The following is a 72089-nucleotide window of genomic DNA, read 5'->3' as shown; positions in this document are numbered from 1 at the left end:
CATGTGTGTACTTCACGTGCTTTTACTGCATCACATTCATTACGATCGCTTTTAATGTTCAAAAGAGCCCTGAAGAACAGACAATAGTAACCCTCTTTTCCAGACGAGAAATAAACTCTCCAAAATGTGAAGTCACATATTTCACATGCTTCAATCGAAAGAGGCACGTGAGGATTTGAGCTCAGTTCTCTTCATGCCCAACGCATTCCCCTCACCTGACAGGAGATATCAGCACACAGGAGATATAAAATAACAGACAGACAGCTAGGTAAACTGGAATTGTGAACTAGCAGAAGACATGGCTAGTACTGGGTATGCTGGTAATAGGTGAGCTATGGGACAGAGGTGGGAAACATGGGCTCACATAGACGTTATTGAACTTTGAAGGAGGAAGGAGACGTGATCTTTCCTTTCGTTGCCCAATCTCATCACTATCATTCAGTCCAAGATCCAAGTGTCACTGAAGAGAATTCCAATTCCAAAAGGAAAAAATGATAGTAACAAATCACAGCTCTCTTGCTCCATTTATGCCTCTGGTTTCCCAGGAAGTCATGAAATTGTTCAGTGATGTGGCATTGGGCCACAGGTTTGGGGAAAAAGGAGCAGAGAGAGTATTTCTTCTCTAAAATGGTGCTCTCCCAGGAGGACGTGGTCCAAGGGGGCAGCAGAGGAAGATTCTTCCAGCTCTGAAAATTGAGACTTACCATTAACGTGCTAGAAAAGGAAAGTCTAACTTTCACTCTAACCTTTGTTGACATAAAACAAATAGACCCCCAGTTATTTCTCCAGGAAATAAAAGGGAAGCAGGCTATTCAGGATCAACAACGAATTATGATTCTGAGTCTGCAAACTCGTTAAGCCACAGTGCAGATGCCCCAGGCAGCAAGAAGAGGAGAACGATTTTAAAGAAGGGGCGAGGGGAGTTAAGAGGGCTATAGGAAACAACAGTCCTTTGGAGGAAGTGAGATTTCAGTGGTGGCGTCTCATTGGCTGAGCTGTGACTATCTCTCATTGGCTGAGCCTTTGCCAGGTACCAAGAGAAAGTCTGCTTGGTGGGCTCTGCTATTGCAATGGGGTGACAGGGATACCCCTTCTGGCCTCTTGATGCTGTCTTAATTGAGGGTTTTGTGTATTAATTTCTACACCTTCCTAGGTAGAATTCTAGGGAAAGAGGAAATAGAATTATTTTTACTTTCCGCAGTTAAGACCAGAAAGACTTCCCTGCAGGCTGTAATCAAGATGAGGCACTTGACTGTACCCCAGGCTTTGAAGCTCCGAGGGGTGGGCCCACTTTGTGCGGAATCAGATAGGGGCCCACATTCCAACAAAGAGGCCAGAATAGGTCAGCCCAGACCTTGGACCCTGGAGATGTACTCTGGGAAGCTTTCATCCCCCTTTCCTTCTAGAGAAGAATTCTGAGAATAATTACTCTTGAGAACCATCGTGTTTCCACAGGGCATAGCTGGAGCAGCATGTACTGAGTGTCAACAATTACTCTGACTATGCTCTGAATGAAGTCCTGGGGGAGTCATGTTTCAAGAGACGTCATACCTTGGGGAATAATTCCAAATGTTCGCTTTGCCATGACCACCTCGCTTCCTTAAAGAGGGAACTAGAATCCTCATCTTCAGGCCCCATCCAGGCAGCTTTTTCCAGCCCTTCTGCTCCACAGTTGGGAAACTTTGGGCTTTTCTTTCCAAACCATCCCAAGCCTATCATCTTTCATGCAGGAACAGAGAATCCGCTCTCCCAAACTACTGCTGGCACTTTCTCCAGCACACCCAAGAGTACACCCAAGAGGCATTTTAACATGCGCTAGACCAGCTGATTGTAAACGTCCCTTGTGGAAGAGGCCAGAAGGTCACAGGACCAAGTTCCTTTTTGATAGCATCTGAGCCACCTCCCCAGGTAGGGGCTTTGGATACCGGAGAAGAGAGTGTGACAGCGACATCAGGAGATAAATAACCAGCAACTGCACTGCACACATTACCCCCTTTAACCGCCACAAGACCTCAAGAGGTAAGCAGAATTACTACATGCTTTTATCAGATGGAAAACAATAATTAACTGACTTGCTGAAAGTCAAAGAGAGAGGGTGGCAAAACTAGGACTCAAAACTTTGGCTTCAGAACCCAAGTTCTCAAGATCTAATGGGTGACAGTCTCTCTCCTTCACACACACACAAACAGAGAAAGAGAGAGAGAGACTCTTCCCTTCTGATAATTGTTCTCCTTGGGCTTTGTCTGAAAAACAAACAAACAAACAAAAACAGGATGAGGAAGGGATAATTCCGATTTGGTTTTCTCAATCCTGAGTTCTCCACCTTCAAAAGAACTATTGTTTGGGAATTCCTGTTGTGGCTCAGTGGTTAACAAACCCGACCAATATCCATGAGGATGCGGGTTCGATCCCTGGCTTTACTCAGTGGGTTAAGGATCTGGTGTTGCCGTGAGCTGTGGAGTAGGTTGCAGATGTGGCTGGGCTCCTGCGTTGCTGTGACTGTGGAGTAGGCTGGCAGCTGTAGCTCTGATTCGACCCCTAGCCTGGGATCCTCCATATGCAATGGGTACAGCTCAAAAAGGAGAAAAAAAAAAAGAAGAAGAAAAAAGAGAAAAAGACATATTGTTTGACTGGGCACATTAGCAGTCACACAAGTGCATTATTTAAGAAAGGAGCTAAGGACATTCCTCCCTCCACTTCCACAGTCAATGGTGCAAGCTAAGAGGCTCCTTCAGGAAATTATGCTCTTTCATTGGCAAGGCACTGATGAGCTGACCTGTGGGAGGGTCTCAAAGCACTCAGAGGATGTCTTTTTGGTATGTTTGCTGACTCAGATGACAAGGGGAGACATGTGGCCTCCCTTGTCTTCAGCTACATCACACTCAGGTGATGGCTGTCTCAGAGCACTGCCACGTCCCACGAAAGTGGGTTTTAGTGGCCAGCATTTCCTAGGACTCTGGTTTAGCTCAGCAAACTCAAGACTCTTACTCTGCCCCCAGCATTCATGCTGACGCCCCTCCTGGCTCCTCTCCTTGGGGGCACAGGGTTCTTCAGCTCTTTCTCAGGGTTTTTGCAGAAATCACTTCTTCCCATGATGACACTTGACATCCAGCACTGAGGGTCTCCAACCTCAGCCCCTATGCTCAGAAACCTCTCTTCTCTCGTCTCCTGTTTCTTTGGTTCCTGCATTGATTATACCTACCACTTCTTTCCTGGTGTTATTCTTACACTAATTACTTATCTTTTTCTTTCCTTGTGGTTGTTCTCGCACCAGATTAGCATTCAGAACGTTGCCTTATGGATCAGCCATTTAATATACATGCTCAGATATCTATGCTTATATTAAACGAAAGGTTCCATGTCTGCATTATCAGCAAAGGTTAGTTCTGCTCAGATCCACTCTACCACCTTCGTACCAAAGGAAGGACAAATTACTGTTGGTCAAAACCCACCACCAAATAACCCACAACCTCCTTTCCTGAGTGAATTCCTCCTATTCCCCTGCCTGTATCCTCAGCTTCTGATAAAGGTAAATGACACATTTCTGCCTGGAGTTACCCTCCATTTCTCAACAATTTGTCCTTGAGTTTTCCCTCCGTGATAAGGAACTTGGACTTCATCTTTTAGGTGATGCCTAGACAAGGAGTAAATTTAGAGAGACAGACACAATCACATTTGCATTTTATAAATACAGTTTGGGGTCCAGTAAGCAGACATCTCTATAAATAAGTCTAGATGAGCATTGTATTTGGCCTCTGGATCCCCCTTCCCAGTGTAAATAGCTTCCTTTTTTTTTTAACCTCTTCACAAGGAACACTCTCTTTATCTCCTGCATTCAGTGAAAAATGTACCTGCGTCATCCAACACCATGGCCACTCTCTAGACCAAATATCACTCCACATGTGAAATATTAATTTTAAATTAAATTTGCTGATGATAGTACTAAAACATCAGAATGACAGAGAAAGAAACATAACCAAAACTCATCATCTAGATTTTAAAAATATAAGATTAGGTCGAATTAGCTCCACATTTTTTAAAAGAAATCAATATTACAGATGCATTCAAAACTACTTTTGTTTCCATCCAAACTTATATTTTTCTCCCTCACATTCCAGAGATAACTGCAATCTCTTGGATGGACAGTATATTCCCATTTAGGATTTATATTTTTACTACATATGCGTGTGTTGTATTTTTATGTGTTAAAGTGTGTATATATTGTGTGATGTGGACTATATCTTCCAGTAACTTGCTTTCTTCCACCCTATTTTTAAAAATGTGTCTATATGAATTCGCTCGCTTTCACTATATGAATTCAGTTAGTCTTTACTGCTGTACAGAATTCATTAACAAGAAATGGGCACAATTTACTTAACCATTTCTCTGTACGGAGGCCATTTCTAAGTTTCCTATATGATAACACTCATCCTTTTCTCCTTGAACACATATGTCAGAGTTTCTCTAGGGTCTCATCTAGACGTGGAATTGCTGGATCACGGGTGTATGAAGTCCAGCTCTTCCAGAGATGGGCTAATTTTTCCTGAAATGGCAATACTAATTCTTCCATTTCTTCCCAACACTTAAAATTATACTTGTATACACTCTGAATGAACAATTTAAATTGATTTTTAATTTAGTCGAATATCTTTTTTGTTTGTTTGCTTATTGACCACATCAGCTTCCCCTTCTATGACTTGCCTGTTCTCATCTTTGCCCATGATATCCTACTATATTTTTAGTTCCTTTCTTCCTAGATTATAGGACTCATGCATATTCCAAATACTAATCCTTTACTGATATATGCGGAGCAAATAACTTGTTCAATCCATGATCTGTCTTTCCCCCTCTTTTGGGTTGTATTTTCATACAAATGCTTTGGTTTGAAGGTAATTAAATTTTACAGTATTGTCTCATGTTTCGTGTTCAGTTTAAGAAATCAAGTCCTATCTACATATTATTTAGATAAAAACTTATTAATACATATTATTTAGATAAATGCTTTAGGTATTTTTTTCTTTCATTAAATAAAATGTTGTAATATTTGACACCACCTTTTTTTTTTTTTTTTTTTTTTGTCTTTTTGCCTTTTCTAGGGCTGCTCCCATGGCATATGGAGGTTCCCAGGCAAGGGGTCAAATCAGAGCTGTAGCTGCCAAGCCTATGCCAGAGCCATAGCAACATGGGATCCGAGCCATGTCCTACCACCTACACCACAGCTAAACGCAATGCCAGATCCTCAACCCAATGAGCAAGGCCAGGGATTGAACCCACAACCTCATGGTTCTTAGTTGGATTCGTTAACCACTGAGTCACGACAGGAACTCCTATTTGACACAACTCTTGAAGCGCTTTTGTTAGAATTATTCTAAGAATCTAAAATTTCTCTTACTACTGTTGATATGGGTTTTCTGAAGCTATAATTTCTAATAAATTGTTACCGAAGTATTGGAACAGGATTGATGATGATGATGATGATGACGATGATGATTATTTGTATTTTTGCCATTTCTTGGGCCGCTCCTGCAGCATATGGAGGTTCCCAGGCTAGGGGTCGAATTGCAGCTATAGCCGCTGGCCTTTGCCAGAGCCACAACAGTGCAGGATTTGAGCCGCATCTGCAACCTACACCACAGCTCACGGCAACGCCAGATCGTCAACCCACAGAGCAAGGGCAGGGATCGAACCTGCAACCTCATGGTTCCCAGTCAGATTCGTCAACCACTGCACCACCACGGGAACTCCAGGATTGATTATTTTTAATATTGATTTATATATAGCTAACTTCCTGAAATGAATTAGTTTATCCATGTATTCCCTTATATTTTCATTGTAGACAACCATAATTTCTGTGCATTTGCTCCATTTTGCTCTTTGCTTTCTACTTCTTACATGACAAAGAAAAAATGTTTATAGTGCTCTGTTGAACAGGGCAACCCTTCAAGTGTTTTATGCAGGGGGCTTAAGGGCATTTCAAGGAAGTGAGAAAATTAAATTCCTTTGGGTGCAAAGGTGAAAAAGCACATCACACTTGGGGGAAAGTTAGTTCGATCTGCATCCCAAGTCCTCCCATATCATTCATATATACAATGGGAGACAATGAGAATTGGTGATCGAATTAGTTAGAGGTTGAATTCATTGCTGAGAAGCAGTTCTTTAGAAAAATGTGAATTACTTGGACCTAATGGACTACAATAACAAATGGATGAAAAAAATGTGTAAGGGGAATTCCCATCATGGCTCAGCAGAAATGGATCTGACCGGCATCCATGAGGATGCAGGTTCGATCCCTGGCCTTGCTCAGTGGGTTAAGGATCCAGCTTTACTGTGAGCTGTGGTGTAGGTAGCAGACATGGCTCTGATCCTATGCTGCTGCGGCATAGGCTGGCAGCTGTAGTTCCAATCCAACCCCTAGCCTGGGCACCTCCATATGCTACAGGTGTAGCCCTAAAAAGACAACAACAACAAAAAAATGTGTCATGGTTTAAAAGAATAAAAGCTTATTTCTCTCCTATGTGGCAGTTCCAGTAGGTGTCTTCTTGTGAGCGTGGCTCTCCTGGATGTAGAGAACTAAAGACACAGGCTCATTCCACCCTGTGACCCCCACCATTCATTCAGCCTCCTGGCCATTTTAATTCAGCTGACACGAGGGCAAAGAGAGTATGGAGCAAGCCCAGAACCGGAACACACAGGTAAACTGGCTAGAACTCAATTACATGTCCACAACGTAGAGGCCGGGAAATAGAGTCTAGCTGAGTGCCCAACAAGCAAACCCAGTAGACTCGGGTGAGCAGCTAGCAGTCTCTCCAACACTTAGCAAGGCCATGAAGTGCAAGATACCAAAGAGGAGGGAACCAGGAGTCTAGCCGGTAAGGCAGCATTTCAATATTTCAGAGAGAAAATGATGGTGGTCAAAACTACAGCACTGAGACAGAAAGTGGAAAAGCTGAGATACATACAAATTATTTTAAATGAAGAAATCAAGAAGACAGGATGGAGAAGTGAAGGATGAGAGTGCCTGAGAGCAACCCACATGTGGGAAGCCCATATGGTAAACCTGGATATAATTCAAGAAATACTGAGTGCAAGCTGATAGGTACACAAAATGAACAGTACTTCACAAGAGCCTAACTGCAGGAGATGAAAATCAACATGGTATAGCTTTCCTCTTCAAAAAACCTTGCCAACTATTTAGGTTGGGTGTGCAGTGGATGGGGTTCGGTTGGGCATGTTAGAGTGTGACAAATGTGGAATGAGATGAATGAGAGGGTACATCTACAGACGTAGACCTGACTAAGCAGCAGCTGAAGACATTATAGAACCAAATGACTCCTTCGAGGAAATAATGAAGCCAAGGAAGGGAAAAACCAAAGAGAAAAGCATTCTACTTACACACACCTAAGGGTTTAGAAAAGACACATAGTAAAAATACACTTTGAAAACAGGATACTTGGGGGGGAATGTGACTAGGCTTGCTTTGCTAGAATCCATTCCCAGTTTTCTCTCGGATTTATAATCATATAACACCAGTGTAGACACCTAATACTTCTGGGATCAGTCAGTAGAACAACCGAATTCTCCAGGGTGCTCCATGTATAACACATTCTCTGTAATGAAGTGCCTTCCTCAAATACTCCAAAATGCTGTCTTTTCCCCATGATGCATTAAAACATTAGTGTGAGAACCGGTTTCTTCATAGCAGAGACTGTCATAGATATTGAATAAATGAATACACAAACTGTATTTTTGACATGTTCGTGGTTTTGGCATGAGGCCTAACAACGTATCTAACACTTGCAAATTTAAATTTAATTATCTGTTAAATACTTAAATCCAAGGTGTCTGGCCTCTGGAGGATGGGCACTTCTGATTCACAATGACCACGTCGTAGACATGGGTAAATGGCTTTCTGACAGTGAGTCCAACTGGTGAACAGAGATGCTTTTCCACCAGTATTAGCTGTCTTTGGATGCAGCATGTCCAAGTATAAACACAGATGACCTAATGTGGTGAAAACAGAAGGTGTTAGACACAGTGCGTCCCTAATAATTCTGGATTCTTCTCCTCCCTTCTTCACAAAGGAGCGATGACGGAAGAAAATCAATCCTCTGCCCTGGATTTCATCCTGCTGGGAGTCAGTGGTCATCAGGAACAGGAAACCCTCTTCCTCATCCTCTTCCTGTTCATGTACCCCATCACAGTGACTGGAAACCTGCTCATCATCCTGGCCATCTGCTGCAACAGTCGCCTTCACAACCCCATGTATCTTCTCCTGGCCAACCTCTCCTTTGTCGACATCTTCTTATCCTCTGTAACCATCCCTAAGACACTGGTTAATTATCTCTTGCACAGCAAGGCCATCTCCTTTGGGGGATGCCTAACACAGATGTATTTCATGATTGCCTTGGCTAACACGGATAGCTACATCCTGGCTGCTATGGCATATGATCGTGCCATGGCCATCACCCGCCCACTTCATTACACAACAATCATGAGCCCACGGGCTTGTGTCCTGTTAGTTGTTGGGTCTTGGGTGGTTGGAAATGCCAATGCTCTCCTCCACACTCTGCTCACGGCTCGTCTGTCCTTCTGCAGAAACCAGAAAATAGCCAACTTCTACTGTGACATTGCCTCTTTGCTCAAGCTGTCCTGTTCTGACACCCACTTCAACGTGAAGATGATGTACGTGGGGGTTGGTGTTTTCTCCGTGCCATTACTATGTATCATCATCTCCTATGTTCGGGTCTTTTCCGCGGTCTTACGAGTTCCATCCACCAAGGGTGTGCGCAAAGCCTTCTCCACCTGTGGGTCCCACCTCACAGTTGTTTCCCTGTATTATGGGACAGTCATGGGCATGTACTTCCGCCCTCTGACGAGTTACAGCCTCAAGGATGCAGTGATGACTGTGATGTACATGGCCGTGACCCCGATGTTAAATCCCTTTATCTACACTCTGAGAAATGGGGACATGAAGGCTGCTCTGGGGAAACTCTGCAGCAAGAGAATCTCCTTAAAACCAACGTGAAGTCATCCATTGGAGGCTACAGTCCCCAATTAGGATGCGCTTGGAAATGCACCCCCAATGTCATCTCCATCCAAAAAGCTGCCTTCGCACTTTCCAGAGAGAAATTCCTCTTCTCAGAAATCTTATAACAACTATGAGTCATGTTAGTGAAACTACCACTTTGCACACATTGTTTTGTTTTGGCAGGAATATGGGGTTCATCGCCCAGCTAAGCAAGTGACTGTTACAAGAAAGCTGAGAAAGACTGAAGCTCAGCTTCTACACCCACATAGTAAAGATAATACCTGCTCTGCTAGTGTCATAAGGTATAAGGATCACAATGGTTCAGGCTATTAAACCTAGAAATCACTACACAAATGTCATTTTTACTTGACGCCTATGTTTAAAATGGCATGCCTCTTAAGTCAGGAGCTGTCTTAACATGTTACCGTACCTTTCACAGTCGTGGTCAAATAAAGTGCACCCAATGAATACTGGTGGAAAGCAAAATGAAGATAGGAAAATATTAGTCTCTAAACTGTAATAGATCATGACTATGCATAATCATACTGGATATGACAACTATTATATACCTGGAATGTCAATAAGGACCTACTCCAGAAACAGACAGTACAACAGGTATGCTGAAATCAAGAAGATTTAACATAGGGAATTAGAGATATAGGTATATCCCCCAAGAGAAAAGGGGGAAATAAAAGGTGAAAAAAGATTCTGAGATAACCCAGAGACTAAAGACTTCAGAAAGAAGTTACATCCTCTCAAGTAGGGGAACAAAAGGCAAAAGGAAGTGTTATCTGAACACTGGAGCTCAGAGGAGGGATGACCACATATTTGATGCTTAGATCTCTGGGAGAGCTGTCAGATCACTGGCACTGGTCTTCACCTAGTAAGACTACCCACATTCTCATTCCTGAGGAGTCTCACTAGTGTTGCCTTTTTAAAAAATTGCTGTGCTCTCTACTCATCTCTGGTACGGGCAGGGAAATACTAAGTTCACCCCAGACATAGTCAGACATAGTCTTCCTTGCCCTCATGGTGTAGCTGAAACACAATGTCCTTGCTAATTAAAATCTCTCACTCCAGCTGGTAAAGAATTCCCTTTTTCTGAGAGGGCCACAGAGACGTGCTACAATGTGGCTGACCATTAGCAACATAATATTAACTACAAACACCATGTGATACCATTTACATGTGGAGTCTACAATAGGGCACAAATGAGCCTGTTTACAAAACAGAAACAGACTCACAGACATGGAGAACAGACTTGTGGTTGCCCAGGGGGAAGGGGGAGGGAGTGCGATGGATGGGGAGCTTGGGGTTGGTAGATGCAAATTTTTACATTTAGGATGGAGAAGCAATGAGGTCCTACACTACAGTGCAAGGAACTCTATCCAAGTTCCTGAGATAGAATATGATGGAAAATAGTACAAGAAGAAGAATGTATATATGTATGTGTGACTAGGTCACTATGCTGTACAGAAGAAATTGGCATAACACTGTAAATCAACTATACTTTAATAAACACACACACACACACACACACACACACACACACACACACACTACTAACTATAGCCAGTAAGAGGCAGAGTCTGGACTGAAAACCAACCAGAGCTTTCAGTCTTCACCATGGTTCTCTATAGAAACACAGGAACCTCCACTAGAGCAGGGGCTAAGTCCTAGCATAATGACCATTAATCCGGGCTGTTTTGAAGGTGCACATACATGAGGTGGACTAGATCAAGGTCCTTTTCTTCTCTAGGAATCTAACACATTCAGAGACTTACGATCAAAAGACTAGAAAAAATAAAGTGTAACTTCCACCAAAACTTTCCCCAAGACAAATCACAGACCAAAGATAAAATAGAATTCTTCTTTCGACACTGAACACTGCACAGGCTTCATCATAGCCTAAAATGAAGACCAGGAGCTCAATTTTACCACAGTTCTTATAGCCCAAGGGTTGGCTTCAGTTGGTGCTGAAGCAAAGGACAGGGGCCCACATTCCAGCAAAGAGGCCAGAATAGTCAGCCTAGGGCTTGGACCCTGGACACACCCTCTCTGGGAAATGCTGTGGACCATTCTTCCTTCTAGAAAAGATCTCTGAGGACAGTTTCTCTTGAGAAAATCTCTATCCCCTCAGGGCACAGCATCGGAGTCTCTAATGAGTCTCAGCAAGCACATGTTTCAAGAGACTTTATAACCTGGTGAATAAGCCACTGTTTCCTCCATCCTGTGACCCATTCTGCTTCCTTGAGAAGAACGCAGGAGTCCTCGTCTTCAGGCCCCATCCAGCACAGCTCCTTCTGCCCCTTCTGCTCCACGATTGGAAAATTCGGAGCTCCTCTTACCAAACCATCCCTGTCCTGTCTCTTCTGCCGCAGGAACACAGGACCGGAGACCCACGCTCCGGGGCTACTACTGGCACCTTCTCCAGTATGCCTGCCGCCCCCCCAAAAGAATGCTAACAGGTGCTAGACCTGCTGGTGGTAGCATCTGAGCTGACTCCCCAGGTAGGAGCTTGGATGCTGGAGAAGAGACTCTTATGACAGCGACATCAAGGGGCAGACAGCCAGTAACGACCCTACAGGCATTACCTTCCTTGACCCTCACAACACCCAAGAGGTAAGTTATTTTGTGAGATTAAAAATAATGGTGGATTGAACGGCCTACAGTCACACAGAGAGGTGGTAAAACAAGGACTAAAACCTTGGCCTGACTCCAGAACGCAAGATCTCAAGATTGGATGATGGACAAAACAGAATGGGGGTGGGAGGAGAGAGAGAGAGACTCTCCATCTGACGAGGGGACAGTGGTTATTCTTATTCTTGGGCCCTTATCCATGAAAATAGGATGAAGAAGGGGTAGTAATGATTTATTATTAAGAGTCCTCAGCTCCATACTTCCTGAAATAATATTGTGTGTGTGTATGTGTGTGTGCGTGGCACATGTGCTCACATAAGCTTGTTGTCTTTTTTTTTTTTCCTGTCTTTTTGCCTTTTCTAGGGCCCCACCTGCAGCATATGGAAGTTCCCAGGCTAGGGGTCTAAGCAGAGCTATAGCCGCTGGCCTATGCCAGAGCCACAGCAACGCGGGATCCAAGTCGCGTCTGCCACCTACACCACAGCTCACGGCAGTGCCAGATCCTTAACCCACTGAGTAAGGCCAGGGACCGAACCCACAACCTCATGCTTCCTAGTCAGATTTGTTAACCACTGCGCCACGACGGGAACTCCTTGGAACTCCTATTTTTAATACTTCTGTCCTTTAACTAGCATTAAGTGGTTACCACACCACTACATTACAGAATTAGAGTACTCTGAATCTGACTCTATGCTTTAGTAAAATTATTAGACATTTCAAATAAAAAAAGAAGCCTCTGGTAACCAGCTGTTCCTCCCCTATCCAAAAAGTCAAGGAACTGATAAGCGGAAAAAAATCAGTTGGCATCAATAGGACAGCAACATTTAATGCCATAAGGGAATAAAAGAGCATCCCAAGAAACTCAAAGATATATAGGGACTTCAAGGATTTTATGCCAGCCAATCTGTACTTTGAATATAAGGGCTATGAGCAGAGTTTAAAACGTAAGGAAACTCCAGAATGTTGTTCCCATCAGCCCTTCTGTGGAAACTATGACAATATGAGTTTGGGATAATCAAGAAAGGGTTGAAGTAACATCAACAAAAAGACTAGAAAAAAAAATACACACACACACACATATATACACATATACCAGAATATGTGGCTAAAGGTGACAAAATATTACATAAATTAATATCTCTAATAACATGGAAATAACTCACCAAGAAATGGAAGAAGGAAAAAAATAGAAGGTATAATAAGTTTCCAATTTTCTTTGAGGAACTGTTCCGAGAAAATAAATATAATATAAGCAGATCTATCAAGTAGACGTTTAAGTTTATTCAGGAGAATAAAGAAAAACTAAAAGATAATACTATTAATAAAACAGTATTGGATGGTGGAAAACGAGAATAAATGTGACAAGGTAACGTTACTGTTGTTTACACTAAGGGGCAAAGATATGGTCTAAAGGGAGGAAACACAGGGGATATGTTATATTCAGGTAGTAGCATAATGAAAAACATTCCACGGTGAGAGGGAAAGACAGGAAACAGACTACATGCTAAAGGACATAAAATAATATGACAGGTAAAATCATACGGCAGACCTACTTGAATAAAAGAGCTCAATGCACCTTTTAAAAGAAAACCTCTAACTTGACTCACCAAGCAAAACCCAATTCTACTCTGTATATAGGAGAAACAGCTAAAGTAAAGCAATTCAGACAAAATGAAAATGGTGGGCAAAAGCTGGGGGCTAATGTAAAAAAAGAATGTGATCTTGTTCTCAAACAAGGCAGAAATCAGGACCAAAACCATTAAACTGTATGCAGATTACTTTAGAATAATAAAGCCTACATTCACAATGAAATCATTAAAAGTATAGTATCTAAGCACTAAATACACAGCAGATATTTTCTTGAAGTGGAAACTATAGAAGATACAAGAAATACAAACTCTTTAATAAAAAGAGACAAAAACCTTCTCTAAAGTCTAAAGCAGAGCAAGTGGTTAAAAAGTAAGTAAGTACAGCAGAAATTATCACAACAGTGTACATCAACTACACTTCAATAAAACTTTTAAAAAATGAAAAACAGAAAAAAGTAAATAAGGATAGATACTTCCAAACAAAATAGTAAGACATGTGAATATATGTATGTGTATACACACACACACACACACATCACCGTGTTCCAATAGTAGTAATAAACACACATTCCTTTCAAGCTCCTATAGAACATATAGGGAAGAAAAGACACCATATGAAGCCACAAAGAAAATTTCAATAAATGACAAAAAGCAGCCATAATTCAACAAATGACCTCTGAAAAAGAGGCAATAAAAGCAGAACAATCTCAGGGAAAAAATGGCCTTTCAACCGGGAAATAGCTGAAATATCTCTACCAAATAACTCTAGGGTCCAAAGAAGAACTAAAAACCCAAATTTCGGAATGCTTCGAAAATAATAATAATAATGCTACATGTCAGGAACTATGGCATATTGCTAACATAAGAATCAAAAGCTTTTCTTTTCCACAGAAAAGAAAATCATGAACTTGGAGAGCAGGCCTGTGGTTGCCAAGGGGGACGGGGAGGGAGTGGGATGGACCGGGAATCTGGGGTTAATAGATGCAAACTATTGCCTTGGGAGTGGATAAGCCATGAGATCCCACTGTAGAGCACTGGGAACTATAGTCACTCATGATGGAGCATGATAATGTGAAAAAATAGAATGTACACATGTATGTGTGACCAGGTCACCTTGCTGTACGGTAGAAAACTGACAGAACACTGTAAACCGGCTATGACAAAAAAAAATAAAAATCATTTTCAAAAAGACTCAGAAAGAAAATGTGGTAATCATTCTTTTCTTGGTCATACCATGGTTGAACTACCTGCAAATCTCAGTGACTCACAAAAACAAAGATTTATTTCCTCGCTTACGTTGCATGGCAACTCAAAGTTTTATGTGGCTCTGATTAGGACTGCTTCATGCATCTTCTTCATTCTGGGACCCAGGCTGAAGAAGCAGCCCACATTTGGGACACTTAAAGGAAAAAGAAAAGAGCAAGAGAGCTTATGGAAATGCACAATGGTTCGTAAAGCTTTTGCGTGCAACTGGCACACATCATATCCACTCAGCTTCATGGCCAACCAGACAGCAGAGGGATGCAGACTATACCACGGGGAGGCAGGGCAAGTGACAGGGGCAAGAATGACAGTGAATAATCCTCCTTTAGGAAAGGGAGACAAAACTTGCTATCAAAAGTACAACCTAGCAGATCTGTCAGCAATATGTCCCCACAGCAACACACAGGAGCAGAAAGGGGAGAGGGGTGAGCAACCTTGAGAGGCCAGCAAGAGGAGGGCCTGACACACAGCAGGATGCAGGGACCTCTGAGGGTGTGCCCCTTCACCTGGACAGGACAGGACTTGGACACTGGGCTGCAGGTCTGGCTCTGCTGGACCTGAGGACAGGCTCAAAGCAAGATATTCCCCCAATAAAGAGCATCTCCTACAAAGTCAAACAGCAGAGGAGGTTCCTGCCAGAGCCTCCCTGTGGAGGAGAAGGGGAGGAGGTTGGTGGGGAGACAGTGTGAAAGGAAGGGAACTTGCATTCAGGTGGTCCGACCAGAAGCCTAACTCGGGAACACCCTAAATGCCCTCCAGAGCCACTGGAAGCAGACGCTGCTGTAATCCTGTGCTCATGCAGAAGCTGTGGCTCAAAGAATGAGGTGCCCCAAAGTCTCACATGGATAAATAGCAGAATCTGCATCTGCTCTTTACTCTTGTGCTCTTACTGCCAGGCACTGTAGCCTGTGCTTTAGAAGGGAGCAAGGGAGGCAGAGCTGACATTTGGGCTTACATAGCTTCCGACTGGCCAACTAGCAGTCCATTCGGACCCAGGGCTCTCCCTCTGATGGCCAGCAGATGCCATCCTGGGTGCTCTGAGTTCCTCCATCAGTGCCTGCCTGACCTTGACTGTCTCTCTGGGACCTGCCCATTCAACACCCCCATCAATCCAACACTGCCTGCTTTGCTAGCATCAACTATGATATTCATCAGCTTCCTGAACACACAGGTTCCCCTCAACTCCACTCCCTAGTCCTCATCTCTGGTTGTTCTCAGCTATTCTTCCTTCTGCCTGGAACATTCTCTCTAGCACTACCTCCCAACAAGTCCTGCTCCTCCCTGAGGTTCCAGCACAAATGTCCCTAACAGAACTTCTCAAGCTTTCTGCATCCTGCTGGGGGTTCCAGTATCAACCTTCACTGCCCTTCTTTCAATACCGCTATAACTGATTATACCTACTTCATTAAGTCCAGCTTCAGCACCAGAATGAAACCCGCAAGAAGTCAGGGTCCTTGTGTGTTCTGCTCATCATGTGATTCCCCGTGCCTAAGATAATGCCTGGCTCCAAAGAGATGTCCAAGAAATAGATACCAGTGCATGAAGGTGTGAACACAGGAAGATGCATAATTCAACTCCATTTTACCTTTAGAAAACTGAGTTCCATAAACATGAGGGAAGCAAAAACATAGCTCCCCTGAATTCATGGGTGGATGGAAGGAGGGGTGCTATCCACTGACACTATATTCAAGAGGTCCAGAACCTTGTACTGGCTGTAAAACAGACTCCCTTTTTTTAGAGTGCCTGACTTTCTGAGTCTCCCTGTGGGGGCTAGAATATTAAATCCGTAGTCATCCTAAAGGATTCACCCTGGGATTTTCAGTGTGTCAAAGAAACTTCTCTCACCAGTCCATTCGCCCTGTCCAGAGAGGTGGTTCTAAATACCCCTGCTGTCCTTGTTTGTAGAGCCGTTCTGGACTCATCAAGCCTGCAGAGACCCTCTCTTACCTGCTCTCCCCCACCACCTATTTTCTGTGTGCCCCCCCCCAATTTGGTGGCTCCCATAAACTTCCTAGGGGACCTCTTGTCTTCTGGTCAAAAACACTTTGGGTTTACATCATCCTTCCTCCCAAACAGTACAAGGTCAAGATTTCATTATACTTTTCTTAACCAGTTCTAGGGCTTTTCTTCGTACTTGACTTTGACATTTCACAGATGGAGAGTATGCCTTATTTATCTTCATAACCCTCACTGCACTAGGATAGCCTGGTCTGTGCTAGCTGTTGTACAAACACTCACCGGGCTGTGTTGGTGCTTGTGTTCTACCCCAGCTGTGGAGCTTACCTTCCTGCCCGAGATCTACCCTGATGACCTACTGCCCCTTCCTCAATGTGCTACAACACTGGAAATTAAAATAAAAACCCTTCTCAAGCACTCAAAGGCTATTCCTATGTGCAACAATGAACATACGAACAGGCTCAGTCCAGGATGCCTGCCTCTGCTCCCGGGTTGGTGATGGGGATGTTTCTGTTCATCAACACCAGGACCTCTGGCATAACCTTAGGGTTCTCAGCCCTGGGCTATAAGGGAACTTGTGCTATTTCACTACTTCGCAGATAGCCTCCAAATGAGCCCTCTGTGGGAGCTTGGAGCTTAGTAATTATTCCATGCCCTTTACGTCCCCTCAGGAGCAGCTGCTGAGAAGGGGGAAGGAAGTGGTCTCGTAGCTCTGGGATTTCCTTTCAGAAATGTTATTATCTGCCTGGCTCTTGGGCTGATCTAGAGAGCTACCCCGTCCATCAAAATGATCTCCTTTGGTCAACGATGTCTGAAATGGCACTTTACTGAAGCCAGAAAAAGCCTCTGCTAAATTAGGATAGTTTGTGTGAAGGAAATCACCTCTTGAGCCAGTAGAAAATGTATGAAGTCATGGACATTCTCACTTGGGTAGATTTTTTTCTCAGAACTTTTATGAGAAGGTCACTATAAGCTTGGTGGAGGGATGGAGAGAGGGATGACTACTGGGACACGATGGTCTGTGAGCTTTCAGTGGGAAGACATTGAGGACTGAGGGGCACTGGGGGCAGTGGGTGCTAGAAAACTCCACACTCTGAACACGCTTGTGGCTCTACTGCAGATGCCTGATGAAAGTCAGCTCCTGGGTCACCAGTGGTTTCCCTTCCCAGAGTGGGTCTCTGTCTCTGCACTTGTTCCTCTAAGTGCAGCTGCTACACGTGTCATCAGAGTTGAGACCCATCATAGCCCCACCCCACCATCTCTGTGGCCAGTGCTTGCCTTGCTCTTCTTTCAGAAAAGAAAAAGAAAAGAAAAGCTAGAAAGGAAAAGCTCCGTCTTAGAATATACATGAAGTTGTCTTAAAATGGCTAACCTGGACGACATCCCAGGCCGGGGATCAAATCGTTCCCACACTTGCAACCTATGCCACAGCTGTGATAACGTCAGATCCTTAATGGGCTGTGCCACAGTGGCAACTCCAGAACTGTGCCCCTTTTTTGCATTTTTAAAAGTTTTTATAGTTGATTTACAATGTTGTGATATTTTCTGCTGCACAACAAAGTGCTTCAATTTGACATGTACATGCATCCATTCTTTTTCAGATTCTTTTCCCACACAAATTGTCACCCAATATTGGGCAGGGTTCCTTGTGCTATATAGCAGGTCCCTGTTGGCCAGTCATTCCATATACCACAGTGTGCATATGCTAATCACAACCCCCCAAGCTATCCCTTTTTATTTTATTTTATTTATTATGTTGTTTAGGGCTGCACCCACAGCATATGGAGGTTCCCAGGCTAGGGGTCAAATTGGAGCTGAAGCTGTCAGCCTACACCACAGCTACAGCAATGCCAGATCCAAACAACATCTGCAACCTATACCACAGCTCATGGCAATGCCGGATCATTAACCCACTGAGCAAGGCCAGGGATCGAACCTGCAAACTCATGCTTCCCAGTCGGATTCATTTCGGCTGTGCCACAATGGGAACTCAGAGAGCAGACAGATTTAATATATACAATAGATTCAATCCAAAAGTAGCAGAGCATATCTACTTTCCAAAAGCATCAGAATATACATTCTTCTCAAGTGCACATGCAATAGTCTCCAGGATGGATCCCATGTTAGGCCACAATGCAAGTCTCAATAACTTTAACAATACTGGAAGCATGTCAAGCATCACTTCTGATCACAACATGATGAAGCCAGAAATCAACTATAAGAATGAAGCTGAAAAAAACCCCACAAATACTAAACACATACTATTAAACAAGCAATGGGTCAACAGAGAACTCAAAGAGAAAAGCAACAAATACCTTGAGACCAATGAAAATGGATACAACATGCCAACATCTACGGCAGGCAGCAAAAGCATTCTAAGAGAGAAGCTTATAATGATACAGGCCTACCTCAGGACACACATTTAAACATTTCAAATAAACAATCAAATCTTCCAACTAAAGCAACTAGATAAAGAAGAAGAAACAATCCAAAAGTTCATGTAAAACTGAAAATCATAAAGATCAGGACCAAATAAACAGAACTTTAAAAACAATATGAAAGGTCAAGGAAACTAACCCGATTCTTTGAAAAGCTCAACAAAACTGATAAACATTTAGCCAGATTCATCAAGAAAAAAGAGAGAGGCCTCAGGTAAATAAAATCAGAAGTAAGATGTCACCTTACCTTTGTCTGGGGAGCCCAGGTCCTGGACCCTTGCTGGAGACCATTGAAGCTGCTGAACGATGCAGTAAACACATTTGGCGCATGGGCAAAAGCACAACCACGAAGAGAGAGCTTTAGCATGACCTGCACCTGATTTTGCTCATTAACCTACATCACCTTCCCTAATTAAAGTCATGTGGGCTAAAGCCAAGGGCCTTTGTTCTGCAGAACAGAGTGCCTTCTGGCCCCCCACTTCCTACATGCAAAAGAGTCTTGTGTGCTTTGTTCTACTTCGCCCTCCCTCTTCCAGGATTCCCCACTGCCCTGCAGCGCTGGACACAGCAGAGTGGTGCTCAACGTGGGGCTGGAAGAGAAGGTCGCCATGAGCAGGAAGAGGTGAAACTACTACAGACGGTGGAAACAGTAGCCTTGCACTCCACGGAGTCATGACTGTGAGTGGCAAGTAGAAACTTTAAACCAGGATAACAATGGGGAAGAATCCATCACAAGAAAGTCAACATTATACTCAGTTACTTAAATGTAGGACAAAACCGTCAGGGGCCTGGGGAACAGAGTCTAAGATAGAGGAGTTGTTTAAGCCATGGTTCAGTATGATCCTTGGTTTCCAGATGAAGGTACTGTGCACCCAGAATGTTGGCATCATGTCGGAGCAAATTTAAAGTGCGCCCATCAGTCTAGGGCCTCTCTTTCCGTTTCTGTTTAATCCACGTCGGGTGTAGAAAGGCACATTTTGGAACCCTTGCAGGAGCATAAATTTGAATCCAGCGTCTCCTGGAACTGACAATTTTACACAGTTGTACCTTATTTGTGGCTAAACCTTTGAAATGGGAAATAGGAGGTCTCTGTTTTGCTTGTTTGTATGCGTCTTTGGGTGTATCGTGCATGTATGGCATTGCCAAAATGAATTCATAAAAGACCTCTACTTAGTTGGCTTGAAGGAAATTAAGTGCTTACATAACTTCTCAAAATACCTAAAGTCAATTAATTTTTGGTTCACGTGAGCTGGGGAAAAATTCGATATTCATTGTGAGACCTTAAGATGAAAGTGTGTTGATCTAATATAGACATGTCTTCAGCGTTACCAACATTACGTATAATACCTTATTGTACCTAGGTTGAATGGAGGAAGGTAATGGCATTTTATTAAGAGAAAAGAAAGTCCGTCTGTCTTATAGCTTGTTATTTTGAAGGGAAAGATGGGGGCAGAATAATATGGATACAAGAAGTGATGGAAGGTTTGTGGGACGTGGACAATGAGAAGAATTTGGGGCATGGTCAGGACTAAGGTTAAAATTTCAGTAAACTAGTTTTAAAAGTAAGCTCGTGCAAAACTTGAATTTGGATTCGGTCTCTGTTACAAGGTTTTCTGAAGTCAGGGCTGTGGGAAATCTAAGACAGCTGCTTGGCTCCTCCCGGCTCCCTGGAAATCCCAATAATGAAAAAGAAATAGTGTGTTTTCCATTTGGGGGAGACTTTCTACAGTCCTAATTTGGCTACGTTTGGTGAAAATGAGGGTAGTTTTAAAGAAAAAGACTGTTTTGACTCATATTCTAGGTTTGTGTATTGAGATGACTGTCTAAAACTCACCTCCCAAATAGTTCTTTGCCTCTGTTACCTCATTATAACCTTTGAGGTATTAAGGACAATAATCGAAGCTTTTTCTGAAGCTGATTGCTGTAATCTGTCTCTGGGCAAATATCAGATGTCCCAGGATAACCAGGGGACTATATACACAGTCTGGAAAAGTATCATTTAAGGGGTTGTCTCCAGCCTAAAAGGTTTCTTATCAGGAATTTCTAAGTGCCACATGCACAAGGAAAGTGAAGAAAATTACCTCTTAAATTTATATGTCTCACTTGAGAAGGGCCTCTACATTGGACTGGGGTATAGACAGAATGACTGACTTCAAACTCACCCTAAAACAAGGCTCTAATGAGAAAAACCCCAATGCATGGACCAAAAGAAGCCAACATCAGAAGTAGATCACTGTCCCAAGATCGCCACACCTGCCTCATATGGTTGTTTTACGTCTGATTTACCCTGATGGGTTTCTCCCTTCCAAAGCTCTTATTGATGGTATTAGGTGAGATCCCCTCACCTAGCCAGTTAAAAGCCTGCTCTAACCCAGGCCGTCAATATGGTTTTTTGTTTCTTTTTTTTTTTTTTTTTTTTGCCATTTCTAGGGCCGCTTTCTGAGGCATATGGAGGTTCCCAGCCTACGGGTCTAATCAGAGCTGTAGCCACCAGCCTACGCCAGAGCCACAGCAATGCAGGATCGGAGCTGCGTCTACAACCTACACCACAGCTCACGGAAATGCCAGATCCCTAAACCACTGGGCATGGCACAGGGATTGAACCCGCAACTTCATGGTTCCCTGGCGGATTCGTTAACCACTGAGCCACGACGGGAACTCCATAAATATGTTTTATTTTAATGTTACTCAAGGTCAATTAGCAACAAGTGAGACTTACAGCCAGGGGATGCCAGGCTCTATTAATTTGACTCTAAAGCCTCCTTGATGTTGGGAACAATTAAGCCATTTAGGAAAAACCAGCCTAGTAACACTAGGAAATTAGGCCGAATGGACAAAGCCAGTATATAATTTCCTTTAAAGATAAGAAACGACTAAGCCAGCTGAACAGGGTGAAAGCTCTTAACTTACATTTTCCTTTATGACTTTACTAATACTGCTATCTACATTTGTATTAACTGTTTTCACAAAACTGCTATTTCTTGCATTTCCAAATCTGTAACTGAAATCTCTGATAAAATGGCATACAGTTCCCTATGACATCAGGGATTTCTAAATATGGGAAAATGCAACAAGGGGGGATATTTTCCTGGACCATAACAGACTAGGAAGATAGGTGGTCCAGAGACTTTTTGGCAACTGTTACTAAGGCCTCGTCCAGTCATGGCATGTTGAGTTGCCCGTCAGCAAAATCTTTGCCAGATCTAGGAATGTTCATTCCTAGCTCCGTGGGACGAAATGGTCACGAAATGCCTCTCAAAACTATGGTTGAGCTTGTGACCATGAGGAAACACTGTGAACTGAAGTTTGGCTCTTACCATCAGCCTCTGCATGGAGGAAAACGTGAGCCACTGCAGCTGCCGCCCTGCAGCACCCCCTGAACAGGGCCCAGCGTGGCGATCAGGAGGGAGGCACTCGGTGCTCTGGGAAAACCAACAGGACAGGCCTCCAGAGAGTTAGATTTCAGGTAAGGATTTTTCTGGACCCAAATTCGTATATCTTTTCATATCCAGAAAAACCGAAATCATTTGCAGTGGCATCTGCATTGGCTAGCAGAGGAAAAAGGCAGAATAGAGTAGCTGTGGGTCAGACATCCAAGGTCATATGAGAAAATAGTATGGGAGTAATTTTAGACAAGTCTTTGTAGTGCTAAGAACTTTAAGCTTTTTTTTTTTTTTTTTTTTTTGGCTTTTTGCCATTTCTAGAGCTGCTCCTGCGGCATATGGGGGGTCGAATCGGAGCTGTAGCCACCATCCTATGCCACAGCCACAGCAACAGGGGATCCAAGCCGCAACTCTGACGTACATCACAGCTCATGGCAATGTCGGATCCTTAACCCACTGGGCAAGGCCAGGGATCAAACCCCCAAACTCATGGTTCCTAGTCGGATTTGTTAACCACTGAGCCATGATGGGAACGCCAAGAACTTTAAGCTTTATGTACCCTGTCAGATTTGATGCCACCAGCTGTTCTCAAAGTAAGAATCAGCATCAGCTGGCAGCTGCAACCTTACATTTTCAAGCGCCCCTCTTATAACAACAGAAAGGAGACAACATGTATACGGACCGATAGCTATGTCTTAATGCCATATCCAACTCCTGTTATGTCTTAATAGCACATCAATCATTAAGACCTACTTGGATAAAACAACACTCCTCCTTCAACAGTACCAGTTACCAACCTACATTCCAAACCTCTGTTTAACCTTATTTTTCTTTTTTTCCCAGTCTCTACAGTAGGAACCTACCATGTCCAGCCACACAGTACTCGTCACCCCAGCCAGCAGGAAGTAGCTACAGAAGAGAGCACCGTTGCCCCATCCCTATAACCAAAGGCTGGAATAATAGGTTCCCAGGAAGATGGAGACAGACCCCCCCCCACAATCCCCTGAGTGTGACTGTTCAACTTGGAGACCTGCTGCGGACATGGTCTGCAGAACTGGATTGATCCACAGACACCAGATGAATGCTCTGCAATCAAAATTTACTAAGACAGTTCTTACGCAACAAATACATACAAACACGGGAGATGTTGGACACCACTGAAACTGCTGAATGATGCAGTCAACAAATTTGGCACATGTGCAAAAGCACAACCACAAAGAGAGAGCTTTATTATGACCTGCACCTGATTTTGCTCATTACCCTGTGTCACCTTCCCTAATACAGGCCATGTGGACTAAAGCCTGGGGACTTTCTAGATGCACAGGAGTCCTATGTGCTTTGTTGTATCACGCTCTCCCTGCAGGGCTGGATGCAGCAGGGACTAACATATGTGTTGTGGATCTGAACACAGGGCAGGTAACAATAGAGCAAACGAATGGTGTGACTTGAAACTTGGGTAGAGGAAAAAGTAATTAAATGCTGTTTTATCATTTCCCATGTGCACATAGTCTGATAGGTTTTGGAGAGGTTCTAACAAATACATGAGTGGAATAGGAGTTAATGAAATACCAGTTACAGTTGGCATTGACTTTTAGTGCTAACTATGTGCTAGGCTCTGCTATAAGGATTTGCCAGATATTAATGCATTTGATCCGCACAACAACTTTATGAGGGTATTAGTATTACTCCCATTTGAAAGACGAGGAATTATGTCCCAGAACTGTCCCAGGTCAGTTATAGGCAGTGAGTGGAGGAGCCTGGAGTGAAATCCAGCCAGAACTCAGAGTCCTCACCATGGCCCACTACAGAGTCAGAGTGACCTCTCTGCCACAGGAGGTGCTAAGCCATAGGATAATGACCATTCACCAGGGCAGGTATAAAGGTGGTACACACATGAAATGGACTGGATAACCTCTAGGCCCATGCCATCCCTATGAATCTAAAAACAGGTGAGACCTCCCGTCAGCATGGTAGACAAAGAAGGCCTAACTACCACCCAAACCCGACTCAAGTCAAATCCTAGAGGAATGATGAACTACAGTTCCTTTGCTTTGCACATTTCACATCAGAAAAGCTTCTGTGTAGCCTGATACAATGACCAATAGCTTACTGGTACCACAATCTTGGATCCCCAGGGGAGGTTCTAAGTTGGTGCTAAAACAGCAGAGGAGAAGGGTCCATATGCCAACAAAGCATTTACAATAGGCCGGCCCAGGGCTTGGACCCTAGAGACATACTCTCCCTACAACCATCCTGCCTATCCTTTCTCCTGGAAGAGAACTCTGGGAAATATCATTCTTGAGAGCCACTGCCTCCCTCAGGGTATAGTTATACAAGGATGTTCACAGCTCAACAATTAGGTGGATTCTGGCCTGAATGAAGATGTGGGAGAGTCACTTTTCAGGACCTTATAATCTGGTGAACACATCATGATTAGATCTCTCTTACGACCCATCTTGCTTCCTTGAGGGGAAAGCTAGAGTCCTGATCTTCAGGTCCTAACCAGGACAGCTCCTTCTGCCCCTTCTGTTCTGCGGTTGGGAGTCTCAGGGTTCTTCTTCCTAAGCTATTCCAGTCCTGTCTCTCTTCTGCTTCAGAAACACAGGACCAGAGACTCGCTCTCCAGGACTACCCCTGGCACATTCTCTGCTTGCCTCCAAAAATGGATGCCAGCAGATGCTGGACCAGCTGCCTGTAAACTCCCTCTTCATGGAAGAAGAGTGAAGGGAATAGGATCAAGACCACTTGGGGGGCAGCGTCTGAGCTGCTCTCCAGGTAGATGCTGTGAATGTTAGAGCAGAAACTCTTTAGCAACATCAAGGGATGAAGGGCTGGCAACTGGCACACATACATCACCTCCCTTAACCCCACCACATCCTCAAGAGGTAGGTAGGATTCTTTGGTCTTTTTACCAAATGAAAAAAAAGGTGATTGAGTTGCCTACAATCACACAGAGAGGTTGGCAAACCTAGGACTCAAATCTTGGCTGCAGACCCAAGTTACCAAGACATGATGGCTACAAGGTGGGGAGAGAGAGATGCATGTGTGTGTGCACACAAGTGTGTGTATGTGTGTGTGTGTGTGTGTTTGCCCACGTGTACTTGCACAAGCCCACTTTCTCAGCGAGCAGGGATGGTGATTCTTAGTTCCTAATGAAAAAAAAAAACAAAATTCTTGTTTTGGTTCAAAAGCCTCCATTTGCCACACTATTAACCAAACTTGTCTTTCCAGACTGATTTATTCCTGCTTTTATCCTGCGCGCTTAGTAAAGATAGAAACTAAATTTTGCTGGAAGTAGTCCTCTCATGAATGAATGCTCTGAGATTCTCTCCATGATAAAGAACTTGGAATTCATCTATTACGTGAGGGGTAGGCAGTTGGTTACTGTAAAGAGGGCACACAATCAATATGATACTTTTACGTTGGGATCCGAAAGCAGATGTTTCTACAAAGTTTGTTAAAAGGAAGACTAGATAAGCACTGGGGTGGCAGCTAGAAAGAGTTACAAGATTGAGGAGCATTCACTGAATGACTAAAATGGCCATGTGTACCAGCTAATGGGAAAGAGGTGATGTTGAGATAGAGAGCATTTTGCAGCTGAGAGAACAGTGGAGCAATATGACTGAAAAACCAAAATAACAGGATAAGAGAATATTGGATGTATGGACACGCTTCTTCTGAGTCTTGGGGAACAGACTGGAAGTAAGTGTATGGCAGGATATCCAGAGGAGACGCTTCAGGAAATGCTACCCCTCTCATCTCAGAGGCGATGGCTATTCTAGAATGAGTAACATACTCCCATTCGGGATGCATATGTTTCCTACATGTGCATGTATTATTTTACATGTTAAATTGTACATATACTGTGTGATATGCCTTATGATGAAAACCAATTGGTTTTTTCCATCACATTATGAGTTTTAAAGATTATTTAATGTCAACGCATGCTTTTTAGCTGTCATATAGAACTCATCAATGAAAAAGTCACAAAGAGCTTGTCCATTTCTAAGCTTTCTGTGTGAAGTGTACATGCTTTAAATGTTTTCTGCAACACATGTGTTAGAGATTCTCTTAGGTCCAAGCAAGACGCGGTATTGCTGATTTAGTTAAAGCTGTGAGAGTTTTGCACTTTCCCAGATATGGGATAATTGGTCTCCAAGTGATCTTATTAATTTTTCCATTTCTTCCCGACTACTTAACATTGTCAGACTTTACACTCACTCCAAGACAAAGCATGTTACATTAAATTTTGTTTTGATCTGGTTGAATATCTCCTCTTTGGCTTATTCATTCATACCAGTGTTTTCTATGACTTGCCCATTTAAGTCTGTTGTCAATTATTTCCCATGGGTTTTGGTCTTCCTTTCAGTCGGCAGTAATCTTCTGTTTTCCGAATACCAATCCCCTACTACCATGTGCATAGCACATACTTCTTTAAGTCTGTGATGTGTCTTCCTCCTTCCTTTACATTGTCTATTTAGCACAAACATTTTAAATTCCAAAGAATCAAAATTTACAATAGTTTCTGTGGTGTTATCTATTGTTTTTTTTTTTTTTTTTTGCTATTTCTTGGGCCCCTCCCACGGCATATGGAGGTTCCCAGGCTAGGGGTCGAATCAGAGCTGTAGCCGCCGGCATACGCCAGAGCCACAGCAATGCGGGATCCGAGCGCGTCTGCAACCTACACCACAGCTGAGGGCAATGCCGGATCATTAACCCACTGAGCAAGGGCAGGGACCGAACCCACAACCTCATGGTTCCCAGTCAGTTTCGTTAACCACTGTGCCATGACGGGAACTCCAGTTTTGTGTATTTTGTGCCTGGGTAAGGAAATAACTTCCTGGAGTTCTTGTCATGGCTCAGCTGGTTAAAGACCCAACATTGTCTCCTTGAGGATGCAGGTTTGATCCCTGGCCTTGCTCAGTGGGTTAAGGATCTGGCATTGCCATGAACGGTGGTGTAGATCACAGATGCAGCTCGGATCCCACATTGCTGTGGCTGTGGTGAAGGCTGGCAGCTGTAGCTCTGATTAGACCCCTAGCCTGGGAACCTCCATATGCCACAGGTTCAGCCTGGAAAAAGCAAAACAAAAAAAACAAAACAAAAAACAAAACCGCTAAATGAATAAATTCGCACCTATCATAAATGTATTTCCTTCTCAAGTTGTTGACATTTTGATTTCCACAATTAATCCATTAAGAATTGTTTTTCATATTTTTAAACATATCCAATTATCCTAGTACTCCTTACTAAACAGTCAGTCCAACTGTGCCCAGCTTACTTCTACACCAACCAGTGTCAGGCAACAATTTCTAACAAATAAATTCATGTGTTTGTAGGCTCTCTGGAGGGTCACATAGCTGTATTTGTCCATCACTATGTCAGTACTGATCTGCCACATTAAGTACCTGAAGAAACCCCTTTCATACTTGATAGTGCTCTTCTTCCCTCTTTACTTTCCTAAAAATTGTCTTACATCTCCTTGGCTCTTGGTGCTTCCACATGAGTTGTTGACTCAGTTGACTACATTCCATGCTTAAAAGAAACCTGTGGTATTTTGACTGGGCTTGTGGTGAGTTCATACCTTACCTGGAGGAGAATTCACCTTTTCACGACCTTGTCTCCACATTGCTTAGCTATTCTTATTGTCATTCAGTTTTGCAATTTTTAATGTCTTGGACCCTGGTTATTAGAATTGTTTCTAGAGTCCTTAAATTCCTGTTCTTATCGAGAATAGGAAGTCTTTTAAAATGATAGTGTGCAATTTAGTGTACCAATATTACTGAGGTGTTTTGTTGTTGTTGTTGGGTGTGTTGTTGTCTTGTGCTTTCTAGGACCACACCTACGGCATATGGAAGTTCCCTGGCTAGAAGTCAAGTGGCAGCTGCAGCTACCAGCCTGTGCCACAGCCACAGCCATGCAGGATCTGAGCTGTGTCTGCGACCTACACCACAGCTCACGGCAACACCGGATCCTTGACCCACCGAGCAAAGCCAGGGATCAGACCCGCATCCTCATGGATCCTGGTCGGGTTCCTTAACCCCTCAGCCATGAAGGGAACTCCCACATTATTGTTTTAATATTGATTTATACCAGACAAACTTGCTGAACCCTCTTAGTTCATCTCAAGAGCCTCCTGGATTTCCTTTATAGACAAACGTGAATTCTATCCATTTTGTTCTTTCATTTCCAATTCTTATATGGCAAAGATTGCTTCCAGTGCTCAGGTGCTACGCAGAAGGCTCAAAACAAATTCTCTGCTTCCTTTGACTATGTAGCCACATCTCCCAGGGTCCACCACAGCATCACCTCTGGCTTACAACTCTGGCTCTGAGGGGGTTTTTCCTTTCTTTCTTTCTCAAGTGTACGTGATTCCATTTCTTTCCTTTAGGTTGGCTATGTGCCTTTTCTTGAATAATTTTTGTAGAAATTCTGTGGTCTTAATAGCAATGGGACATGTCAATATCAGCTAAGTCTGCCATGTGGCTAAGCCTCGGTCACTATTGCACTCTCTACTCTGTCAGCCAACCACAATTTCTAAGCCCTTCTGTTTACTGAACCTTCTCAACTCTGAGATAGTATGATTCTGTGTATAAATGAAAAAGGGAATTTCAAGAGAGAAAAATTCATTCATTTAGGAGCAGAGATGGAAAGGAATACATCATATTTAGGGGAACGGTATTCTTACCTGCTTCCTCTGTGCCCAGCACATAATTCCAATGTGTACTACTGGAGACCCTGAGAATTCATAGTTAACTTAATTACAAATAGAAGTAATTACTGAGTAGAGGTCTCTCTAGAAAAAACAGTGAATTATTTAGGATGTCTTGGACTATACTATCAAGTATGTGCACAGTATCTAATGGTTAAAACAGAATAAAGTATATTTCTCTCTTATGTAACAGTCCTAGTGGGTGTCCTTGTTGGTGGGTGGCCTTCCTGGATGCAGAGAGCTAGGGACACAGGCTCATTCTACCCTGCGACTCCACCTTCCTATTCAGCTATCCTTTCCTTTTCACAGACAGTAAGATTAGCATGTGACTATGGCTTCTCCATGAAGTTGTAAGGTCTTTGAGAACAAAGACTACGCCATGGAGGAACAAATGGATGAACAAACTGTATTTTCCCCAATTTATGATTTTGCCTCAAAGTCTAACAAAGTTTCTAGCACATCCAATTGAACATAATTGTTAGATGATTGATCCCTAGGTGTTTGGGTGATGGGGCTGGGTTTGGAGGGGATGGGCATTTCTGATACACCCATTACTCACGTTTTACACGTGGGTGTCCAGCACTAATTGTCAATTTGTTCCACTGACCAACAGGGATGTTCTTCCCCCAGTGTTCTGCCTATCTTTGGCTTTAGGAAGCCCAGGTATAGACATAGCAACCACACGAGTCCAAGGTGGTGGCTTAAGAAGCTCATTACACACAGCAGTTCACAACTACTTCTGGATTCCTCTCCCTTTTCTACTAAAGGATCCATGAGAGAAGACAACCAGTCCTCCAACCTGGACTTCATCCTTCTGGGAGCTAGCGTCAGAAGGAACAGGAAAACTTCTTCTTCTTCCTTTTCCTGTTCATTTACCCCATCACATTAATTGGAAACCTGCTCATCATCTTGGCCATCTGCTCTGAGATTCGCCTTCACAACCCCATGTATTTTCTTCTCGCCAATCTCTCGTTTGTTGACATCTTTTTCTGCTCTGTAACCATCCCTAAGGCACTGGCCAATCATCTTGTAGGCAGCAAAGGCATCTCCTTTGGAGGATGCATGGCACAAATGTGTTTCATGATAGCCTTGGCTAACACAGATAGCTACATCCTGGCTGCTATGGCATATGATCGTGCTGTGGCCATCACCCGCCCACTTCATTACACAACAGTCATGAGCCCACGGGCTTGTGTCCTCCTACTTGTTGGGTCTTGGGTGATGGGAAATGCCAATGCTGTCCCCCACACTCTGCTCATGGCTCGTCTGTCCTTCTGTGCAAACAAGGAAGTGGCCAACTTCTACTGTGACATTGCCTCTTTGCTCAAGCTGTCCTGTTCTGACATCCACTTCAATGTGAAGATGATGTACCTAGGGGCTAGTGTTTTCTCCTTGCCATTACTATGCATCGTCATCTCCTATGTTCAGGTCTTTTCCACGGTCCTACGAGTTCCATCCACCAAGGGTGTGCGCAAAGCCTTCTCCACCTGTGGGTCCCACCTCACAGTTGTTTCTCTGTATTATGGGACAGTCATGGGCATGTACTTCCGCCCTCTGACTAGTCACAGCCTCAAGGATGCAGTTTTGAATGTGATGTACACTGCCGTGACCCCGATGTTAAATCCTTTCATCTACAGTCTGAGAAACCAGGACATGAAGGCTGCCCTGGGGAAACTCTTCAGCCAGAGAATCTCCTCGTGAGCAATGTGAGGCAACATTGGAGACTGCAGTCACTTAGAAGTCCATCCCCAATGTCCTCCCCCTTACCAGAAGCCCCCTTTCATCTCTCAGGACATGCCCACTCAGGTCTGCTGGCTTCCACTAGCTCTTGGCATGTCCAAAAGCAGCCATGGTATCAGCAACACGTGGCTTCACCCTTTCAAGCATCTGGTACGATGGTGCTATGAGGCAACATCATCTTTTGCTCTGTACCTTGTGACCAATCAGGACCCTATGGGGTCCTCCCAAAGACAGACCCCGCAGGTCCCCCAAGTGCCTCTTGTGTGTAGAAGAAGCTTGGCTCCTCTGACTCCCTTTTGTATCTACCTCTTCTGCTCCTTTCAGCTCTGAGTCACATGCTTCTGCTGAGCCATGCACAGACATGTTAACCACGAGAAGAATTCTGATTACTGCTTAACTTTATACAAACAGCCCCTTATCCAAAACCTGTCTCCTACAGGGAGATAGAAGGTAGCAACAAAAATAGCAACTGTCAAGATTTATAGGAACATCGTGACCAGACTTATGTCAACTGACCAAGAACAAAGAGGTTCCACAACCCTCCTCAGACACTTGGTGGTGCCCAGGTGTCTGTTGTTGTCAGTCATCTTCTGACCTTAACCCCTTTGAGGGTCCCCCTCCCCTAGCATAGAAGAAGCTTGAACTCTACCCCAAATTGAAATGGTTCTTGAGGACATTGGTCCTCCCTCTTCTCCTTTCACTGCCTTCCTGAATAAAGTTGATTCTCCTTCCCCCAACATCCTGTCTCGCAACTTATGGTTGACCATTGTGCGGCAAGGAGTGTGACCTTGGACGGGGTTACACCTCTTTCCAGGTGTTAATGTCATGTTGGATTCCCTCACTACACAATCAATGTGTTCATGCCTTCTTATCTGCTAATATTTCACCTTCTCCCTATTATACCCTAACGTATCCACCTTTGAAAGAGACATTAGGTTACGCCACTGTGTTGGGTCAGGTTGTAGAAAGCAATACTAGTCTAGCAAGTCCCTCCCCCTCAGTCCACTTCTATTCAGACAGGGTAAGGTTACATAGGTATAGAATGAGTGAGCTAGTCTGATCTCTTAGACAATCCGTGTTGCCAGATCACAGTACAATCCACTCTATCAGACTCTTAGGAATCCTAAATTCAGATTTTAGCATGTAGTTGCTGGCACAGGAATTATCCCTGCCTCGGGGCCGGGTACTTGCAGCCCTGGTCCTGGGACCACTTATCACGTTGGGTTGGGGGAGTGGGGAATCAAGGTAAGGTGGGAAAGGGAGAAAAAAGCTTCATCATTGTACCAGAGTACACCTCCTTTGTCAAAAGCTGCCTAGGCATACTAGCTCACCTCCTGTTCCCCAGATCCACCAGGAAAACAGAAACCTATCCAGTACCCACACTCCTCTAGCCCCATTCATTTTCACACCGAAGGCGAACACACACTCATGAGGGTGTATAAGCCAGCCCTTCATCCCTTTATCTCCCCTCATTTTGGACAACCATTCTTTCAGCGGCTCATTCCAATTCTCCATGAACACAGCACTCCGAGAAGGACACCCCTCTGCCCATTGCTGAGCAGCATGGGCTGGGAAATGTGTTCATCCGTATGAGGAAGTAACAGCTGGCTGTCCAACGTGGTACTACAGCTCTGGACCAGTCCTTTTATGACACGATGAATATTTGCCTCGATAAGTGGGAAAGCAAATCCCAGACCAGACAGAGTCGGTGTCCATTCCTGTCAAGACTCAATGGTAGCCCCTCTCAGCTACTGGCATCAGGCTCACTTGCCAGCTAAGATCAGGACCTTCCCTTCAGGGACTCTACCACATAGCCATCTGCCATCTCTGTCTCTTTTGCTGGCAGACAGAACAGATCTTCTTCACATTTTGTGCTTCAGGGGTGGGTGGGGGCAAGAGGAATATGTCGAGAGCCAACTCATTTCTGCATTGCCGCAGTATCCCATGTCCACTCATTTCACGGACCCAGATGGCCACGTCAAGTGTGGTCTGGTTTTCTCTTCAGACCTCTTAGTATTTGCTTAATATATTTAGAAGCTCCAGCGTTGGGTGCATGTATATTTATGACTGCTGTATCTTCTGGATGACTGACTTCCTCAGCAGCATGCAATGACCTTTCTCCTCCTGTTACCATTTTTGTCTTAAAGTCTATTTTTCAGTATAAATGTAGCTATCTCTGTTCTCTTTTGGTTTCCATTTGCAAGGAAGAGCTTAGGCATCCCTTCATGTGGAACCTATGTGTACTCTGAAAGTTGAAGTGGGTCTCAGCATACAGTTGAATCAGGTGTTTTTATCCACTCAGCGTCTCTAGGCTTTTTGACTGGAGAATGCAATCCATTTATATTTAGAGCAATTTTGACAGGTAAAGATTTATCATGGGTTGTTTTCTGGCTATTTTGTAGTCCCCTTGTTCCTTTCTTCCGCTCTTGCTTCCTTCCTTTCTCCATTAATGATTTTCCATAGTGGTACACTGTTATCCCCTCCTCTTTATATTTTGTGAATTAACTATAGATTTTTACCATGTGGTTATCAAGGCCTACCTAAAACATCATACAGATATAAAATGTATATGAATGTCTATTTTACACTGATAACCATGTAACTTAAATCACATACAAAAACCTTGTTCTTTTACTCCGTCCCTTTATGTATTTAATGTCAGAATTTCTCTCTTTTTAAATTGTGTACCTATTAACAAATTATTTTGCCTATAGCTATTTTTAATACTTCTTTTGTTTTTGGGTTTTTTTTTTTTTTGTCTTTTTAGGACCACATGACCCACAGTATATGGAGGTTCCCAGGGTAGGGATGAATCTGAGCTGTAGCCACTGGCCTACATCATAGCTCATGGCAATACCAGATCCTTAACCCACTGAGCAAGGCCAAGGATCAGACTGGTGTCCTCATGGATACTAGCCAGATTTGTTTCCACTGACCCATGACGGGAACTCCTGCTTTATTTTTATTTATTATTATTATTTTTTATTTTTGTCTATTTTCCTTCTCTAGGGCCACTCCCACGACATATGGAGGTTCCCAGGCTAGGGGTCTAATCAGAGCTGTAGCTGCTGGCCTATGCCAGAGCCACAGCAACACGGGGTCTGAGCAGCATCTGCCACCTACACCACAGCTCACTGCAATGCCAGATCCTTAACCCACTGAGCAAGGCCAGGGATCGAACCCTCAGCCTCATGCTTCCTAGTAGGATTCGTTAACCACTGCACCACAATGGGAACTCCCGGCAACTCCTATGTTCAATACCTCTGTCCTTTAACTAGCATTAAGTGGTTACCACACCACTACATTACAGAATTAGAAGTTTCTGAATCTGACTCTATGCTTTCCAGTGTGTTATATATTTTCATGTGGCTACTTAGTGACCGTTCATTTCTGCTGGAAGAATTCCTTTCAGCATTTCTTGGAAAGCAGGTTAGTGGTGATAGAATCTCTCAACTCAATGTTTGTTAGGGAAAGTCTTTATCTCACATTCACTTCTGAAGAACAAATTTGCTGAGTAAATTATTTTTGGTTGGCAGGTTTTTTTCATTCAGGCTTTGAATATGTCATTCCCCTCTCTCCTAGCCTGCAAGGTCTCTGCTGATCAATCTGCTGATAGTCTTATAGGAGTTCTCGTTTATGAGAAATGCTTATCCTTTTACTTTTCCTACAAATATATTTTTCTGATGTTAACTGTCTAAAAAAATGTCAATTAAAATCTCTTTATTCTGTGTGTGGGGGGTGTCTTTATTCATTTATGTCTCTGTGTCCAGGGCAGTTTCATTTTCATCTAAATTTTTGTCTGACTCACTGTATTTTTTGTAGTATCTTAAGAATGTGAAAGATAATTTATTAAAAAAAAATTGGGGGAGTTCCCATTGTGGCTCAGGAGTAACAAACCCGACTAGTATCCATGAGGACATGGGTTCGATCCTGGGCCCCTCTCGGTGGGTTAAGGATCTGGCATTGCTGGGAGCTCCAGTGTAGGTCACAGATGCAGCTTGGATCTGGCATTGCTCTGGCTGTGGTAGAGGCCAGCAGCTGAAGCTCTGATTCAACCCCTCGCCTGAAAACTTCCATGTGCTGAGGGGGCAGCCCGAAAAAGACCAAAAAGAAATGCTGTTCACTTTCTTAGGTTATTTGCACAAACACATTGTTCTTCGAAACACTTCAGGTGTTGCTTTCTTTTTCTTACTCTGAAAATATATTGTACCTATCATTTCTTCTTTTTAAAATGTCTTTAATGGAGAACACTATGGCGGTACCTTAGAAATCTATTCATAGAACTACCCTATGACCCAGCAATCCCACTCTTGAGCATATATCCGGACAAAACTCTCCTTCAAAAAGACGCATATACCCGCATGCTCATTGCAGCACTATTCACAATAGCCAAGACATGGAAACAACCAAATGTCCATCGACAGACGATTGGATTAGGAAGATGTGGTGTGTATATACACAATAGAATACCACTCAGCCATAAAAAGAACAAAATAATGCCATTGGCAGCAACATGGATGGAACTAGAGACTCTCATACTGAGTGAAAACACTCAGAAAGAGAAAGACAAATACAAGATGCTATCACTTATAATTGGAATCTAATACACAGCACAAATGAACATTTCCACAGAAAAGAAAATCATAGACTTGGAGAATGGACATGTGGCTGCCCGGGGGAGAGGGAGGGAGTGAGAGGGATCGGGAGCTTGGGGTTAATGGATGCAAAGTATTGCTCTTGGAGTGGATTTACAGTGAGATCTGGCTGTGCAGCTATGAGATTGAGAACTACATCTAGATACATACATCGCAACACAACAATGGGATGAAAAAATATGGATACATGTAATATTCTTAGATAGATTTATATGTATGTATGTATAACTGAACCACTGTGCTATACAGCAGAAATTAACACTGTGTCAACTACACTTCAAAAAACTGTATTTAAAAAATAAAATAAAATGAAATGTCTTTAAATGAGAAGGGATTTAGCCATGATTAGAATTTTCCAGTAGGCAGTTCAATTTAACCTCTCTTTCCATTCAGAGATTTTTTTTTCTTTTTGGGAGGAAAGGAATGGTCATATATCCCTTGATAAGCTAAAGAAGCTGTAATCACTGGCCTTGGATAAGAGTTGCAAACATTTGAGGGTTAAAATATTCTCTTCCTATTTCTCATACATTACTCCACAATTCCTTGACCCCAATGGTACCAGTACATAAAATTTGGAATAACAGTAAATTCCAAGAAAGGCATCAAGAGCAAAATGTGGTTACTAAGAAGAAAGTACACCATGGGAAGTCATTTTATCCATACACAAGAGCCCATGATCTGGACTTTGAAACACGATCTAAACACGGGGCGAGGAACAACAGAGCACCCAGGATGTATAACCTGAAACTTGTCTAAAAGGAAATGTAATTAAACAAAGCTCCTTTCAACATCTACAATGGGCAGCCTCGGATGAGGGATTTGGGAGAGTTGTACAATTAGATGAATAAAGCCAGAATTAGTAAAATAGCAGTTGACATTCACTAACTGCTACCTATGTGCTGGGCTTCATTTTAAAAACTTTTCAGGTTTTCGTGCGTTTGATCCTCATAACAACCTCATGAGGATGCTCTTGTTGCCACATTGTTACTCTCGTTATACAACGTACATTTAATAACGATCCAAAGTCAGTTGCAACCAACAAGAGGCAGAGCCAGAACGGGTACGCAGCCAGAAACCACAGGCCTCACCATGGCCCTCTGCAGAAACTTAGTGACCGCTCTGCCACAAGAGGGGCTAAGGCAGAGCATACAACCATCAATCAGGGTTCGTATAAAGGTGACAGGTACATGAAGCCGACTAGATAACATTTAGGTATTTTCTAGCTCTAAGAATCTGAAAATGTAGCAGAGCCACCATCCGCATGCTAGGTAAAATATAATGACCAGCATGACGCCCCTCTATCAAATGGTAGAGGAACGATGATAAAACACGAGTATTATTCTCGGCCACACTTAAAACCAGAAAGACTTCCCAAGCGGTGGTTCCAAGTTTGTGCTGAAGCAGAGAAGGGCCCACATTCTAACAAATGAGATAGAATAGCTCCGCCCAGCACATGGACCCTGGAGGCCTAGTCTCTGGGAAACCATCTCGCCCAGCTTTCCTTCAAGGAGAACTCTAGGCACAATCACTCTTGAGAGCCACTCTGTCCCCTCAGGCACAGCTATAGCTCTCACCAGTTTTCTGACTTTGGCCTGAATATAAGGACCTGCAGGAGTCATGTCTCAGGACTTTATAACCTGGGAAATAATCACATCGTTTTCTCTGCTAAAACACACTCTACTTCCAGGAAGCTAGAGTCCTCAACTTGAAGCCCCATCTGGAACAGACCCTTCGGCCTTTTCTGCTCTACCACTGGGAAAACTTGGACTCTTCTTTGCAAACCATCCCAGTCCTGGCTCCCCTGCCTCAGGGACAGAGAGCCAAAGACTTGCTCTCTAGGCCGTTGACTAGCACTTTTCCCAGCACGCCTGCCCTCCAAAAGGCATGCTCACAAATGCTACATCAGACGCTGTTTAGTTTCCCATTCATGGAAGAGGCATGAAGGCCACAGAACCAGGACTCTTTTGGACTGCATCTGCGTGGACGCCCCAGTAGGAGCTGCATGTGTTGGGGAACAGACTCTATGTCAGACACATCAAGAGACAGATAGCCAGCAACAAACACAACAGGCATCCTCTTTTCTGACCCTCACAAAATTTCCAAGAGGTAAGTAGAATTATTCTCATGGTATCACCTGGAAAATGGTGAACTGAATCGCCCGAGAGCACACACAGAGACTGGCAAAACTAGGACTCCAGCTTGGCCTGAATCCAGAAAGCAAGGTTCTAAGATCAGAAAGTCAAAAGGCAGGGAAGAGACGAGAGAGAGACAGAAAAAATCCCTTCTTTTCTGATACGTTGTTATCTGGGTTCTTGTCCGTGAAAATAGGATCAGAAAGGGGTACTTCTGATTTGACTTTCTCAGGTCTGAGCTCTTCCTAATTCCTGAACTCTGTGTGTGTGTCTGTGTGTGTCTCAGTGTGTACACAAGTTTACACAAATCTACTGTCTTAGAGCGGAGCTACCAAACCAACTTACACTTCCACAGTCAGTGGTGCATGCTAACAGGCCCCTGTACAAAATGATGTTATTTTATTGTCTAAGCACGGATGGCTTCAACTATCAGGGAGGGAATCTGGAAACACTCAGAGGACATTTTGTGGCCTTGTCTGCTCCCTTCATGCCATAGGGTGGCTTTCTGTACTTGTGTCCCTGAAAAACTGTCTCAACTCCTGCAACGGATATCGCAGAGCACCAGCACTTCCCAGGAAAGCTGTGTTAGTGGCCGGCACAGCCTGGGACCCCTGGCTTCTCTCCAGTAAATGCGAGGCTCCCATCCTGTCTCTAGCATGTACGTTGATGCACCTCCTGCTCCGCTTCTCAGAAGGATAGGTTTTCCCCACCTCTCTCTTCAGGGTTTCTAGAGAAATCATCTCTCCTCATCATGACGCCCTACATCTCACACTTCCTATCCTCGAGGCCCTCTGCTCAGAAACCTCTCCTCTCTGGTTCTCTTTCTTCACTTCTGCAAGTATTACACCAACCTCACATCATTTTCTGGTGCTACATGTTTTTGCATTCTTCTCTTATCATTTCATAAGATTTAACAGGTGTCGATTACCAGAAGGAGCTGAAAGATTGGGGAACATTCATTGAATGACCAAAAGATCTACGATATTTACTAGCTAATGATGGAAACGCTGGTGCTGAGGTAGAAAGTGGGGACAGAAAATACCACAGCTGAAAGAGGGGTGGAGTTTTATCGCAGAGGAAATGGAAGAAAATAGGGTGTGAATATACGGACGCATCTGCACTGCTCTTCTCAGGTTTTGGAGGAAAAGAACAGGATGGAAGTAGGTGTATTGAAGGGATGCCCTGGGGCAGATGTTGAGGGAGGATTCTCTCTCGCGCGGGTTTGTTTCTCAGTGAACAGGGACGTGATGCCTAGGTTTCTCGGAGAGTATTGGTGTGGGAGGTATGGTGGATTTGAGGGGAATGGCAAAGATTTTGATGAACTGCCATGGATAAGGGGGAGAGTGAGGCTTGTCAAAATGTGTTGAGGAACCAAAAGGAATTGATCATCATAACTTGTAGCCTACATTTGTATGATTCCTCCACTGTGCCCTGGCTGTGCAGGAAGAGGGAAATTAAAACATGGACAGATTTTCTCAGGGTTGAGGTTTTGCTGGAAGCCTGCAATGCCTTGGATGCCTGTGGGTGCGAGAGGAGAGAACCCAAACTGGGCTGACAACGTGAAATGCAAGACAGAGCTTAGAGGCTGGAGATGACCCTTGGATCAAAGAGCAGTTATACACAAAATGAGTGAGCTGGGAGGGGCATGGACACTTAAATAATATGAGCAAAAACAGTGTGAATTAAAGTAGCTTAAACAAAGCCTATTTGCATCCACTAAGTTTTTCTTCCTCTAGCCTGAATCTCTTCTCCATTGCATTTTTCTTCTCCCCAGCATCATATATTGCCCAAGGACCACTCTTCCTAGTGTAAATGCCGGTTTCTTTCCTCAACCCATTTACACACAAGACTCTATCTCCTCCCTTTAGTGACAATGGACGTGACCCACCAGGCCCATTGCCACATTCTGTACACAGTTATCTCCAGACCTTGAAATCTTTATGTTAAATTTAATTCTTTATTTTAACGTTGTTAAAAGTCAGAGAGACAAAGAAAATAATGTACCAAGAAGTCTTCCTCTAGATTTAACAGGATAATATATGCTCCACATTTCTTAAGAAATAATACACTTGAAACTCTTCTGGTGCCTATCCAAAATCTTCTTTTCCCACTATCCTCCAGAGGCAACAGCCATGCTAGAATGCGTAATATACTTGCATTCGGGATGTAAACTTTTACCACATAGACATGCATTATTTTATACGCAAAAATGTACTGTGTGATGCACCTTACGTTTTATAGCAACTATTTTCCATCGCATTGTGATTTTAAAAATTATTCCATGTTCACAATCATTTTAATCGTTGTACAGAATTCAATCGTAAGACAACTCCACAGTGATTATTCGTTTCTAAGTTTTCTGTATGACAATATATATCCTTCTGGAATGCATGTGTTAGAGTCCTCTAGGGCCAAACACGAAGTAGAATGTAAGAACTGTCAGCTTACCCAGATGTGGGATAACTGTTCTCCTAATGGTAACAGAAAAATTTCCATTTCTTCCCTAACATTTGCAACTGTCCGACTTTATATCTGCTCCAGAGGTAAAGGGTTTTTTTATTTCCCCAATACATTATTTTTTCCTACTGTACAGCATGGTGACCCAGTTACACATACATGTATACAGGATTTTTAACTGAATTTTGTTTTAATTTGGTTGAACATCTCTTCTGTTGGTTACTGTTCATACGGTTCCTTCTTCTGTGACTTGGCTATTCAAGCCTGCTTCCTATTATTTCCTCCTGGATTTTTCGTCTTTCCTTATTAGTGTGTAGGAAGCTTCTGTACTCTGAATACTAAGCCTTTGTTATGTGATTATGTGAGCAGCACATACTTCTTCCAATCCACGATTTGCCTCTCCCCTTTCTTTACCCTCTGTTTCACACACATGCTTTCAAGTTGCCAAATTTTACATTTTTGCTTCTGTGTTGTAAATTTTGTGCCTGGTTAAAAAAATCATATTCTATCCTGATACTATAAACACTTTTCTTCTAAAGCTTCTGAAGTTTTGCTTTTACATTTATTAGAAATGTTCTGTATTATTCTTATGTTTTGGTGTCTAAGAGTCCCAAACAGCCAGTCCAACCGTGCCCTAGCTATTCGAAGCCTACCCACGTCATGTACCAATTTCTAACAAATAGAAACGCATTTATATTGATATTTCAAATTTCTGTTTGTAATAGAATTTTGTTTGTAGGCTCTCCAGAATGTTACATAGATGTATTTGTCAGTTCCTGTGTCAGTACTAATCCAAGGTAGGAAGGGCCAGAGGAAGTCATTCCCCTTAACAGCACTATTAAGTATACAAATGACCTCCTCTGGCCCTTCCTACCTTGGATTCTTTTCCAATGTTTCTTTTTCCTCAAATTGTCTTAGCTCTTCTTGTCTCTTTATGCTCCCATACGAATTTTACGAAGCTTACTAGTTCCATGCTTGGGAAAAACTTCTGGTGTCTTATTTAGGATCACAATGATTTCATAGATTAATAGACTGGTGGAGAATTGACATTTTTGTAATAGTGAGTTCTCCACATTTTCTAGGTATTCTTTCTGCCACTCAGTAACATTTAGTCATTTTTTCTAGTTTTATTGATATCAGTTGACCTACAGCACTGCATAAGTTTAAGCTATACGGCATAACGATTTGAGTTACATGTATTGTGAAATGATGATTTTACAATATTTAAAGTCAGTCTTGGACCTCGTTTGTTAGGGTACTTCTAGATTTCTAATGTCTGCTGGCACTGGGAATAGAGAGTCTTTTTTAAAAAGCAATTTATTTTTGTTTGATATAAGAACATTATGGATTTTTAAATATCAATTTATATCACATGTATATGCTCAAACTTCTGAATTATCTAGAAAGTCTCTTTGATTTTCTTTGAAAGCAATCTCATTTTCAATGAATTCTATCCATTTTGTTCTTTCCTTTCCAAATCTTACATGGCCATTTTTTGGTGCTATTTTCATAAATAGGATCATGCTTTAACTGTTTTACAGTGGGATTCAAATCAAATTTCCTGCTTCATGCAGATTTGTGCCACATTTTATCCAGGGTCATTAACACCCCAGATCCCAGCCTTTGGACCTAATTCCTACTTGAAACCCCAAAGGTCCGTCGCAGCATCAGCACTGGTTTACAGCTCTTGTTCTGAGTGTGCTTTTTGTTTTTCATACCTGCATAGTCCCATTTCTTTCTTTAAGGTTTAGGTATGCATTTTTAATTACTTATCACATTTATTTGTAATTTCTATGTGTTTTAATTGGAATGGGACCTGGTGGCATTAGCTAAGGCTGCCGTGTTGCCAGAAGCCCTCCTCTAAAATATTTCATTACCATATGAGCAACCATAGTCTCTGAACCCTCTGGTTTTACTGAACCCTCTCAACTCTGAGAGATTATGATTTCACGTGGACATAGGGAAAGTCATTCAAGAGAGAAAATCAAACTCATCTAAGTGCAGAGATGAAAAAGTGTATCATATTTGAGGGAAATATAATTTTATCTGCTTGCCCTGAGCCTAGCATACAATCCCATGTGTACTATAAAAGACACTCAGAGTTGGTGAGTGAATATTACACACTGAATCAATTATCGAGTAGAGGTCTTTTAGAAAAATTAGTGAATTGCTTGGGATAGCCAGACTACAGTAACAAATAATGACAAAGTGCACAAGGGTTTAGGAGGTCCCGTCGTCGCTCAGCAGAAACAAATCCGACTAGGAGCCATGAGGTTGCAGGTTCGGTCCCTGGCCTTGCTCAGTGGGTTACGGATCCAAAGCTGCCATGAGCTATGTGTAGGACGAGATGTGCTTGGATCTGACGTGGCTGTGGCTATGGCTATGGCATAGGCCAGCAGCTACAGCTTGGAGTCGACCCTTTAGCCTGGGAACCTCCATGTGTCATGGGTGCAGCCTTAAAGACAAAAAAGAAAAAATAAGTGCAGAAGGGGTTAAATAGGGTAAATTTTGTTTCTTTCTTCTGTAACAGCAGGTATCCTTGGTGGATGATGGTTCTCCTGAGGACACAAGCTCATTCCACCATGAGACTTTGAATGGGTAACTCCACCATCCCATTCAAAGTCTCCTGGACATTCATTCAGTTTGCATGACAATAAAGAGTGTGGAGGAAGCCTGGTACCATAACATAATCTCCATCTAAGTTTTCTGAACTTAGTCTTCACAATTCATCCTTTAAAATTATTTTCCTGTATTTTCACATAGAGGAATCCAGCTGACTTAGCCTCTGTAACAAACGTACAGTCTTATCCTTTTTCCTGCTAGTACTAAACACCATGTCGTATACGAATTTCTCTAATAAATTTGATCTGTTTCTAAGGCTCTACATTGCTATACAGACCTACTTGCTTTGCCTCCCATGCAGAGACCACTCCATTCTCCTCTCTATTCTCATTCCTAAACACTTCTTTCTGTCTTATTCTCAAGAACTACAGTTTGAAGTATGGAGCAGTGTACTGAGTAATATATATAGATAATGAAAAATGTACTATGACATCTGCTTGAATCATAAATATTGTAGGTGAATTGAATGTTTCCTATATATATTATCTCCTGGTTTTAGGTATTATTTTTTGTTCAGGTAAAATTTTGTATTTTGCAACCAGACTGACTTTTTTTAATTTTTTTTTTTTTTTTTGTCTTTTTTGCCATTTCTTGGGCTCTCCAGCGGCATATGGTGGTTCGCAGGCTAGGGTCGAATAGAGCTGTAGCCACCAGCCTACACCAGAGCCAGAGCAACACAGGTTCCAAGCCGCGTCTGCAACCTACACCACAGTCACGGCAAACCGGATCATTAACCCACTGAGCAAGGGCAGCGACTGAACCCGAACACTCTATGGTTCCTAGTTGGAACGTTAACCACTGCGCCACGCACGGGAACTCCTGGATATTTTTTAAAAGAATTATTTCCCATATATCTTAAAATTTATTCTTTCTCTGCGAATGTGGATCTTATTTATTCTCTTTTGGTCTTTCTAGAGCTCGCGCCTGTGGCCTCGTTTAGGAGGTACCCAGGCTAGGGGTCTTATATCTCGAGCTGCTTACATTTGCCAGTGGCCTACACCACGCACAGCACCAACTTGGACAGAGCTTGCACTGATGACATCTACTAACACAGCATCACGTAATCGCCGGATCCTTAACTATGATGACAATGGCCAGGGATCTTAAACCTGCTAAGCAATTCCTTCATTCGTCATTATTCGGTTTTTATTTCGTATTATATTCTTCTTTTGCTATTATGTCGAGACTGTTCGGTAACCTGTTCTCTCCAGGTGATACCTTTTTTGTAATTAATTTAAATTTTCTTTATTTATTGTTTTGCATTTATATATTAGTCATGATTTGATTTAATTTAAATACTGTCCTATCAAATCTACATGGGCTAAATCTTCTTAGCTTTATCTAGAGGTCCTCTTTGAATTTCTTTGAAAATCAACTCTGTGAATTCTACATCACATATTCGTTCTTTCTATTCTTTTTTTTTTTTTTTTTTTTTTTCTTTTGTTTATTAGGCTAGCACTTGTGGCAGTATAGGTTACACCAGGCTAAGGAGTCAAATTCAGACCTATCAGCTGCTAGGTCTCACAAGCCCCATAGCCACAGCCACGCCAGAATGATCACAAGCACACCTCACTGTGAAACTTACAATCCCATTTTGTCACTCTTTTCATCATATTCCTTTTTTTTTTTTTGTTTTATACTCTTTTTATGCGCATGCAGTACCTTCTAATTTTCACAACACTGTAGAGAGATTTCTAGTAGATTCTTTGAGACCTGCATCTCTCATATGGATTATGGCCAATTATTTGTTTATACCTTATGAACCACGACGGGAAAACTCTCTATCACATTCTCTTCTATGGCTAAAACTAATTTTCTTAGATTTGTTCTTTTAACAAATAAGCAACACTGTTTCTTACTTTGTATTTTCGATGTGTCCTTTAGGCTGAGATGACTTTCACAGAGAGCTCCCTACTTGATGCGATCGTGTCCACATTCAGCGACAAATGGCCAATTATCCACCTATTAATTCATTCTACCACTGACTCCATCCATTAGGACCTTATTCTTGGTTTGTGAAATCAAGTGGGCACCAGAGAACATACAGCTTGACTATGACAACTATATTATTTTTACAGCTTGTTATAATCTATACTCATATTCGAGGATAATATTCTCCTTTCTTTCTTTGTGTTTGAGATCGCATCGTGCATTTTTTATATTTTGGATTAAACTTAGAATAATTTTTTATTGCATCCTGACTCTAATATGGCATTAATGGAAGTTCCTAGGCCAGGGAGAGACACCCACATTCCACACACGTCACCCAAGCGCATGTCAATTGAAATTTATTACTACCTACTTGTACACAGCAAGGATGACTCAAAACTTCCGATGTTTACTGTATTTTATGCATATTGGCCAATCAGTCTTTGTCAGGTAGTTTGACATAGGTTATCCCCAGAGCATCCCTCTTAATTTTCACTGCCACCACTACCAGATGAAAGACTACGCAGAGTAATATTTAATGTCTCTATTAGTTTTTCATACTCAGTTTTATGGAAATATTCTCACTTCTGCGTCATATATCGTTATTTCTGTGGTCACATATAAAGGGAAAGGTACTTATGATCAAGAGAGAAAACCAAATTTATTTTTTTTCTATGTGTGTTTTTGTAAAGGAAGATGAAAAACTAAATTATAGTTTTTGAAGGAATAATTTTACTGCATTTCCTATGCCTTGGTATATAATTCGCTAGAAACACAGGAGACATTGGTGGTGGGAATGAATTACATTTTGAGTCAATTCTACTTCATCAAATTATGTATATTCTTCAGAGATCTGGCACTAACGGTATTAAAGGACAAAGATTAATATGCCTGGACAGATAAAGTTTATTTCTCCGGTATAACGTCAGTAGTGTCTTCGTAGTGTTGTGGCAGTCACTGGATGTGGAAACTGGGACACAGCCTCATTCCAGCCGACGTTACCCTCATTCAACATTTAGCTTCAAGCTTTTGCTTCACACGTCTGACATAATGACCTGGAAAGCAGGGACCGAGTAATGCTAAACCATGGATATTGCTTGAATTTCAGTCATCATGTACAACTTTTCTTTCAGTGCATTGTGAACCGTCTGACATGGATGATTAGAATGAGTCACTATTGTAAAGAACAATACTGATTTTGACATGAGCAGCTAGTAGTCTCTGCCATAAATAATATGATTCTGATATAGATCATAGAGTGGAACCATTATGTTGAATGAAGCAATCACAATATTTCATGTTAAAGATAAGCAGTGGGATGTTCCTAGTACGTGGCGAATGTGTGTGTTATAGAACTCGACTAGAGTACAGAACCCACTAGAGGTTAGCGGGCTTCGCTCTCTCCTGCGCATTGCTCGTGTGGGTTGACGATACCGGACGTTTTGCCGCTGAGCTTGGTGATTATACAGGTTGCAGACGCGGCACCTCGGATCCCTGCGTTGCTTGTGGCTTGGCGTAGCCGTGGCTTACAGCTCCGATTGGACCCCCTAAGCCATTGGGATACCGTCCATATGCGATCTGACGGTAGAGAGCTGGTAATACCAAAGAAAATAGCAAAAAAAGACAAAATTGAATGTTAATCGTCAGTCAATAATTTAATAGCACTAGTAACACAATATAAATAATGCGATCAATTATATATACACAAATTACTTGATAAGCTGAATTCTTTCAATAAGGTCAATACTAATGAGGTGAGAACTACTGAGTGTCGCCTGATGAGTATCTACTATGTGAGGAAACATATTACAATTACCCTGAATATAATTCAGACTGAGGAGTCCTTATTCTGCAGCACAAATGAACTAACTAGTACCATGAGTGAGCAGGTTTTGATCTCTGTTCGCCTTGACTTTATGCACAGTGGTAAGATATTGGCATCTGCTATGAAGCTGTCGGTGCTATTATTCCAACGTGGCTCAAACCTTCGTCTGCATACGTGTTGCTGTTATATTTCGGCCAGTCAGATAGTGCCCTGATTCACCTCATAGCTTACTGCGCAGCACCACATATGCCTACACAGGTGCAGCTCCCCCCCAAAAAAATCAGGACAATTGACTCTGTGTGTGTGTGTGTGCGTGTGTGTGTGTGGTGGTGCGTCGTGTGTGTATAGCTACTATACATAATATTAGTGAATAATATTCCCAATAATCCCTCTCTGAAGAGATATAAATTAAACAGATATCCGATATCTCCTCTCACAAAGGAGGTCATCGTACTTGATTGGATGTGCATGGGTGTACCGATAAGTGTATTGTGTCAGTATTATTAGTTGTTCTTATGAGAATGAGGAAATGTAGGAAAAGAGATCATAGTCAATCAGACACATAGCTATATTATGTTATTCTACTAGCGAATCAGTTAAGTTGATATGAGCTCATTCAGTGAACAATTATGGGTGAGAATCTGTGGAGATATTGTTTCTAATAAAAGTGAGATCAGGGAAATAATAGATTATATATATATCAGGTGGGATATAGTGATGATATACCTATCAATATCGTACTGTTAACTAAAAGAATGAGATCACCCACGCAAGTAATACTCTACTGTTGATCATTTGCTATAACCCACTCAGTGTGTCTCTATTTGAATACATGGCAATCTTTGACATAGGCTCCTGGAATTAAAACTGTTAAATTCTGATCTTCTGGGTTCATTCTGAGTTTTTCCAGTGAACAATTCTAATTATTTGTCCAAGGTCGTTCTCTTGTGCTAACATATACTTCGCCATCTGCGAGTCTCTCTCTCAAGATCATATGTCCTTAATCCTTCTTCATATTTCACTAAGATTCGCATGTGATTCCGCTTCTCATGTGAGATTGGTTATAGGTCCTTGAGGAGTAACGTTGCCAGTATTATCATAATACTGTAGTGAATAATTGTACTTTACCCATAACTTATGTACTATTGTCAAGTATAACGCTCTAGTGTGTCAATAAGATATTAACTATTGTAAAATAATTATATCCATCTGGGTGTTGGGTGGATGTGCTCAGGTTGGGTAAGGATGGCGCACTCTACGCCATTCAAAGATTGTTCACCATTCTTAAAGAAGTGTTCTATAGCATAGCTAATGTTGCTGATATCTCTCTCCATCGACCATAATAGATTTTTATTTTACGCTCCAGGATTGATTATTAGCTGCCTACCATCAGGATTTAGTAACCACAGATTGAACTACAAGCAGTACAGGATGAATAAATAGGTTGAGCTGAAGAGATATTCCTAAAGTCTGACTCACCTTCTATATTACGCTGGATTCATTCACTCTCACCCTCTCCTGCATCAAAGATCCATGGTGAAGATACAGGCAGACCAAGTTCCTCATACCTGGATTTCATCTCCATGGGAGTTAGTGGTCAGAAGGAACAGGAAACCTCTCTTCACCCTCCTCCTATTCATTTACCCCATCACACTGATGGGAAACCTGCTCATCATCCTGGCCATCACTGTGACGTTCGCCTTCACAACCCCATGTATTTCTCCCTGGTCAGCCTCTCCTTGTCGACATCTTCTTCCCTCTGTAACCATCCAAAGGCTCTCGCCAACCATCTCTAGGTACCAAGCCATCTCCTTTGGGGGATGCCTAACACAGATGTGTTTCATGCTGGCCTTGGTGAACACAGATAGCTACATCCTGGCTGCTATGGCATATGATCGTGCCGTGGCCATCACCCGCCCACTTCATTACACAACAGTCATGAGACAACGGGTTTGTGTCCTCTTAGTTGTTGGGTCTTGGTGATGGGAAATGCCAATGCTGTCCCCACACTCTGCTCACGGCTCGTCTGTCCTTCTGTGCAAACAAGGAAGTGGCCACTTCTACTGTGGACCTTGCTCTTTGCTCAAGCTGTCCTGTTCTGACATCCACTCAATGTGAAGATGATGTACCTAGGGGCTAGTGTTTTCTCCCGTGCCATTACTATGCATCGTCATCTCCTATGTTCAGGTCTTTTCCACGGTCTTACGTGTTCCTTCCACCAAGGGTGTGCGCAAGCCTTCTCCCACCTGTGGGTCCACCTCACAGTTGTTTCTCTGTATTACGGGACAGTCATGGGCATGTACTACCGCCCTCTGACGAGTCACAGCCTAAAGGATGCAATGATAACTGTGATGTACACTGCCGTGACCCCGATGGTAAATCCTTTCATCTACAGTCTGAGGAACCAAGACATGAAGGCTGCCTGGGGAAACTCTTCAGCAAGAGAATCTCCTCATGACCAATGTGAGGTCATATTAGAGACTGCAGGTTCAATTAGGATACATCAATATCGGCCCTAATGTCCTCCCTCCAAGAAGCCACCTTATTATTTATAGCCATGAAATTCCCCTTCTCAGAAATCTTGTGAATGGATGCAAACAACTCATGCAGCACAATATAAAAAAAAAATTTTTTTTAAATAGGCAGAAGACCTAAATAGACATTTCTCTAAAGAACTCATATGGATGGCAAAAAAAACAAACAAACAAACACATGAAAAGATATTCAGCATCACTAATTGTTAGAGAAATGCAAATCAAAACTACTAAAGGTACTACTTATACCACCAGAATGGTCATCTTCAAAAATTCTACAAACAATACATGCTGGAGAGAGTGTGGAGAAAAGGGAACCCTCCTTCACTATTTGCAGCAATGTAAATTGGTACAACCACTAGTTAAAAACACTGGGAAAGTTTCTCAAAACCTGAAAATAGAACTAGCATGTGATCCAGCAATCCCACTCCTTAGCATCTATCCAGAGAAAACCATAATTGGAAAAGACATATCCACTCCTATGTTCACTGCAGCACTATTTACAAGAGTTGGGGCATGGAAGCAACCAAATAGTCATTGACGAGAGGAATGGATAGAGATGTGGTACCGCATGTAATGGAATATTACTTAGCCATTAAACAGTGGAACCATGCCATTGGCAACAAGATGGATGGGACTAGAGCTTATCATACTAAGTGAAGTTAGTCAGTGAAAGAGAAACATCACAGGAATCACTTAGAGGTGGACTCTTAAAAGGATATAAATGAACTTAGTTGTAGACCAGAAACAGACTCACAGATTTAAAGACAATTTACTGTTACCAAAGGGGACAGTGGGGTGGGGCGGCGGGTGGACTGGGGGTTTGGGATTGGCATATGCACACTGTGGTGTATGGAATGACTGGCCAACAGGGACCTGCTACATAGCACAGGGAACTCTGCCCAATATTCTGGGACAATCCATATGGGGAACGAACCTGAAAGGAATGGATGTGGGTATATGTATAAGTGGATCACTTTGTTGTACAGCAGAAATTATCGCAATGTGGTAAATCAACTCTACATCAAGACAACTTGAAAACATGAAAAATAGGGAGTTCCCATCATGGTGCAGCGGAAACAAATATGACTAGGAATGATGAGGTTGCAGGTTCTATCCCTGCCTCGCTCAGTGGGTTAAGGATCCTGCACGTCCATGAGCTGTGGTGTAGGTCGCAGAGGCAGGTTGGGTCTAGGACTGTGGTGTAGGCAGCAGCTACAGCTCTGATTGGACACCTAGCCTGGGAACCTCCAAATGCTGCGGGTGTGCGGACCTAAAAAAAAAAAAAAAAAAAAAAAAAAACAGACAAAAAAATAAAAAATAGATAAATCACGAAAAATAAACCTTATGAGTTAGAAGACATTCTATTATCAATTCATACACATCACTTCTCCCTTTGGCAAAGTGGCAGCAAAGTTGTTGGGTTCCTGTCCCACTACGCTGCTGACGGGCAGAGTCAAGCTGAGAATGTCTGAGCCATGGATTTTACATTTACATAATGGAAAGAAAACTGTCTGCCTTGTTGCTGTCAGAGAGGGTGAGGATCATCGTACTTCATACTTTGAAGTCTATAAATCACTACCTGAATGTCAACTTGGGGGATTTTTATATCGCCCCTACTTTGCTTGCAAACCTTGAGGGCAAGAGTTGTCCTAATGCTTCACTCGACTTCTACCAATGCTGGTCATTGAGGTGCAATCAATAAGTATTGGTGAAGGGAGAAGGAGTGAATGTAAGAGAATAAGTGTGATCTGATAATGATGAGACGTGAACAGACTTGATTTCATTTCCCACCCATCCCACACCCGGTATGTTACAAGTCATTTGGAACCATTCAGGAAACAGAAATTTTAGCGAAGATACACAGATACATAGGTGTACACTGAAAGTGGCTTAGAAGATAAAAGATAAACGATGGAGTTCCTGTTGTGGCTCAGTGGTAACACTTGACTAGTATCCATGAGGACACAGGTTCAACCCCTGTGGTGTAAGCCAGCAGCTCCAGCTCCAGGTTGAACCCCTAGCCTGGGAACTTCCATATGCCATGAGTTCAGCCCTAATAAGACCAAAAAAAAAAAAAAGATGAATGCTGCTGTAACTGAACCGTTTTTAACTGCAAAAAGAAGTTACTTTCACTAGGACTGGAGGAACGAAAGGGAAACGTGGTGTTACCAGAACCTAGGAATTCAGAAGAGGGATGACCACACATCTGAAGCTCAGAGGAGCTGAGAGGAGCTGCCAAGATGCTTCTACTTGGTCCCCACATACCTAAATGATGCAAACAGTCATTCCTCAGGGGCTTTGGATGCTCAACAATTCTGCCTATTTTTTTTTTTTTTGGTTGATGTTATTTTTAGGAATCTTTCCTATTGGACATGGAAACACAAATGTATCCCAGATGTAGTTGTAGGCATGGGTCCTCCTGGAAGCCCTTTTTGTATTATCAGTAGAATGTCCTAATTGAGTTCAGTCACTTCACCCAGGAAAGAAATCCTTCTTTTTTTTTTTTTTTTTTTTTGCTAATTTTCCTGAATGTCCCAGAGAGTTATGCTACAATTTGGTTGATCTTATCATAATAATATTAGCTGAAAATGTGTAAATTCTCAAAGATTATTATTGATAACTTTTTCATAAGATTATAAAAACCACAAACAACCACAAAATACACGTCGGGGAACAGAAGTAGATGCAACAAAAGTATGATAAAAAAAAAGCACGACAAAAAAAAAAAGCAAGAGAAAGATGAACATAGGATTCAGGACGAGAGGATATTGAAGAAGAAAGACTCAAGGGGATGGAAATGGGGTACCATGTATTTGATATGGATTATCCCCAAAGTCCTAATTTTCAGGTTGGGTGGTAGATCAATGGGAACCTACAACATTTTCCCTTATGAATAGATAAATAGTGATGACAGGTTGGCACACAGGTAGATATCTATAGGTAAAAATAAGGAGCTCTTTATGAAGCAACAACACGTGTTTTTCTTTAATGAAGGATTGGACAGAGAGACCAGTAAGAGACAGAGGGGATTGGTGAGACCAGGAGTTTAATTAGGTACATCAGAAAAATCTAGCGAGGGAGTGAGTGAAAATATAGACAAAGAGATTCGGTGTAAAAGAATGTGGACGTACAAACAATAGAATGTAGTAATTTTTATGATAATAAATGACACCTTTATTGATGATAACGGAGAAGAGAGTAATTTACGAAGAGCAGTTCCATCTTGGGCAGATTTTAAAAGTTCCCGTGGCACATTCTCATGGAAGAGAGTATTTAACCATAAGGATATGAAACTTGGCAGCAAAATTAACAGAGCATGAATCAGAGTGGAGGTGATAAGTAAAGTTTGGAGAACATGAAATCATCCAAGAACGTCTGTCGAATGACTAAATTTCGGGAAAGGGGGCCAGAGTGGAGAATGAGGATTCTGGTAAGGGATGGGAGGAACCTGGCAATACTGACTTGACGTCCCTGTGAGTTAAGCTATGTGTCTCTCTCGGTTCTCTATCCACCAAAGCACACAGCACAGTGTGTTTTTACTGTACTCTCATAACACTGTGGAGTGGGCAGGCAAACACTTGTTTCGGAAAAAAATGGAACGATGGCCCACACAAGGAAGAAAGTCCTGAGCACTAGAAAGGAGGTTCCAAATGTGCCACACAGTTTCAGAGAAAGTCGGTATTTCATTACATATCAAATACGCATGTGTGTACTTCACGTGCTTTTACTGCATCACATTCATTACGATCGCTTTTAATGTTCAAAAGAGCCCTGCAGAACAGACAATAGTAACCCTCTTTTCCAGACGAGAAAATAAACTCTCCAAAATGTGAAGTCACATATTTCACGTGCTTCAATCAGAAAGAGGCACGTGAGGATTTGAGCTCAGTTCTCTTCATGCCCAACGCGTTCCCCTCACCTGACAGGAGATATCAGCACACAGGAGATATAAAATAACAGACAGACAGCTAGGTAAACTGGAATTGTGAACTAGCAGAAGACATGGCTAGTACTGGTAATGGTAATAGGTGAGCTATGGGACAGAGGTGGGAAACATGGGCTCACATAGACGTTATTGAACTTTGAAGGAGGAAGGAGACGTGATCTTTCCTTTCATTGCCCAATCTCATCACTATCATTCAGTCCAAGATCCAAGTGTCACTGAAGAGAATTCCAATTCCAAAAGGAAAAAATGATAGTAACAAATCACAGCTCTCTTGCTCCGTTTATGCCTCTGGTTTCCCAGGAAGTCATGAAAATTGTTCAGTGATGTGGCATTGGGCCACAGGTTTGGGGAAAATAGGAGCAGAGAGAGTATTTCTTCTCTAAAATGGTGCTCTCCCAGGAGGACGTGGTCCAAGGGGGCAGCAGAGGAAGATTCTTCCAGCTCTGAAAATTGAGACTTAGCATTAACGTGCTAGAAAAGGAAAGTCTAACTTTCACTCTAACCTTTGTTGACATAAAACAAATAGACCCCCAGTTATTTCTCCAGGAAATAAAAGGGAAGCAGGCTATTCAGGATCAACAACGAATTATGATTCTGAGTCTGCAAACTCGTTAAGCCACAGTGCAGATGCCCCAGGCAGCAGGAAGAGGAGAACGATTTTAAAGAAGAGGGGAAAAAAGCCAAGAGGGCTATAGGAAACAAACAGTCCTTTGGAGGAAGTGAGATTTCAGTGGTGGCGTCTCATTGGCTGAGCTGTGACTATCTCTCATTGGCTGAGCCTTTGCCAGGTACCAAGAGAAAGTCTGCTTGGTGGGCCCTGCTATTGCAATGGGGTGACAGGGATACCCCTTCTGGCCTCTTGATGCTGTCTTAATTGAGGGTTTTATGTATTAATTTCTACACCTTCCTAGGTAGAATTCTAGAGAAAGAGGAAATAGAATTATTTTTACTTTCCGCAGTTAACACCAGAAAGACTTCCCTGCAGGCTGTAATCAAGATGAGGCACTTGACTGTACCCCAGGCTTTGAAGCTCCCGAGGGGTGGGCCCACCTTGTGTGGAATCAGATAGGGGCCCACATTCCAACAAAGAGGCCAGAATAGGTCAGCCCAGACCTTGGACCCTGGAGATGTACTCTGGGAAGCTTTCATCCCCCTTTCCTTCTAGAGAAGAATTCTGAGAATAATTACTCTTGAGAACCATCGTGTTTCCACAGGGCATAGCTGGAGCAGCATGTACTGAGTGTCAACAATTACTCTGACTATGCTCTGAATGAAGTCCTGGGGGAGTCATGTTTCAAGAGACGTCATACCTTGGGGAATAATTCCAAATGTTCGCTTTGCCATGACCACCTCGCTTCCTTAAAGAGGGAACTAGAATCCTCATCTTCAGGCCCCATCCAGGCAGCTCTTTCCACCCCTTCTGCTCCACAGTTGGGAAACTTTGGGCTTTTCTTTCCAAACCATCCCAAGCCTATCATCTTTCATGCAGGAACAGAGAATCCGCTCTCCCAAACTACTGCTGGCACTTTCTCCAGCACACCTACTTCCCAAGAGGCATTTTAACATGCGCTAGACCAGCTGACTGTAAACGTCCCCTTGTGGAAGAGGCCAGAAAGTCACAGGACCAAGTTCCTTTTTGATAGCATCTGAGCCACATTCCCAGGTAGGGGCTTTGGATACCGGAGAAGAGAGTGTGACAGCGACATCAGGAGATAAATAACCAGCAACTGCACTGCACACATTACCCCCTTTAACCGCCAGAAGACCTCAAGAGGTAAGCAGAATTACTACATGCTTTTATCAGATGGAAAACAATAATTAACTGACTTGCTGAAAGTCAAAGAGAGAGGGTGGCAAAACTAGGACTCAAAACCTTGGCTTCAGAATCCAAGTTCTCAAGATCTAATGGGTGACAGTCTCTCTCCTTCACACACACACAAACAGAGAAAGAGAGAGAGAGACTCTTCCCTTCTGATAATTGTTCTCCTTGGGCTTTGTCTGAAAAAAAAAAAAACAAAGCAGGATGAGGAAGGGATAATTTTCATTTGGTTTTCTCAATCCTGAGTTCTCCACCTTCCAAAGAAATATTGGTTGGGAGTTCCCGTTGTGGCTCAGTGGTTAACAAACCCAACTAATATCCATGAGGATGCGGGTTTGATCCCTGGCTTTACTCAGTGGGTTAAGGATCTGGTGTTGCCGTGAGCTGTGGAGTAGGTTGCAGATGAGGCTGGGCACCCAAGTTGCTGTGGCTGTGGTGTAGGCTGGCAGCTGTAGCTCTGATTCGACCCCTAGCCTGGGATCCTCCATATGCCATGGCCGCAGACCCAAAAAAGACATAAAAAAAAAGAAAAGAAAAGAAAAGAAAAAAGAGAAAAAGACATATTGTTTGACTGGGCACATTAGCAGTCACACAAGTGCATTATTTAAGAAAGGAGCTAAGGACATTCCTCCCTCCACTTCCACAGTCAATGGTGCAAGCTAAGAGGCTCCTTCAGGAAATTATGCTCTTTCATTGGCAAGGCACTGATGAGCTGACCTGTGGGAGGGTCTCAAAGCACTCAGAGGATGTCTTTTTGGTATGTTTGCTGACTCAGATGACAAGGGGAGACATGTGGCCTCCCTTGTCTTCAGCTACATCACACTCAGGTGACGGCTGTCTCAGAGCACTGCCACGTCCCACGAAAGTGGGTTTTAGTGGCCAGCATTTCCTAGGACTCTGGTTTAACTCAGCAAACTCAAGACTCTTACTCTGCCCCCAGCATTCATGCTGACGCCCCTCCTGGCTCCTCTCCTTGGGGGCACATGGTTCTTCAGCTCTTTCTCAGGGTTTTTGCAGAAATCACTTCTTCCCATGATGACACTTGACATCCAGCACTGAGGGTCTCCAACCTCAGCCCCTATGCTCAGAAACCTCTCTTCTCTTGTCTCCTGTTTCTTTGGTTCCTGCATTGATTATACCTACCACTTCTTTCCTAGTGTTATTCTTACACTAATTACTTATCTTTTTCTTTCCTTGTGGTTGTTCTCGCACCAGATTAGCATTCAGAACGTTGCCTTATGGATCAGCCATTTAATATACATGCTCAGATATCTATGCTTATATTAAACGAAAGGTTCCATGTCTGCATTATCAGCAAAGGTTAGTTCTGCTCAGATCCACTCTACCACCTTCGTACCAAAGGAAGGACAAATTACTGTTGGTCAAAACCCACCACCAAATAACCCACAACCTCCTTTCCTGAGTGAATTCCTCCTATTCCCCTGCCAGTATCCTCAGCTTCTGATAAAGGTAAATGACACATTTCTGCCTGGAGTTACCCTCCATTTTCTGAACAATTTGTCCTTGAGTTTTCCCTCCGTGATAAGGAACTTGCACTTCATCTTTTAGGTGATGCCTAGACAAGGAGTAAATTTAGAGAGACAGACACAATCACATTTGCATTTTATAAATACAGTTTGGGGTCCAGTAAGCAGACGTCTCTATAAATAAGTCTAGATGAGCATTGTATTTGGCCTCTGGATCCCCCTTCCCGGTGTAAATAGCTTCCTTTTTTTTTTTTTAACCTCTTCACAAGGAACACTCTCTTTATCTCCTGCATTCAGTGAAAAATGTACCTGCGTAATCCAACTCCATGGCCACTCTCTAGACCAAATATCACTCCACATGTGAAATATTAATTTTAAATTAAATTTGCTGATGATAGTACTAAAACATCAGAATGACAGAGAAAGAAACATAACCAAAACTCATCATCTAGATTTTTAAAATATAAGATTTGGTCGAATTAGCTTCACATTTTTTTAAAAAGAAATCAATATTACAGATGCATTCGAAAATACTTTTTTTTTCCATCCAAAATTACATTTTTCTCCCTCACATTCCAGAGAAAACTGCAATCTCTTGGGTGGACAGTATATTCCCATTTAGGATTTATATTTTTACTACATATGCGTGTGTTGTATTTTTATGTATTAAAGTGTGTATATATTGTATGATGTGGACTATATCTTCCAGTAACTTGCTTTGTTCCATCCTATTTTTAAAAATTTGTCTATTTGAATTCGCTCGCTTACACTATATGAATTCGCTCGCTTTCACTATATGAATTCAGTTAGTCTTTACTGCTGTACAGAATTCATTAACAGGAAATGGGCACAATTTACTTAACCATTTCTCTGTACGGAGGCCACATCTAAGATTCCTATATGACAACACTCATCCTTTTCTCCTTGAACACATATGTCGGAGTTTCTCTAGGGTCTCATCTAGACGTGGAATTGCTGGATCACGGGTGTACGAAGTCCAACTCTTCCAGAGATGGGCTAATTTTTCCTGAAATGGCAATACTAATTCTTCCATTTCTTCCCAACACTTAAAATTATCAGACTCTTATACTTGTATACCCTCTGAATGAACAATTTAAATTGATTTTTAATTTAGTTGAATGTCTTTTTTGTTCGTTTGCTTATTGACCACATCAGCTTCCCCTTCTATGACTTGCCTGTTCTCATCTTTGCCTGTGATTTCCTACTATATTTTTGGTTCCTTTCTTCCTAGATTATAGGACTCATGCATATTCCAAATACTAATCCTTTACTGATATATGTGGAGCAAATAACTTGTTCAATCCATGATCTGTCTTGCCCCCTCTTTTGGGTTGTGTTTTCATACAAATGCTTTGGTTTGAAGGTAATTAAATTTTACAGTATTGTCTCATGTTTTGTGTTCAGTTTAAGAAATCAAGTCCTACCTACATATTATAAACACATGTTCTCTTTTTTCTTCTACAATTTTGAAGTTTTGTTCCTTCAATGAATTCTCTAGATACTATTTTTCAGTATTATTTTTATAAATGGGTATCCAGTTATCCCACAACTCTCTGCTAAATACACAGTCCATCCTTTTCCTGCTCAATCTATACCACCCTGTGTCATAGAGCAGTTTCTCATAAATGCTGGGTCTGTGCTGAGCTCCCTAGTCTGTTACATAGTTTATTTTTCAGTCCTTCTAACAGTATAACTGTACTGTTTGTATTATCAGAGTAAGTCATTTTTATACCTGATAAGGTAGTTCCATTCTTCTATTCCTTCTTGTCTGAAATTAATTTAGCTCTTGTTGGATCCTCATTCCTCTACACAAATTTTAGGATAAGTTTGCTATATCCTATGTGTAAAGGATTGGATTGCACCAAATCCACAGATTAACTGGAGAACTGAGTTTTCCTATTAACAGTGCTTATCTCCACATTACTTTAGGTCATTTTTCTTTCATTAAATAAAGTTTTGTAATATTTGACAACACTTTATTTTTTTATTTTTTATTTTTTGGTCTTTTTGCCTTTTCTAGGGCCGCTCCCGTGGCATATGGAGGTTCCCAGGCTAGGGGTCGAATCAAAGCAGTAGCTGCCAAGCCTTTGCCAGAGCCACAGCAACGGGGATTGGAGCCACATCTGCCACCTACACCAGAGCCCGTGGCAATGCTGGATCCTTAACCCACTGAGCAAGGCCAGGGATTGAACCCAAAACCTCAATGGTTCCTAGTTGGATTCGTTAACCACTGAGCCGTGACGGCAACTCCTATTTGACACCACTCTTGAAGCTCTTTTGTTAGAGTTATTCTAGAATCTAAAATTTCTCTTGCTACTGTGGATAGGGGTTTTCTGAAATTATAATTTGTAATTCATTGTTACTGAAGTACTGGAACAGGATTGATGATGATGATGATGATTTGTCTTTTTGCCATTTCTTGGGCTGCTCCTGCAGCATATGGAGGTTCCCAGGCTAGGGGTCGAATCGCAGCTATAGCCGCTGGCCTATGCCAGAGCCACAGCAGCACAGGATCCGAGCCGCGTCTGTGACCTACACCACAGCTCACGGCAATGCCAGATTATCAACCCACTGAGCAAGGGCAGGGATCGAACCTGCAACCTCATGGTTCCCAGTCAGATTCGTCAACCACTGCACTGCACTGCACTCCAGGACTGATTATTTTTAATATTGATTTATATATAGCTAACTTCCTGAAAAGAATTAGTTTATCCATGTATTCCCTTACATTTTCATTGCAGACAACCATAATTTCTGTGCATTTGCTCCATTTTGCTCTTTGCTTTCTACTTCTTACATGACCAAAAAAAAAAAATGTTTATACTGCTCTGTTGACGAACAGGGAAACCCTTCAAGTGTTTTATGCAGCGGGCTTAAGTTAAGGGCATTTCAAGGAAGTGAGAAAATAAATTCCTTTGGGTGCAAAGGTGAAAAAGCACATCACACTTAGGGAAAAGTTAGTTTGATCTGCATCCCAAGTCCTCCCATATCATTCATATATACAATGGGAGACAATGAGAATTGATGATGGAATGAATTAGAGATTGAATTCATTGCTGAGTAGAGGTTCTTTAGAAAAATGTGAATTACTTGGACCTAATGGACTACAATAACAAATGGATAAAAAAATGTGTAAGGGGATTTCCCATCATGGCTCAGCAGAAATGGATCTGACCGGCATCCATGAGGACGCAGGTTCGATCCCTGGCCTTGCTCAGAGGGTTAAGGATCCAGATTTGCTGTGAGCTGTGGTGTAGGTAGCAGACGTGGCTCTGATCCTGTGCTGCTGTGCAATAGGCTGGCAGCTGTAGCTCCAATCCAACCCCTAGCCTGGGCACCTCCATATGCCACAGCTGTAGCCCTAAAAAGACAATAACAACAAATAATATGTCATGGTTTAAAAGAATAAAAGCTTATTTCTCTCCTATGTGGCAATTCCAGTAGGTGTCTTCTTGGTGAGTCGTGGCTCTCCTGGATGTAGAGAACTAAAGACACAGGCTCATACCACCCTGTGACCCCCACCATTCATTCAGCCTCCTGGCCATTTTAATTCAACTGACACAAGGGCAACGAGAGTATGGAGGATGCCCAGAACTGGAACACACAGGTAAACTGGCTAGAACTCAATTACATGTCCACAACATAGAGGCCGGGAAATAGAGTCTAGCTGAGTGCCCAACAAGCAAACCCAGTAGACTCGGGTGAGCAGCTAGCAGTCTCTCCAACACTTAGCAAGGCCATGAAGTGCAAGATACCAAAGAGGAGGGAACCAGGAGTCTAGCCGGTAAGGCAGCATTTCAATATTTCAGAGAGAAAATGATGGTGGTCAAAACTACAGCACTGAGACAGAAAGTGGAAAAGCTGAGATAGATACAAATTATTTTAAATGAAGAAATCAAGAAGACAGGATGGAGAAGTGAAGGATGAGAGTGCCTGAGAGCACCCCACATGTGGGAAGCCCATATGGTAAACCTGGATATAATTCAAGAAATACTGAGTGCAAGCTGATTGGTACACAAAATGAACAGTACTTCACAAGAGCCTCTCTGCAGGAGATGAAAATAAACAAGGAATAGCTTTCCTCTTCAAAAAACCTGCCAACTATTTAGGTTGGGTGTGCAGTGGATGGGGTTCGGCTGGGCATGTTAGAGTGTGAAAAATGTGGAATCAGAGGAATGAGAGGTTACATCGACAGATATAGACCTGACTAAGCAGTAGCTGAAGATGTTATAGAACCGAATGACTCCTTCGAGGAAATAATGAAGCCAAGGAAGGGAAAAACCAAAGAGAAAAGCATTCTACTTACATACACCTAAGGGTTTAGAAAAGACACATAGTAAAAATACACTTTGAAAACAGGAGACTTGGGGAGGAATGTGACTAGGCTTGCTTTGCTACAATCCATTCCCAGTTTTCTCTCGGATTAACAATCATATAACACCAGTGTAGACACCTAATACTTCTGGGATCAGTCAGTAGAACAACCGAATTCTCCAGGATGCTCCATGCATAACACATTCTTTGTAATGAAATGCCTTCCTCAAATACTCCAAAATGCTGTCTTTTCCCCATGATGCATAAAAAAAATTAGTGTGAGAACCTGGTTTCTTCATAGCAGAGACTATGTCATAGATATTGAATAAATGAATACACAAACTGTATTTTTGACATGTTTGTGGTTTTGGCATGAGGCCTAACAACGTATCTAACACTTGCAAATTTAAGTTTAATTATCTGTTAAATACTTAAATCCAAGGTGTCTGGCCTCTGGAGGATGGGCACTTCTGATTCACAATGACCACGTCGTAGACATGGGTAAATGGCTTTCTGACAGTGAGTCCAACTGGTGAACAGAGATGCTTTTCCACCAGTATTAGCTGTCTTTGGATGCAGCATGTCCAAGTATAAACACAGATGACCTAATGTGGTGAATACAGAAGGTGTTAGACACAGAGCGTCCCTAATAATTCTGGATTCTTCTCCTCCCTTCTTCACAAAGGAGCGATGACGGAAGAAAATCAATCCTCTGCCCTGGATTTCATCCTGCTGGGAGTCAGTGGTCATCAGGAACAGGAAACCCTCTTCCTCATCCTCTTCCTGTTCATGTACCCCATCACAGTGACTGGAAACCTGCTCATCATCCTGGCCATCTGCTGCAACAGTCGCCTTCACAACCCCATGTATCTTCTCCTGGCCAACCTCTCCTTTGTCGACATCTTCTTATCCTCTGTAACCATCCCTAAGACACTGGTTAATTATCTCTTGCACAGCAAGGCCATCTCCTTTGGGGGATGCCTAACACAGATGTATTTCATGATTGCCTTGGCTAACACGGATAGCTACATCCTGGCTGCTATGGCATATGATCGTGCCATGGCCATCACCCGCCCACTTCATTACACAACAATCATGAGCCCACGGGCTTGTGTCCTCTTAGTTGTTGGGTCGTGGGTGGTTGGAAATGCCAATGCTGTCCCCCACACTCTGCTCACGGCTCGTCTGTCCTTTTGTGCAAACAAGGAAGTGGCCAACTTCTACTGCGATGCTGTCCCTTTGGTCAAGCTGTCCTGTTCTGACACCCACTTCAACGTGAAGATGATGTACGTGGGGGTTGGTGTTTTCTCCGTGCCATTACTATGTATCATCATCTCCTATGTTCGGGTGTTTTCCACGGTCTTACGAGTTCCATCCACCAAGGGTGTGCGCAAAGCCTTCTCCACCTGTGGGTCCCACCTCACAGTTGTTTCCCTGTATTATGGGACAGTCATGGGCATGTACCTCCGCCCCCTGACGAGTTACAGCCTCAAGGATGCAGTGATAACTGTGATGTACATGGCCGTGACCCCGATGTTAAATCCCTTTATCTACACTCTGAGAAATGGGGACATGAAGGCTGCTCTGGGGAAACTCTGCAGCAAGAGAATCTCCTTAAAACCAACGTGAAGTCATCCATTGGAGGCTACAGTCCCCAATTAGGACGCGCTTGGAAATGCACCCCCAATGTCATCTCCCTCCAATAAGCTGCCTTCGCAATTTCCAGCGAGAAATTCCTCTTCTCAGAAATCTTATAGCAACTATGAGTCATGTTAGTGAAATTACCACTTTGCACACATTGTTTTGTTTTGGCAGGAATATGGGGTTCACCGCCCAGCTAAGCAAGTGACTGTTACAAGAAAGCTGGGAAAGACTGAAGCTCAGCTTCTACACCCACATAGTAAAGATAATACCTGCTCTGCTAGTGTCATAAGGATCACAATGGTTCAGGCTATTAAAGCTAGAAATCACTACTCAAATGTCATTTTTACTTGACGCCTATGTTTAAAATGGCATGCCTCTTAAGTCAGGAGCTGTCCTAACATGTTACCGTACCTTTCACAGTCGTGGTCAAATAAAGTGCACCCAATGAATACTGGTGGAAAGCAAAATGAAGATAGGAAAATATTAGTCTCTAAACTGTAATAGATCATGACTATGCATAATCACACTGGATATGACAACTATTATATACCTGGAATGTCAATAAGGACCTACTCCAGAAACAGACAGTACAACAGGTATGCTGAAATCAAGAAGATTTAACATAGGGAATTAGAGATATAGGTATATCCCCCAAGAGAAAAGGGGGAAATAAAAGGTGAAAAAAGATTCTGAGATAACCCAGAGACTAAAGACTTCAGAAAGAAGTTACATCCTCTCTCAACTAGGGGGACAAAAGGCAAAAGGAGGTGTTACCTGAACACTGGAGCTCAGAGGAGGGATGACCACATATTTGATGCTTAGATCTCTGGGAGAGCTGTCAGATCACTGGCTCTGGTCTTCACCTAGTAAGACTACCCACATTCTCATTCCTGAGGAGTCTCACTAGTGTTGCCTTTTTAAAAAATTGCTGTGCTCTCTACTCATCTCTGGTACGGGCAGGGAAATACTAAGTTCACCCCAGACATAGTCAGACATAGTCTTCCTTGCCCTCATGGTGTAGCTGAAACACAATGTCCTTGCTAATTAAAATCTCTCACTCCAGCTGGGAAAGAATTCCCTTTTTCTGAGAGGGCCACAGAGACGTGCTACAATGTGGCTGACCATTACCAACATAATATTAACTACGAACACCATGTGATACCATTTACATGTGGAGTCTACAATAGGGCACAAATGAGCCTGCTTACAAAACAGAAACAGACTCACAGACATGGAGAACAGACTTGTGGTTGCCCAGGGGGAAGGGGGAGGGAGTGCGATGGATGGGGAGCTTGGGGTTGGAAGATGCAAATTTTTACATTTAGGATGGATAAGCAATGAGGTCCTACACTACAGTGCAAGGAACTCTATCCAAGTTCTTGGGATAGAATATGACAGAAAATAGTACAAGAAGAAGAATGTATATATGTATGTATGACCAGGTAACTATGCTGTACAGAAGAAATTGGCATAGTATTGTAAATCAACTATACTTTAATAAACACACACACACACACACACACACACTACTAACTATAGCCAGTAAGAGGCAGAGTCTGGGATGAAACCCAACCAGAGCTTTCAGTCTTCACCATGGTTCTCTATAGAAACACAGGAACCTCCACTAGAGCAGGGGCTAAGTCCTAGCATAATGACCATTAATCTGGGCTGTTTTGAAGGTGCACATACATGAGGTGGACTAGATCAAGGTCCTTTTCTTCTCTAGGAATCTAACACATTCAGAGACTTACAATCAAAAGACTAGAAAAAATAAAGTGTAACTTCCACCAAAACTTTCCCCAAGACAAATCACAGACCAAAGATAAAATAGAATTTGTCTTCTTCTTTCGACACTGAACACTACACAGGCTTCATCATAGCCTAGAATAAAGACCAGGAGCTCAATTTTACCACAGTTCTTATAGCCCAAGGGTTGGCTTCAGTTGCTGCTGAAGCAAAGGACAGGGGCCCACATTCCAGCAAAGAGGCCAGAATAGTCAGCCTAGGGCTTGGACCCTGGACACACCTTCTCTGGGAAATGCTGTGGACCATTCTTCCTTCTAGAAAAGATCTCTGAGGACAATTTCTCTTGAGAAAATCTCTATCCCCTCAGGGCACAGCATCGGAGTCTCTAATGAGTCTCAGCAAGCACATGTTTCAAGAGACTTTATAACCTGGTGACTAAGCCACCGTTTCCTCTATCCTGTGACCCATTCTGCTTCCTTGAGAAGAACGCTGGAGTCCTCGTCTTCAGGCCCCATCCAGCTCAGCTCCTTCTGCCCCTTCTGCTCCACGACTGGAAAATTCGGAGCTCCTCTTACCAAACCATCCCTGTCCTGTCTCTTCTGCCGCAGGAATACAGGACCGGAGACCCACGCTCCGGGACTACTACTGGCACCTTCTCCAGCATGCCTGCCCCCCCCAAAAGAATGCTAACAGGTGCTAGACCTGCTGGTGGCAGCATCTGAGCTGACTCCCCAGGTAGGAGCTGTGGATGCTGGAGAAGAGACGCTTATGACAGCGACATCAAGGGGCAGACAGCCAGTAACGATCCTACAGGCATCACCTTCTTTGACCCTCACAACACCCAAGAGGTAAGTTATTTTGTGAGACTAAAAATAACGGTGGATTGAACGGCCTACAGTCACACAGAGAGGTGGCAAAACAAGGACTCAAACCTCGGCCTGAATCCAGAACGCAAGATCTCAAGATTGGATGATGGACAAAACAGAATGGGGGGGGGGGGAGACAGAGAGACTCTCCATCTGACGAGGGGACAGTGGTTATTCTTATTCTTGGGCCCTTATCCATGAAAATAGGATGAAGAAGGGGTAGTATTGATTTAGTAATAAGAGTCCTCAGCTCCCTACTTCCTGAAATAATATGGGGTGTGTGTGTGTGTGCATGCACGCATAGCACATGTGCTCACATAAGCCTGCTGTCTTTTTTTAGTTTCTTTTTCTGTCTTTTTGCCTTTTCTAGGGCCACTCCTATGGCATATGGAGGTTCCCAGGCAAGGGGTCTAATCGGAGCTGTTGCCACCAGCCTACACCAGAGCCACAGCAATGCAGGATCCTTGACCCACTGAGCAAGGCCAGGGATCAAACCCGAAACCTCATCGTTCCTAGTCAGATTCGTTAACCACTGCGCCACAATGGGAACTCCAAACCCGTTTTCATAGAGAGGAGCTACAAATCCACCTTGCAAACAGACCCCTTCAGAAAATTATGTCATTGTCAAAGAGCCCATGGGTCAAGGCACTTAGAGGACATTTCTTTGGCCTTGACAGCCACCCCTGATGCCAAAGGGAAGCATTTGGCCTCTTCTGCAAAACTGTACTCAGTACCATCATACTCATAAGACCAGTACCTCAGAATATAAACACTTTCCGGGAATATGGATTTTAGCAGCCCAGCTTTACCTGGAACTCTGGTTTAATAGTGATTCAAGGCTCTCCCTCCACCTGTAGCATTCATGCTGATACACCTCCCGGCTCCTCTCTCTGGGGGCCTATGGTTCTTGTAATTCCCCCTCCAGGTTTCAGCAGAAATCATCTCTTCCTGTGACGCTGCATTAACACCTAATACTGCAGATGCTGAAGTCCCAGTGCTCAGAAGCATCTCTCTTCTAGTTCCCTGTGTCTTCAGGTTTCACGCTGAGTATACCGAACACATACCCCTTTCTTGTGCAGCTTTTTCTTAAAATCTTTAACTTTTTTTCAACCAGCTTGTTGTTGTCCTCACATCAAATCATCATTTTAAATGTTGTTTTCATCATCAGTCATTTTATATGCCCAAATACCCATACTCATCTTGAACAAACAATTGCCTATCTCTATTATCAGAATGGGTAGTGCAGTCCACACCCACCATACTAATTTTGAGTATGCAGTGAATGAAGCACAAAGGCCTTATGTATGTTCAAAGTTCTCCAAAATATAACCCCAGATTTCTTTTCTGGGCTGATCTGCCACATTTGTGTGATTTCTCCACTATTCCTTGACTATGTAGCATGAGGGACGTACAAGTATAGACATACTATCTGAGAGTAGAAGTTTTCTGGAAGGGTGTATGGCCATGGGATGCATGCTGGTGAGAGACAGAAGTGCCAGAACTGCTGGGCTTTCCACCTGAAAGGCAATAGAGCGGTTAAGAGGCTGGAGATCACCTTTGGGTCAAAGAGCAGGTATACATAAAATGAATTAGCGGGGGTGGGGGTGGGCAGCACCGAACAATTAAATAACATTAGCAAAACAGGGTTAAAATCCATCCCTACTTGCATCTACTAACTGCTTTGCTTCCTCTAACGTGAAGCATTTTTCCAGTGTAGCCTTCATTCTTAAGCATCTCCCAGTGTAAACTCCTCTCTCCAGTGTAAATTCTCAGCCTATTCCCAGGCAACACTCTACCTCTTATCTTCAGTGAGATGGACTTCGGCCACCTTGCTCCATGGCCACAGCTACACAAATCTTTGAAATCTTTATTTTAAAGTATATTTATTTGTTTTGATTAAAATATCAGAATGACAAAGAGAACAACAAAAACCCACTATTGAATTTAACGAATGGAACCTTTGGTCATTTTTTTCTTCAGAATTTTTTTTCTTGCCTTTCATGGCCACACCTGCGGAATATGGAAGTTCCCAGGCTAGGGGGTGGAATTGGAGCTGCAGCTGCCAACCTATTCCACAGCCACAGCAATGCCAGATCGGAGCTACATCTGTGACCTCCACCACAGCTCACAGTTGGATCCTTAACCCACCGAGCAAGGCCAGGGACAGAACCCGCATCCTCATGGATACTAGTCGGGTGGGTTACTGCTGCGCCACAAAGGAACTCCATGTATAAATTATTTTAAATGAAGAATCAACCGGATCAGATGTAGAAGTAATGGATAAACTGGGTGAGTGTGCCTGGAAGCATCCCACATGGGGGACCCCAAGAAATAAACCCTGATTTAACTCAAAAGATATTAGTACACATTTACTGGTTCATAAATAAACACTATTCCATAATGATCTCTCTGGGGGTGATTAAAATATCGTTTTCCGGAGTTCCCGTCGTGGGGCAGTGGTTAACGACTCCGACTAGGAACCATGAGGTTGTGGATTCGATCCCTGCCCTTGCTCAGTGGGTTAACGATCCAGCGTTGCCGTGAGCTGTGGTGTAGGTCACAGACGCGGCTCGGATCCCGTGTTGCTGTGGCACTGGTGTAGGCCAGTGGCTACAGCTCCGATTGGACCCCTAGCCTGGGAACCTTCATATGCCGCCGGCGCGGCCCAAGAAATGGCAAAAAGACAAAAAATATATATATTGTTTTCCTAAAATATTGATTCTTTTCCACCTCAAATAAGCTAGTAAACCACTTAGGTTGGATGTGTAGCGCATGGGGCTCGGACAGACACGTTGGCAGGATGGCGGAACATAGAAATATGAGAAAGAGAGATCAAGCCTACAGACTCAGACATGAGAGTTTACTAAGATGTAGTTAAAGTGACTATGGAGTTGAACAAACCGCCAAAAGAAATAATAAAGGGAAGAGACAACCAAAGACAAAAGCTTTCCAATTATCTATGTTATATTACTACATTAGCGTTTTCCAAAAAGATAAAGCCTACCAAAGGAAGTGGTGAAAGTCTTCTTTGAAAATGGAACACTTGGAGAGGAAATTCGCCAGGCTTGTTTTTGCTAGGACCTAAAACCAGTGATCCTTGGGACGTACCATCTTCCAGTGTCGGTGCAGACACCTCTTACTGCCTGGCCTGGGCTCTGTGATCATTATGAGTTTGGTCATTGGAACAATTCCTCATTTCCTACATAGTCCTTGTACTACCATGCCCTTTGCACCCAAGCATCTTGTCAAAGACTCCAAAATGTTGTCCTTTGCTTATCATGTGTAATAAAATTAGTGTGTAATTCTGGCTTCTTCATTAAGTTGCAAGGTCCCTGAGAGCAGAGACTATGTCTTACATGTTGACTAAATGCATTAAAAATCGTATTTTCCAAAACTTGTGATTTTTCCATAAGCCTAACAGAGCGTTTAGCACATGCAATGTGAAAATCAAGTCCTTGTTAATTGATTAAATCCTACATGTTTGGGTAGTAATTCTGAGATTGGGGATGGATGGGCAACTTTGAGTCACAGGTTGCACACTTCTTAGACCTGAGTGTTCTGGGTTAACTGACAACTAGTTTCACTGATCAACAAGGATGTTTCCCCAAAAGGTCAGCTATCTCCATATTCAGTAAACTCAGTTGTAGAGATGGCTGGACATGTGAGTTCAAAATCGTGGATAAGAAAGATCCTTGCACATGGTGACTTCACTATGAGTCCTGATTCCTCCCCCCTTTTCTTACAAAAGAGCTATGAGGGAAGAAAATCAGTCCTCTGCCCTGGATTTCATCCTCCTGGGAATCAGTGGTCAGCAGAAACAGGAAGACTTCTTCTTCTTCCTTTTCCTATTCATCTACCCCATCACACTGATTGGAAACCTGCTCATCATCTTGGCCATTCACTGTGACGTTCGCCTTCACAACCCCATGTATTTTCTCCTTGCCAACCTCTCTTTTGTTGACATCTTCTTTTCCTCTGTAACCATCCCTAAGATGCTGGCCAACCATCTCTTGGGCACCAAAGCCATTTCCTTTGGAGGATGCCTAACACAGATGTATTTCATGATTGCCTTAGGTAACACGGATAGCTACATCCTGGCTGCTATGGCATATGATCGTGCCATGGCCATCACCCGCCCACTTCATTACACAACAATCATGAGCCCACGGGCTTGTGTCCTCTTAGTTGTTGGGTCGTGGGTGGTTGGAAATGCCAATGCTGTCCCCCACACCCTGCTCACGGCTCGTCTGTCCTTTTGTGCAAACAAGGAAGTGGCCAACTTCTACTGTGACATTGCCCCTTTGCTCAAGCTGTCCTGTTCCGACATCCACTTCAATGTGAAGATGATGTACGTGGGGGTTGGTGTTTTCTCCGTGCCATTACTATGTATCATCATCTCCTATGTTCAGGTCTTTTCCACGGTCCTACGAGTTCCATCCACCAAGGGTGTGCGCAAAGCCTTCTCCACCTGTGGGTCCCACCTCACAGTTGTTTCTCTGTATTATGGGACAGTCATGGGCATGTACTTCCGCCCTCTGACGAGTTACAGCCTCAAGGATGCAGTGATAACTGTGATGTACATGGCCGTGACCCCGATGTTAAATCCTTTCATCTACAGTCTGAGGAATAGAGACATGAAGGCTGCCCTGGGGAAACTCTTCAGCAAGAGCACCTCACAACCAGTGTGAGGTCATCATACACTGGAGACTGAGGTTACCATTAGGATGTACTTGGAAATCCATCTCCAATGTCATTCTCCTCCAAGAAGGTGCCTTTGATCTTTCCAGCTAGAAATCACTTTTCTCATGAATCTTGTAGCAATATATGATACGTCTTACTGAAATGATCACTTTGTACACACTACTGTCCATTTGGCAGAGTAGCAGCACAGGAATATTGGATTCTTATTTCCCCTAAGTCAATGACTATCAGAGTAAACTTGAGAAGGTCTAAGGCTTCTACTTCTACGTATTAGTCATAATAATAACATCTGCCCTTCTACAGCCACAGGATGTGAGAATCACAGTAGTTCCTGATTTGAAGGATATAAATCACTATTCAAATGTCAGTTTTTATGTGGACCATTGTGCTAATCACCCCTACTATGCCTGCAAACCTCTGAAGGCAGGAGCTGTCTTAACACATCATGTACTTTTCACAACCTTGGTCATATAAAGTGTATCCTATAATAAAATATGTCTCTGGATTGTAATCCGATAATCATAGACAAAATCAGATTAGACATTATGTCCTGATCCTTTAAAACCTTTAAAGGAAATTACTTGAGTAGATATTTCTGTTCTTTCTGTATTATTAATTAAAGTAGACTGCTCCTAAGGAGTAAAAGATTCTCCCTAAAGTCTTACTAAAATGACACTCATCAACAGTTACTGCATTTTAAATTTCTGACTTAATTAATATGATAAAGTGCTTATTTAATTAATTGTAGCATGAAATAAAGTTATAGTAACCAAAAAATGGGTGCCAGATAATAAATGAAGAAAAAAGAGCAGTATTGAAAATGATCTGACCGTGTTTTTTCAGCATGGCTCAGGAAAGATGAGACTTTGATTTTGTATGTCCAGCCCTGATTACATAGGTGATATTCCCCCAAAAGAAGTAGTTAATCTGGCAGTTTTTAAAGCATCTACTAAGGAACTCTATTACCTGTGATTTGATTCTATTCATGGTAAAATTATGAAACATTTTTATGGCCACACCTGTGGCACATGGAAGTTGCCGGGCAGGGATTGAATCCGAGCCACAATTACAAACTGTGGCAATGCCAGATCCTTAACCTACTGTGCCACAGTGGGAACTCAAAAATTATTAAAAATTTTAGAAAATATTAATAACATATAAGTGATTGTCCTAAAATATCATAATTCCAAATAGGGTAACATATTGAAGAAATAGATTGAGTATATCTTGGAAGAGCTTGCAAGTTTTATTATCTACTATTTTTTTTTTGTCTTTTTGCCTTTTCTTGAGCCACTCCCATGGCATATGGAGGTTCCCAGGCTAGGGGTCCAATTGGAACTGTAGCCGCCAGCCTACACCAGAGCCATGCAACGTGGGATACCAGCCGAGTCTGCAACCTACACCACAGCTCACAGCAATGCCAGATCCTTAACCCACTGAGCAAGGGCAGGGATCGAACCTGCAACCTCACGGTTCCTAGTTGGATTCGCTAACCACTGAGCCACAAAGGGAACTCCTATCTACTATTTTTAACTGTCTGTGAAAATATGAAATTATTATCTTCTATAGATGATTCAGATTGTCAAGAATTTGACCCAAGCTGTTGGAAAATGACATAATTCACCTTTTAAAGATTTCTGGGTCTGGAGTTCCCATCATGGCGCAGTGGTTAACGAATCCGACTAGGAACCATGAGGTTGTGGGTTCGGTCTCTGCCCTTGCTCAGTGGGTTAACGATCTGGCGTTGCCATGAGCTGTGGTGTAGGTTGCAGATGCGGCTCGGATCCAGTGTTGCTGTGGCTCTGGCGTAGGCCGGTGGCTGCAGCTCCAATTCAACCCCTAGCCTGGGAACCTCCATATGCCGCGGGAGCAGCCCAAGAAATGGCAAAAAGACAAAAAAAAAAAAAAATATTTCTGGGTCTCTAAAACACCAAGTATATGGAGTTCCCATCATGGCGCAGTGGTTAACGAATCCGACTAGGAACCATGAGGTTGTGGGTTCGGTCTCTGCCCTTGCTCAGTGGGTTAACGATCTGGCGTTGCCATGAGCTGTGGTGTAGGTTGCAGATGTGGCTCGGATCCCGCGTTGCTGTGGCTCTGGCGTAGGCCGGTGGCTGCAGCTCCGATTCAACCCCTAGCCTGGGAACCTCCATATGCCGTGGAAGCGGCCCAAGAAATAGCAAAAAAAGACAAAAATAAAATAAAACAAATAAAACACCAAGTATAAGAAATACCCAATTATTTTCTTTTTAACCATGAAGGATGTGATTACAAATATGTATGAATCTCTGTAAATGAATGACCAAAACATGAAGGGAATGAAAGTATTTCATGTGGAGAATTCTGAAGGTTAGCCAGTTAAAAAAAAAAAAAAAAGCATAAACTTATTTTCTGCCTTTCCTTACAACACTATGAAGATCTGAGATCTGTTTTGTTCAATGCTGCATCTTCAGCCCTTAGACAGGACTGACATATAGTAACTACTTAATAAATCTGTATTAAATGAGTCAATGAATCCTGAAATATTGTGTTTAACTAATGAATGCAACAGCTTTGATGACTGCATAATTTTGATGTTATAGGTAAACTCAAGAAGGCCAACTAGTACGCAATATTTCAAATATTTTCCATAATTAAAT

General features: G+C 42.7%; 3 protein-coding genes, 1 long non-coding RNA gene and 2 pseudogenes across 4 annotated transcripts; all 6 read left to right on the top strand.

The window, feature by feature from the left end:
* LOC100627505 (olfactory receptor 1A1-like) lies at positions 8087–9492 on the top strand. Its single transcript, XM_021067664.1, has one exon. It carries the CDS (start codon positions 8087–8089, stop codon positions 9023–9025), a length of 939 nt encoding a protein of 312 aa, XP_020923323.1. The 3' UTR covers positions 9026–9492.
* LOC110256087 lies at positions 19504–23206 on the top strand. Its single transcript, XR_002337320.1, has 3 exons — positions 19504–19592; positions 22238–22380; positions 23141–23206. It is a non-coding gene; the product is annotated as an uncharacterized LOC110256087 (long non-coding RNA).
* Positions 29559–30710, top strand: LOC110256086 (annotated as a pseudogene).
* Positions 38784–48888, top strand: LOC100516876 (annotated as a pseudogene).
* LOC100516694 (olfactory receptor 1A1-like) lies at positions 61184–62919 on the top strand. Its single transcript, XM_021067656.1, has one exon. It carries the CDS (start codon positions 61184–61186, stop codon positions 62120–62122), a length of 939 nt encoding a protein of 312 aa, XP_020923315.1. The 3' UTR covers positions 62123–62919.
* On the top strand, positions 68190–70734 carry LOC110256082 (olfactory receptor 1A1). The gene has a single exon (XM_021067658.1). The coding sequence runs from the start codon at positions 68502–68504 to the stop codon at positions 69435–69437; it is 936 nt and encodes a 311-aa protein (XP_020923317.1). The 5' UTR covers positions 68190–68501; the 3' UTR covers positions 69438–70734.

The sequence above is a fragment of the Sus scrofa genome, chromosome 12, assembly GCF_000003025.6.
Source record: "Sus scrofa isolate TJ Tabasco breed Duroc chromosome 12, Sscrofa11.1, whole genome shotgun sequence".
NCBI classification, from domain to species: domain Eukaryota; kingdom Metazoa; phylum Chordata; class Mammalia; order Artiodactyla; family Suidae; genus Sus; species Sus scrofa.
The sequence above is the reverse complement of the archived record's forward strand: the minus strand, read 5'-3'. Positions and strand labels throughout refer to the sequence as shown.

Coding starts and splice junctions, on each gene's coding strand:
- LOC100627505 (XM_021067664.1), top strand. CDS start 8,087: ATGACGGAAGAAAATCAATCCTCTGCCCTGGATTTCATCCTGCTGGGA.
- LOC100516694 (XM_021067656.1), top strand. CDS start 61,184: ATGACGGAAGAAAATCAATCCTCTGCCCTGGATTTCATCCTGCTGGGA.
- LOC110256082 (XM_021067658.1), top strand. CDS start 68,502: ATGAGGGAAGAAAATCAGTCCTCTGCCCTGGATTTCATCCTCCTGGGA.